Source organism: Argentina silus, assembly GCF_951799395.1.
Source record: "Argentina silus genome assembly, chromosome: Y".
Taxonomy (NCBI): Eukaryota; Metazoa; Chordata; class Actinopteri; order Argentiniformes; family Argentinidae; genus Argentina; species Argentina silus.
This window is the reverse complement of record NC_139654.1, coordinates 10,787,108-10,859,196: the sequence shown is the minus strand read 5'-3', so window position 1 is coordinate 10,859,196 and position 72,089 is coordinate 10,787,108. Positions and strand designations below refer to the sequence as shown.

General features: G+C 45.5%; 1 pseudogene across 1 annotated transcript; it reads right to left on the bottom strand.

Moving 5' to 3' along the window:
• Window positions 1-35,011: 35,011 nt before the first annotated feature.
• On the bottom strand, window positions 35,012-35,933 carry LOC310823988 (phosphatidylinositol 3,4,5-trisphosphate 3-phosphatase and dual-specificity protein phosphatase PTEN-like; annotated as a pseudogene). The gene has a single exon. The product of its transcript is annotated as a phosphatidylinositol 3,4,5-trisphosphate 3-phosphatase and dual-specificity protein phosphatase PTEN-like (transcript).
• Between the last annotated feature and the right edge of the window lie 36,156 nt (window positions 35,934-72,089).

Genomic DNA, 72,089 nt, shown 5'->3' with positions numbered 1-72,089 from the left:
GTGCCGTTGGTGTAAGAGGTGTTGTTAAAGTGACTATGTGCTGGTAGAGTCCATTCTGTGGTTGTGCTGCGTGGTAAAGTCATGGGTTCGGGTAGGCTTGTTCATGAGCCTGATGGCCTGGGGGAAGTAGCTGTTGGAGAGCCTCTGAGTTTTGGCCCTGAGGCTCCGGAGGAGGCTCCGTCTTTTTCAAACAGGCTGTGATTGGGGTGACTGGGGTCTCTGATGATCCTCCGGGCTTTGCTGATACATCGTTTGCTGTATATGTCCTGGATGGAGGGAAACTCACATCCACTGATACGCTCAGCTGTCCGCACCACCTTCTGCAAGATTCAAGATTCTTTATTTGTCACGTGCATACAGTGAAATGCAAAAGTGACAGTGCCACAGAGTAGTGCAACAATACAATAAGTTTTAAAGTAGAATAAAATAAAAATAGAAGTACTAAAAAATATACAGTATGGACAGTATAAACAGTATAAACAATATGAACAGTATAAGCAGTAAGCAATATAAACAGCAGATGGATGTTTATGTGTGTGCATATGTGTTATGATGTCAGTGAGTGTGTGAGTGACTTGAGGAGGGCACTGGTGGGGTCATCGTTGATGATTCTGATGGCGTGGGGGAAGAAACTCAGCCTTAGCCTCTCTGTTCTTGCTGCATGACAGCGGAGGCGTTTGCCTGACCGCAGCGGCTGGAACAGTCCGTTTTTCGGGTGGTGAGGGTCCTTCATAATCCTGTAGGCTCTGGTCCTACACCTCCTGGTGTACAGGACATGGAGAGGGGGGGTTGGAGCTCCGATGGTCTTTTCTGCCAGGCGTACCACCCTTTGCAGAGCTCGCCTGTCCTGGGCCGTGCTGTTACCGTACCAGACGGTGATGTTGCCAGCCAGGATGCTCTCCACAGCTCCAGAGTAGAAGGACTGAAGGATCCTCCGGGAGACTTTGAATTTCCTCAGCTGCCTGAGATGGAACAGGCTTTGCCTTGCCTTTCCCACCAAGGAACTGATGTGGGTAGTCCAGGTCAGGTCTTCTGAGATGTGGACTCCCAGGTATTTAAAACTGCTCACCTTGTCCACAGCAGTCCCACCGATGTCCAGCGGTGTGTAGGCCCTTAGTTGTTGTGCTCTCCCGAAGTCCACAATCAGCTCTTTTGTCTTGGAGACATTCAGGATGAGGCTATTCTCCTGACACCAGAGTGACAGGTCCGCCACCTCGTCCAGGTAGCCTTTCTCATTGTTGTCAGAGATCAGCCCCACCACGACCGTGTCGTCCGCAAACTTAATGATGGAGTTTTCGCTGGACTTAGCCACACAGTCGGAGGAGCAGATGTATTCCTTAATCAGCCTCTCAAAGCACTTCATGACCACTGAGGTTAGAGCTACGGGTCTATAATCATTTAAGCAGTCTGGGGAGGTGATCTTGGGCACAGGGACGATGGAGGATCTTTTAAAACAGGTGGGAACTACTGAATTTGCCAGTGATAAGTTGAATATGGTAGTGAACACAGGAGCTAGCTGGTTAGAACAGGTCTTAAGTACTCTCCCCGGAATGCCATCCGGGCCAGCAGCTTTCCTAGTGTTCACCTTCAGCAGAGCCCTCCTCACGTCGTGTTCCGTCACGGAGAGTGCTTGCTCTGCCCTAGTGTGTGAACTCCCATCAGCCGCGCTAGCCAGCACTCTGATGTTGTTATTGTTAGCCGGCGCGCTAGCGGTGGTGTTGCTAGCCTCAAACCGTGCATAAAAAGAGTTCAGGTCTTCGGCTAGGGAGGCATCTGCACTTCCGGTTGAGGGGGGTGAGTGCCGGTAATTCGTAATAATTGTAGTCCTCGCCATAGGCCCCTGGTGTCGTTGTTCTCTATCTGCGCCTGCATTCTGTCTGCATATCTCCTCTTGGCGGCTTTCACCGCCCTCCGCAGCTTGTAGGACTCCGCTTTATACTCCTCCATGCTGCCGGATGCCAGCCCGGAGTTGTGAGCGGCAGTGCGAGCCCTCAGAGCGGCACGGATGGAACTGTCGACCCAGGGTTTTTGGTTGGGGTAGATCTTTACCGTTGTAGTTGGTACGATGTTATCGGCTAATGTAGAGATGAAGTCCAAGACAGTCTCTGTAAACTCGCTGACATCGCTGGAACTTGATTGAAACATATCCCAGTCGACGTCACTCAGCGCGTCTTGTAACGCGGCCTCTGATTGGTCGGACCACCGCTTTCCCTCCCTCTTCACAACCGCTACCTGTTGGATCCTCTGTTTGTAAACAGGCATCAACAGAATGGCGCAGTGGTCTGATTTCCCAAAGGGAGGGTGGGAAACAGCTTTGTATCCATTCTTAAACTGAGTATAACAATGGTCCAAAGTTCTATCTCCCCTGGTGGCACACTTGATGTGTTGACGGAAGTTAGGCATAACTTTTTTAAGGTTAGCCCGATTGAAATCACCTGTTACTATCTTCGCCGCCTCAGGGTGGTTGCTCTGATGCCGGCACAGCATATCATGTAGGGTCGATAGCGCTGCCTCTGTGTTGGCCTGTGGTGGAATGTAGACGGCTGTGATGATGATTGAGCTGAACTCCCGGGGAAGGTAGAATGGGCGGCATGAGATGGTCAGATGCTCCAGGTCCGCCGAGCAGGTCTGAGAAAGCGTTGTTACGTTGATAGGGTTACACCAGTTGTTGTTGGTCATGAAACAAACTCCACCACCCTTGGATTTGCCGGACTCCTCCGTTCTATCCGCCCGGAAAACAGAGAAGGACTCGGAAGGGCAGATGACTCGGTCCGGTACCAACGAGGTAAGCCATGTCTCTGTTAGACAAAGGATGTTACAGTCTCTTACGTCTCGCTGGAAAGTAATCCTCGCCCTGAGATCATCCATCTTGTTCTCCAGTGACTGGACATTAGCAAGAAGTATGCTAGGCAGAGGTGGACGGTGGGCCTGAGCTCTCAGCCAATTCCGAATGCGTTCCAGGTGAGGTCGTCGGAGATATGGACGCCAAGGAACTTAAAGCTGTTGACCCTCTCTACTGCGGACCCGTTGATGGTGATAGGGTCCTGTTTCCGGCCTTTCTTCCTGAAGTCCACCACCAGCTCCTTGGTCTTGTCGGTGTTGCGAGAGAGGTTGTTCTCCTGGCTGTACTGGGCCAGGCGGTCGACCTCTCTCCTGTAGGCCGTCTCATCGCCATCTGTGATCAGGCCAATCACTGTGGTGTCATCAGCGAATTTGATCACAGAGTTGGAGCCATGAGTGGCCACGCAGTCGTGGGTGTACAGGGAGTAGAGGAGGGGACTCAGGACATAGCCCTGTGGGGCTCCTGTGTTGAGGGTCAGGGGGGTGGAGGTCTTTGAGCCCATTCTCACTACCTGTCGTCGGTCCAACAGGAAGTTCAGTATCCAGTCGCATAGGCCGGAGTTGAGGCCTAGGTTCCTCAGCTTGGTGTCGAGCCTGGAGGGGACAATAGTGTTGAATGCTGAACTGTAATCAACGAACAGCATCCTCACGTAGGTGTTCCTCTTCTCCAGGTGGGTGAGGGCGGAGTGGAGTGCGGTGGCGATGGCGATGGTCGTGCTCCCTGATCTGGTGAAGAGTAGAAATTCGCCCCTCCAGCTCAGCAATCCTCTGGCTCAGGTGGAGGCAGCTGTTGCATCCAGATGGAGAGGAGAGCGGCGGCATCATCACGCTGCGGTGATGACTCGAATAGCAGGGCTCCGAGAATGGAATAGGGTTAGGGATAGCCGAATAGGGGGCTCTAAGGAGGGAAAGACAGGTACTTACACGCGAGGGCTCCGAGAATGGAGCCCACTGCGGTGTTGAATCGAAGAATTTAGACCAGACCCTCAGAAGGCAGCAGGCAGGGTCGTGGAGACAGCCGATGTCAGCACTAAGCAGCAATCAAAAAAGTTTGCTAGGGAGAAACCGGAAACCGGAATGAAGAAGGAGAAGGGGGAAAAGGTAGTGGGGTGGGTTTACAGGTTTTCCAAAACTGCTCATATTGTGCCCCTGACTAAACTCCCCACAGCCTCAGAGACTGCCAATCTCCCCGTGGACATCGTCTCGGACAGGGGACCACAGTTCATATCCCAGGTATGGAAGGCCGTCTGCCGGGTTATTGGGGCTACTGTGAGTCTCTCTTCAGGTTACCACCCCCAGACCAATGGGCAAGCGGAGTGGGCCAACCAATACCTGGGAGCCTCACTGCGCTGTGTGAAGGGCCGGAACCCTTTCAGTGCTCCCTGGGTTACCAGCCGCCGCTATTCCCTGCTCAGGAGGTAGACCTCACCATGCCCTCGGTCCGCCGGCTCATCTGGAACCCGGGCCTTCTACCAGGCCTTCTACCGTGCGCACCCTGGCGCGCCTGGTGGTTCGCCTGGGGGCTCCCGTTGAGGGGGGAATAACTGTCATGGTCCCGACTGTGCTTCCTGTTTTTCCCCTCTGTCTATGTTGGTTGTCCCTGTGTTTCTTGTTCTACCCTGTCGTTGTGTGTGTGTATGTGGTATGGGCGTGGCTGCAGTCCTCGGCACTCTCTGGCTCCTGGCTCACCTGCTCAGCTGTTGGACATCAACTGACTACTCCCTGGCTCAGCTGTGTTCCATCAGCTCATCAACATCCTACAGTTTATCTAACCCGGTTATCCACTCACTCCTCGCCAGATCGTTGATTCACCTTCAGCGGTAGCTTTCGTTCTCGGCCCCGCTGGTTTTCATTATGATTATTGAGTATTCCGACCCTGACTACGGTGTACAGTTCTAACTGTTCTCCAGGATCTCACTGCCTGCTTGCTTGCCTGCCTACCTGCCTGCCTGCCTACCTACCTGCCACTCTCCACCTCGAGCCTGTCTCTTACTATTTCAAACTTTTACCCTGCTCCGGAAGCAAATAAACTCTCCTTATTTTCTATCCCTGTGTCTGTCTGCATTTGTTCCTAACAGGCTGGCTCGATCGGGGTGATCAGAGTTAGGCTGGGGGATGTTAAATCATACTGGACTGTTCTTACTGTATATAATGTTTTCAGATGTCTATTTTATTCTATTATTCTATTGTCACTTTATTTGGTTGTTGTTGTTTGTGATGTGAGCTGCTGTAATGCCTTAATTTCCCCTCGAGGATCAATAAAGTACCTATCTATCTTATGATGACTGATGTATCGATGATTCACTTTCTTTAGACAAATTGTCTGTCGCTTTGGATAAAAATGTAAAATGTCAGAAATGTGTGTTTGATACCATTCCTCATTCTGTTCCATGCATTACAATGAGCCCGTCCTCTGATTTCTACCTCCATCAGCCTCCCCTGGTTTTATCTCATCTCATCTCTCTGATGTTGTGTGTGTCAGCTGACCTTGGCTTTGTTCTCAACGGTTTTCAGCTCCTTCAGCAGCAGCTCCACACGTTACACAATCACTGATGTCTGATAGGCCGCTCAGAGCCTCCATCACAGTGTCCAACGACACTCCCACCTGGACAGAGCAAGAGAGAGAGAGAGAGAAAGCAAGCGAGAGAGAAGGTCACAGAAGTCACAGACTTGAAAGGAAGCTGAAACTCTTATTTCTAAGTGATTTAATTTTTACAGGAAATGGTAATGTCACACTGCATGTGGATAGTCCCCTGTAGATGATCAACAGCTGCTCAAACTAAACTTGATATGCAACAGCTTGCTAGGGTTACGGTTAGGGTTAGAGTAGGGGTTAGGGTAAGGGTTAGGGTTCAGGCTAGGCTTAGGTTTCAGGTTAAGTTTAGGGTTAGGATTATTAGATAGTTAGCTGAAATGTTGCTGATGGTTAGTTAACATCTACTGAACATCTACAAACCATCTATTTGGGACTATCCAAATAAAGTGTTACCAATGTAAATGTGAGTGCCACTTTCCATTGGTATAGAGGAGCTGGTGTCTCTTCCAGTGCTCTGTCCCCTCCTGTGCCCCCCAGTCCCCCCCCCCGAATGATTGACGACCACCCCGCCTACACCGTCAGGCATCTCCTGGACTCTTGCCGCCACGGCCGTGGGGTGCAGTACTTGGTGGATTGGGAGGGGTATGGTCCTGAGGAGAGGAGTTGGGTTCCCTGTCGCCTGGTCCTGGACCCTGCCCTCATCCGGGACTTCCATCGCCTGCACCCGGACAAGCCCGGTGGGCCGCCCGGAGGTGCCCGTCGGAGCGGGGGTACTGTCACGACTCCATGACCTCTACTGGCAGTGACTAGCACACCTGTCTGCAATCAAGTAATCTACTCATCACTACAAATACCCTGCACCTGCTACTAGTCGACGCCGGATCGTTTGCCATTCACGAAGATACCCAACCTGCTCGACCCCTGCCTGTCTGATTACCCGCCTGCCTGCCCCGCCTGATCCTCTTCTGTTAAAACCTTTCTTATTAAAACTACTTGCTTTACACTTACCTGCTTGTCCCTCGTCTGCATTTGGGTTCAGCCTCTGATTCGTGACAGTTTATCTGGGCACTGTAACAAACAGCTAATTGTTAGCATGTTTTAACAAAACCCAATGCAAGTTAATGGACCCTAAGTTAGCATGTTTGAAATACCATGCCCAAATCATCTCATATTCTCTGAAGAGACTCAATTACTTGATTTAGATGACTTTGAGATGATTTGAGCATGACATTTCAAACATGCTAATTGACTTCCATTGTATTTTTGGTTAAAAATGCTAACAGTTAGCTATTAGTTGCAGTGTGTGAGTGGGTGAACTATCACTTTACCAAAGACAGATGAAGTAGATTCATGCACTAGCTGGAGGTCTAGTACAGTTCGTAAGTGAGACCTTCGACCTGGATATGTGAAGCCTCATTGTCCTCTGGTGCAGTCACTAGTTTGACTTCTCTCTTGTTTCTGTCAGTCCCGATGCTCTCGCTAGTCGCTAGCTACAACTGCTGATTAGGCCTTTCCATCATGTCTCTCCATGGCTGAGATCATACCAGTTATACATATCTGACAGACTGTAGAACACTGTATGATTCTGGATGGCCTATGCACTCTGGTGTCTCTGACTGCCCCGCTGGGCAACTGACTGAATTCTTGTTCCTCCATGATTCCGGGTGGTTCTAACCAGATCATATAAGTTATAGAATCTTCCAGAACATATCTATTCTGTTCCTGATGGTCTCTGTGCTCTCTTGTTGTTATTCTCTCGCCCTGATGGTGTGTGTGATGGTGTATTAACTGTATTATTCTCTTCTCTCTCTCTAGATGAGATCATGCAGCAGGAGATCAGGCCCCTGCTGGCCGTCGACATCATCGAATAGCTGCACCGCCAGTTGGCCCTGCTCTCAGGTACGTACCTATCTATCTATCTATCTCTCTCTATCCATCCATCCATCCATCCGGCTGTCTGTCTGTCTATCTATCTATCGATTGATCTATCTGTTCGTCTGTCCATCTGTCTGTCTGTCTGTCTGTCTGTTAGCCTAACATAGATGGTCTGATGTTAGAGGCAGAGAAGGCCGATTTTAAAAAGGAGGGAGAAAGAGAGAATCTGTTTATCTACGTATTGTTAGATACAGTTGAAGTCGGAAGTTTACATACACTTAGGTTGAAGTCATTAAAACTCATTTTTTAACCACTCCACAGATTTCATGTTAACAAACTATAGTTTTGGCAAGTCGGTTAGGACATCTACTTTGTGCATGACAAGTAATTTTTCCAACAATTGTTTACAGACAGATTATTTCACTTATAATTCACTATATCACAATTCCAGTGGGTCAGAAGTTTACATACACTAAGTTGACTGTGCCTTTGAACAGCTTGGAAAATTCCAGAAAATGATGTCATGGCTTTAGAAGCTTCTGATAGACTAATTGACATCATTTCAGTCAATTGGAGGTGTACCTGTGGATGTATTTTAAGGCCTAGCTTCAATCTCAGTGCCTCTTTGCTTGACATCATGGGAAAATCAAAAGAAATCAGCCTCAGAAAAAAATTTGTGGACCTCCACAAATTTGGTTCATCCTTGGGAGAAATTTCCAAATGCCTGAAGGTACCACGTTCATCTGTACAAACAATAGTATACAAGTATAAACACCATGGGACCATGCAGCCGTCATACCACTCAGGAAGGAGACATGTTCTGTCTCCTAGAGATTAACGTACTTTGGTGCGAAAAGTGCAAATCAATCCCAAGAACAACAGCAAAGGACCTTGTGAAGATGCTGGAGGAAACAGGTACAAAAGTATCTATATCCACAGTAAAATAAGTATATTGACATAACCTGAAAGGCCACTCAGCAAGGAAGAAGCCACTGCTCCAAAACCTCCATAAAAAGCCAGACTACGGTGTGCTATTGCACATGGGGACAAAGATCTTACTTGTTGGAGAAATGTCCTCTGGTCTGATGAAACAAAAATGTAACTGTTTGGCCATAATGACCATTGTTATGTTTGGAGGAAATAGGGGGAGGCTTGCAAGCCGAAGAACACCATCCCAACCGTGAAGCACAGGGGAGGCAGCATCATGTTGTGGGGGTGCTTTGCTGCAGGAGGGACTGGTGCACTTCACAAAATAGATGGCATCATGAGGAAAGAAAATTATGTGGATATATTGAAGCAACATCTCAAGACATCAGCCAGGAAGTTAAAGCTTGGTCGTCAATGGGTCTTCCAAATGGACAATGACCCCAAGCATACTACCAAAGTTGTGGCAAAATGGCTTACGGACAAGGTCAAAGTCAAGGTATTGGAATGGCCATCACAAAGTCCTGACCTCAATCCAACAGAAAATTTGTGGGCAGAACTGAAAAAACGTGTGCGAGCAAGGAGGCTGACAAACCTGACTCAGTTACACAAGTTCTGTCAAGAGGAATGGGCCAAAATTTCACCCACTTATTGTGGGAAGCTTGTGGAAGGCTACCCAAAAGATTTGACCCAAGTTAAACAATTTAAAGACAATGCTATCAAATATATATAGTATGTAAACTTCTGACCCACTGGGAATGCGATTTAAGAAATAAAAGCTGAAATAAATAATTCTCTCTACTATTATTCTGACATTTCACACTCTTAAAATAAAGTAGTGATCCTAACTGACCTAAGACAGGGAATGTTTACGAGGATTAAATGTCAGGAATTGTGAAAAACTGAGTTTAAATGTATTTGGCTAAGGTGTATGTAAACGTCCGACTTCAACTGTATATGTGTAATTTCTTCCACAGCAACACAATAGTTTTCAGGTTTGCAATGAGATGAAATAAAGAGATCTGAAGATTGACGTCTTTTGGAGAGGGTACTTTATTCGATGTTACTGTTACACAGAAGGTCTGAGGAACCAAACGACGGCACACAGAGAGGGTAGATAAAGCCCGAAGGCGTATTTAATAATGGTAATAGTGAATGGGGACAAGTGGATAATCCAAAGAGAGTAGTCGAAGTTCGGTCCAGGGGTCGGCAGGAGAGCGGGCAGTCAGACAGGCAGGAGGTTGGGCAGGTAGACGGGTAGTCGGACAGGCAGGTGGTCGGGCAGGCAGACGGGTAGTCGGACAGGCGGATGGTTGGGCAGGCAGACGGGTAGTCGGACAGGCAGATGGTCGGGAGGCAGGTAGGTCCAGTAGTCGGTAAGGGGGCTAGGTCCGTGGAAGGGTCGATGAGGGGAAAACCAGGGAGGACGAGGTATCTGGATGGGCACAAAGGAACACGGTGAAACACAAACAAACACAAGGAACACGAGAGGAAATCAAAGGCTCGAAACGTAATGCGGGTTACTGGGAAGGTTACCATGGACACAGTACGATCTGGCACTGGAGTAGAGTTCAGGCAGGGTTCTTATAGGGCGGTGATTGCAGATGGTTTGCAGGTGTGCTGAGGGGAGACAGGGAACAGGTGCGCTGTCGACTGGGAGCTGGACGCTCCAGCGATGATCGCCTGGGCCTCAAGGTGGCGCCAGATGGATGGTTAGGAGGGGGAACTGTAACAGTTACAAAGAAATGATGTTTCAGGTTAGCAGGTGAAATGATGTTTATTTTCCTGAGAGACTCTTGGAATATTATTTTACATTTTAGATTACATTTACATTTATGGCATTTAGCAGACGCCTTTATCCAAAGCGACTTACAACAAATATGTTTGTTTAAGTAAGTGAATCATCTATCCAACAGTCATCATAAGACAAAGTAATCAATTTCATCAGTGGGGGTGAAGAGGTCTTAGGAAGGACTATTAAGATGGAGGCTGAAGAGATGGGTTTTCAATCTACGGCGGAAGATCGGTAGTAACTCTGCAGTTCTGACAGTGGGGGGAAGCTCATTCCACCAGTGCGGGCGAGACCCCTTTAAGATTAAGTCGCAGTGGTGACACAGCGGTCACGTATTATTTAGCGCCTGTGGTTTGACAAAATATAAATTAGTGGGGTAAACCGAAATTAAACTAGTTGTGAAAAATGCAATTCTATCCTTAACAAGCTATTCATAAGTCTTAGGTTGAGGTAGATTGTTTACGAGTAAAAATATTTATTCCTAACGCGCAGGTGCGCAAGATAAATAAGTTGTAAGATGTAATGCAGCATGATTACGAGTAAAAAGAGTTATTCGTAATGCGCAGGTGCGCAAGACAGACAAGTTGTAAACTGTCATGCAGCAGATTTACGAATAAAAACGTTTATTCGTTGTAAAGCGCAAGGGCGCAGAATAGGATTAAGCTGTTACGTGACCGCTGTGTCACCACTGCGACTTAATCTTAAAGGGGTCTCGCCCATATACACAATACAGCTCTACTAGTAAATCCACTACAAACACATCGTTATTGATTGTCCAACATTCCAATTCGATTGTATTTTGATTCAAATGTATAAATCGTATGTATATTAATGTATAATATCTTTCTCACGCCCTCGACATCAATTTAGAATTCTCTCATTTCAATATCACATCATCTTCCCCGTTTTTCTTTTAGAAACAATTTGAAAGTCTAATGAAAATGGCGCCGCCGATGCCGGTCGCCGTTGTGAGAGCTCCGCAGAGGATGTGCGTTTTTTTAGCTTTTATGTGTTTTCTAAATTCTCTCATTGTGAGAAACTCACTGGCACTGATATCCTACGACAAGGACACACTTCCACATGTAAATTACAACTTAAGACCAAGTATTTTGGATAATTATTCTATCGACACGGCGTGGCCGGCGGAGATCAGAAGGACCCCCCACGATAACAACAATGGGAGCGCGCCAAAAAAGAGGAGGAAACACCGGGGAAAGCGGACAGGCATTCGGAATCGGCTGAGAGCTCAGGCCCATCGTCCACCTCTGCCTAGCATACTTCTTGCTAATGTCCAGTCTCTGGAGAACAAGATGGATGATCTCAGGGCGAGGATTACTTTCCAGCGAGACGTAAGAGACTGTAACATCCTTTGTCTAACAAAGACATGGCTTACCTCACCGGACCGAGTCATCTGCCCTTCCGAGTCCTTCTCTGTTTTCCGGGCGGATAGAACGGAGGAGTCCGGCAAATCCAAGGGTGGTGGAGTTTGTTTCATAACCAACAACAACTGGTGTAACCCTAACAATGTAACGACGCTTTCTCAGTCCTGCTTGGCTGACCATCTCATGCTGCCCATTCTACCTTCCCCGGGAGTTCAGCTCAATCATCATCACAGCCGTCTACATTCCACCACAGGCCAACACCGAGGCAGCGCTATCGACCCTACATGATACGCTGTGCCGGCATCAGAGCAACCACCCTGAGGCGGCGATGATAGTAACAGATGATTTCAATCGGGCTAACCTTAAAAAAGTTATGCCTAACTTCCGTCAACACATCAAGTGTGCCACCAGGGGAGATAGAACTTTGGACCATTCTTATACTCAGTTTAAGAATGGGTACAAAGCTGTTTCCCACCCTCCCTTTGGGAAATCAGATCACTGCGCCATTCTGTTGATGCCTGTTTACAAACAGAGGATCCAACAGGTAGCGGTCGTGAAGAGGGAGGGAAAGCGGTGGTCCGACCAATCAGAGGCCGCGTTACAAGACGCGCTGAATGACGTCGACTGGGATATGTCAGCGACATATCAAGTTCCAGCGATGTCAGCGAGTTTACAGAGACTGTCTTGGACTTTATCTCTACACTAGCCGATAACATCGTACCAACTACAACGGTAAAGATCTACCCCAACCAGAAACCCTGGGTCGACAGTTCCATCCGTGCCGCTCTGAGGGCTCGCACCGCCGCTTACAACTCCGGGCTGGCATCCGGCAGCATGGAGGAGTATAAAGCGGAGTCCGACAAACTGCGGAGGGCGGTGAAAGCCGCCAAGAGGAGATACGCAGACAGAATGCAGGCGCAGATGGAGAACAACGACACCAGGGGCCTATGGTGGCCTAGGACTACGATCTATTACGGATTACCGGCACACACCCCCCTCAACCGGAAGTGCAGATGCCTCCCTAGCCGAAGACCTGAACTCTTTTTATGCACGGTTTGAGGCTGGCAACACCACCGCTAGCGCGCCAGCTAACAACAACAACGTCAGAGTGCTGGCTAGCGCGGCTGATGGGAGGTCACACGCTGGGGCAGAGCAAGCACTCTCCGTGACGGAACACGACGTGAGTAGGGCTCTGCTGAAGGTGAGTACTAGGAAAGCTGCTGGCCCAGATGGCATACCTGGGAGAGTACTTAAGACCTGTGCTAACCAGCTAGCTCCTGTGTTCACCACTATATTCAACCTCTCACTGGCTAATTCAGTAGTTCCCACCTGTTTTAAAAGATCCTCTATCGTCCCTGTGCCCAAGATCACCTCCCCAGCCTGCTTGAATGACTACAGACCCGTGGCTCTAACCTCAGTGGTCATGAAGTGCTTCAAGAGGCTGATTAAGGATTACATCTGCTCCTCCCTCCCTCCGACCCTGGACCCACTGCAGTTCGCATATAGACCAAACAGATCTACAGACGATGCAGTTTCCCAGGTCCTCCACACCACTCTCTCTCACCTTGACAGACAGAAGGGGGGCTATGTGAGAATGCTGTTTATAGACTATAGCTCAGCGTTCAATACCATAGTCCCCACCAGACTGGCTGATAAGATGATTGGTCTAGGACTGAACATTCCCCTGTGTGCCTGGATCCTGGACTTTCTGACGGCCAGGCCACAGGTGGTCAGGGTGGGTAGACACACCTCCAGCTCACTCACACTGAGCATAGGGTCCCCCCAGGGCTGTGTCCTTAGTCCCCTCCTCTACTCCCTGTACACCCACGACTGTGTGGCTAAGTCCAGCGAAAACTCCATCATTAAGTTTGTGGACGACACGGTCGTGGTGGGGCTGATCTCAGACAACAATGAGAAAGGCTACCTGGACGAGGTGGCGGACCTGTCACTCTGGTGTCAGGAGAACAGCCTCATCCTGAATGTCACCAAGACAAAGGAGCTGATTGTGGACTTCGGGAGAGCACAACAACTAAGGGCCTACACACCGCTGGACATCGGTGGGACTGCTGTGGACAGGGTGAGCAGTTTTAAATACCTGGGAGTCCACATCTCAGAAGACCTGACCTGGACTACCCACATCAGTTCTCTGGTGGGAAAGGCAAGGCAGCGCCTGTTCCATCTCAGGCAGCTGAGGAAATTCAGAGTCTCCCGGAGGATCCTTCAGTCCTTCTACTCTGGAGCTGTGGAGAGCATCCTGGCTGGCAACATCACCGTCTGGTACGGTAACAGCACGGCCCAGGACAGGCGAGCTCTGCAAAGGGTGGTACGCCTGGCAGAAAAAACCATGGGAGCTCCAACCCCCCATCTCCATGTCCTGTACACCAGGAGGTGTAGGACCAGAGCCTACAGGATTATGAAGGACCCTCACCACCCGAAACATGGACTGTTCCAGCCGCTGCCGTCAGGAAAACGCCTCCGCTGTCATGCAGCAAGAACAGAGAGGCTAAGGCTGAGTTTCTTCCCCCACGCCATCAGAACCATCAACGATGACCCCACCAGTGCCCCCCTCAAGTCACTCACACACGCACTGTCATCATAATCACAGATGCACACACATAATCATCCATCTGCTATTTATATTGCTTACTGTTTATACTGTTCATATTGTTTATACTGTTTATACTGTCCATACTGTATATTTTTAGTACTTCTATTTTTATTTTTTATTATTTTTAAACTTATTGTATTGTTGCACTACTCTCTGGCACTGTCACTTTTGCATTTCACTGTATACTTGTATGCACGTGACAAATAAAGAATCTTGAATCTTGAATCTTGAATTATGCAGCAAGGAAATTTTGGGATTAAGTTGTAATGCAACAAGAGTAACGTGCATGAGCGCAGGACAGATGAAGTGACAGAATAAAAGGACGCAGGAGCGTTTTAACACGATAGAGAAAAGCATCAAAACGTCAATATTGAAACCCAACGTCAAAATATCTTATCAACAATAAAGACACTTATTTGTGGAATAAGCTTGAAGTGAAAGTTTGATTCAGACAACAATTTACAAACAATTGCATGGGTTTTAAATCATGGGTAGTCAACAGAGCAAAAATGAGGCTTGTAGGCCAATTACTATCAAAAACAAGACAGAGTGTGACTTGCCACGCAAGGAAAGAAAAGCAATGATGACATTATTAAAGATAAATCCACATTTAAAACATGGGTCAAGAAAGAAAAACGAAAAAATAGATCCAAGAAATGTATAAATTTGGCCATGGAACAGAACAGTGTCAATTCCGGAGATCTAAACACAGCCGAGAGCGCGACAAAACCAACAGAATCAATAAAACGAATGATCCAAAATACCAGCAATAATTATCCAAAATCACCTCTAAATTCAGAACCTCCAGCTTATAGTGCAGATGTAGATGATAGTGAAGATATTTATGCATGGTTATTCATGGAGAGAAAAATCCATATGCGGACAGAACCAAAACATGTGAACCCAAAGTAAATGCAACATACGTCTTTCCTAATGTCCGAACAAGCACACCTGAAATCAAACAATGGCATAAGGAATGTAGTGAATTGATGCTACACAACTGCAATAAACGACAGAGAGAAAATTCAGCGCATAAAAAAATAAAAATTGAAATATATTAGAGAGTACATGGAAGGTCAATTCAAAAAGATGCTTACTATACTGAAAAAGGAAGAAGAAGTGGATATTTATTATCATGAGTTCACAGGTGACCTGACAAAAGTATTTGTGGCGGTAGTGGAAAGATATGGAGAAAAAAACAAAACCCGTTTCGATCCGACTGAGGTAACGGCCAAGGACGTGCAAGGCGTATTATCTTGTATTTCTGATAATGATGTTGAGATAATTTATCAGGACATCATACAAATATTGGACGAAATAGCAGAAAAACAGATAGAGATGCTGAAAAGCAGTACTAAAAGTAAACTACAAACTCCACTCCTTGTTATGGAAGATCGTGTACTAGATAAAAACCATTAACATTAGCAGATATTTCACAGATCATAAAAGACGCACCAAAGCCTTTGCTTAATCCCAGAGGATTTATAAATTGGTGGCGCACAGTATCACTACACGGGATTATGGGTGGAAAAGATGTCTGAATATGCAGCGCGTTTACAAAAAACATGGAAAGAGTACGCAAAATTAGAGATCACTGATACTGAAGACACATTCTTCATCAGGATGTTTGAAAACGGAATGAATCAAGAGTCAGCACATACTCTGAAATTGTCAACACCAGACGTATATTCACTAAGACCAGTGAAATTATTTAAGAAAATTAGAGAATTAGAAGCAGTTGGATTATTTGTTACAAAGAAACCTAAAGTACACGCTTTAGAATTACCACAACCTGAGAATGTAGCGCCAACACCACAATACAGGAATGATCAATTTAGATCAAATAATGCATATCCGCGCAGAGGGAGATTCAAGATTCAAGATTCAAGATATTTATTAGTCATATGCACAGTAAACAGACAGTTACACCACACAATGAAAATCTTACTTTGCTAGTCCCCCCTAACACAACAGACTAAACTAAAGAAAAAAAACTAGTTCCATATATACATATACAAATTCTATATTGCACCTGGTGGATCACAGTTATAAAGTTATAAAGTGCGCTTATGCATTGTTGCAAATTGCATGAGGTATTTAGTGCAAACAGTAGTAGTGCAAACAGTAGTGAAGTCACAGCAGCAGTCAGAATGTCTGTCGAGTTCACAGTTGATCAGTCAAGTCAAGTAATGCAAGTGATGTGGGGGGGTGGAAGGGGGAGGGCTTTGTGAGGTAGCTTGTTCACAAGCCTGATGGCCTGTGGATAGAAACTGTTTGTCAGTCTGGTGGTCCTAGATTTCAGACTCCTGTAGCGCCTGCCTGATGGTAGGAGAGTGAAGAGTCTGTGCTGGGGGTGTGTACAGTCCCTGATGATGTTGTGTGTTCTCCTGGTGACCCTGGTGTTGTAAATGTCCTGAAGTGAGGGGAAGGCTGCTCCTGAGATATACTGTGCAGTTTTTAATCACACGCTGGAGTGCCTTCCTGTCCTGGGCTGTACAGTTTCCATACCAGACTGTGATGGAACTGGTAAGGGTGCTCTCAACTGTACATCTATAGAAGTTGCTGAGAACTTTGGATGGCATGCCAAATTTCTTCAGCCTTCTTAAGAAGTACAGTCGCTGCTGGGATTTCTTAATGTTCTGTTGTGCATTGTGAGACCAGGTAAGATCCTCGCTGATGTAAGTTCCGAGGAATTTGAAGGTTTTCACCCTATCCACCTCTGTCTCATCTATATGCAGTGGTGCAACTTTAATGGTAGAGGAGGAAGAAGAATATTCAGAAGAGACGTAGATGCTTGTAATTATTGCAACAGAAAAGGACATTGGTTCCGTGATTGTACAATAAGGTGACAAGATTTAGAACGTCAAAAGTATACAGGAGGAAACTATAACGCATTGCGAGAAAGGATAAATGCCCCATTGAAGATGTCAGCACAGCCTCCACCGACGACACAACAAATCCCGACAGGAGGACAAACTCCTACAAATTTGTTATGGAAATGACGTTCTCAGCCCATTGACATGAAAGAGATCAAATGTATCATCAATACTCCACAATTACACATTTCAGATAAACCATCAGAGATACCACAATTAAGTTTATGTGTATCAGTTGACACAGGAGCGGCTCTTTCATGTCTAAGGCAAAAAGATCTGAAATGCCCTTTGAGTCATCAAAACATCCAACCTATTGGAATTAGTGGAATTCTACAAACTGAGCCTATGTCTATCCCATTGCAAATTGATTTAGATGATATTAAACTTCAACATTCTTTTATCGTCAGTAAGACAACACCCATAGCTTTGATGGGCAGAGATCTGTTGACTAAACTCAATGCATTTGTATTTTCTGTATTTTCTGTTCACCAGATGGTATGGAAATTCACATACTGTCAAACAGGGCACATCAATTGTTTTCTAATAGCAATCTAATTTCCCATACTGCTCTAACTACATTATCAGAAACAGACTTTGTGACGAAATTGTTTAGGGATATTAGCGTCCTGCCATGCGGCGGCTGCCACCAGGATTGTTAATTTGAAGGCTGTGAACATGCCTTTTTCTGATAAGGTAATTGATAAAGAACAAATGCAGGAAATCCCACAGAGTTTTTTTCATATCACCACATGGACTTTTGCTGTTATGGAAACGTATTTCTTATGATATTGAACCTTTTGTGTCTGCAGTGAGAAATGATTTCAATGATATGGACACTCCGGTCAATTCTTTCAATCAGTATCTAACCTTGACGCCAAGCAATGAAGAGCGACATAAGAGTTGTATTATCTGGTCGTATGGTTTGGAGCCAACACATTTTTTTGTAAAGGATTTGCAAAATACTTTGAAACCACAGATTGATTGAGCTGTGTGCTTCGGTAACTGATAAAGTCACTGTAGCAATGTCCGTGACACACAGAGGCAGACGCAGTGTTGAGATGAGGGAATTGTCCGTTTATTTTGTGGTTTGCTAGGGACTTTTCAGTCCTTTGGCTTTCCAGCCTTTCTCTCCCGAAAGCAGAGGCACACACATCTTAAACCTTTCCGTCAACGAGGCTTCATTCGCAACAGGTGCGCAACGAAGCCTCGCCTCCGTAACCCTGGCCACGGTCCTGTAGCTCCCTCTACAGGCCGAACGCTGCATGTCCCCCCACAGTCACGTTGCTGAAATTCAACAAAAAAGACAAGAAGCATCTACATGCTGAGAATGAAATCCTTGATTATTGGCAAACAATTGGCATCCGTAAAATCAAGTCAGAGAAAAAACTGATTATTCACGCCAGTCCAACAAAGGAATCTTGCCCATGTGTGAGACGTCAACAAACATTTCTAAGAGGATCTTGCGAAATCGCAAGAGGATCTTAAAACAAGAAGCGTATTGATTACTGAGAAGGCCTCAATCGAAAATAATACTCGACACGCTGATGGCATTACTGCTGAGCGAAAAATCCTATAAAGAGACTATTCAGGAATTGAAACTACAACTCGATAACTGTGGCTACGAAAAACTTAGTTTGGCAAAACAGCAGGAGAAAGATGCGGAAATGATTGCAACATTGAGAGGTAATGTTAAGCGTTTGCTACAATACAGTGAGGCACAACAGAGTGACGCTTCCAACACTGAAAGTGGAATTAATTCTGTCTGTACTTCAAAAGCGCACTCTTGTAAATGTGAAACTTTCAACACTACTGTGCATGTCTGCCCCCATGTTTCGCGTCACACAATTCAGAGTTCAACTCAAGGGAGCAAACAGCTCTGTTTTTTATTTTTTTTTATACATATTTTTTAGGGCATTTCTGCTTTATTGGGATAGAGACAGTAGAGATTGACAGGAAGGATAGGAGAGAGAGGAGGGATGACATGCAAGATAGGTTGAGGGTCGGAATTGAACCAGGAACCTTGTGATTACGTGGTAAGCGCATTAGTGGCGCCCCCCCAAACAGCTCTGTTTGACTGTAATCGACCAGCCTGTTATGACCGTATTGTTTACTGTGAGTGCCCCAATAGTCTCCCTTCTGTATATACAGTGCCTATAGAAAGTCATCATACCATGTGAAATCTTTACCTTTTGTCACATTACACCCTGGAAATTAAAATAAATCAAATCTAACTTTTTTGAGCTGTATGGTTAAGTGATCAGCCCCTTAGAGTATACCATTATAAACTTGCTCAGGTGCAACCAATCAACTTCCAGATCAAACACCTGGCTAATTGCCCCCCACCTGACATCAATTGTAGTGGTTTTGATTACTTCAGAATAAAACCAGCTGTTTCTTGAGGATTCCACTACTAGAAGTGCATGGTTCTGCAAAGAATTCACCATGGCACAAGTTAGGTGAAGGCTACAAAAAGATTTAGAAGGCTTTAGCTATCCCTCTGAGTACCGTTCAGAGCATCATTAAGAAGTGGAAGGCGTATGGCACCACCAACACCTTGCCTAGATCAGGCCGTCCGTCCAAACTGGATGACCGAGCCAGGAGGACATTGATCAAAGAAGCTACCAAGAGGCCAAAGGCAACTTTGAAGGACTTACAAGTCTTTATGGCTGGGACTGGTCTGTCTGTGCATGTGACAACAATCTCACAAGCTTTACACAAAGCTGGCCTGTATGGCAGGGTAACAAGAAAGAAGCCTTTTCTGAAAAGGTGCCACAGTCAGTCTCGTTTGTGCTATGCAAAAACACACCTGGAAGATTCTGTTGCCATGTGGAAAAAGGTTTTATGGTCAGACGAGACTAAGATTGAACTTTTTGGACTGAACTCCAAGCTCTATGTTTGGCGAAAACCAAACACAGCACACCACCCAAAACACACCATACCTACTGTGAAGCATGGTGGTGGCAACATTATGTTTTGGGGATGTTTCTCTTCAGCGGGGACTAGGCAATTGGTCAGGATTGAAGGGAAAATGGATGCTGCCAAGTACACCCAAATTCTTGAGGACAACCTGCGTCCCTCTGCTAGACAGCTGCAGATGGGCAGGTCATTCACCTTCCAACACGACAACGATCCTAAACATACCGCCAAAAGAACAACGCAGTGGCTTAAGGATAGAAAGGTGAATGTCCTTGAGTGGCCAAGTCAGAGCCCTGACTTAAATCCGATAGAAAATCTGTGGATGGACTTGAAGAGAGCAGTCCATCACCGCTCACCACGGAATTTGACTGAACTCGAACAATTCTGCAAGGAAGAATGGGCAAATATTCTCCAATCTAGGTGTGCAAAGCTAGTAGAGACATATCTAAACAGATTGATGGCTGTAATTGCAGCAAAAGGTGACTCTACAAAGTATTAAATCAGGGGACTGATGACTTTTCCAACCCTGTTATTCTTGTTTTTCATTTTTTATAAATTTTCAGAACTGTCGCCTTTTTTTTCATTAGTTTGATGTTGTATGGCTAAATTTGTACATAAAGCTGGAAAAAGGTTTTTTTAGTGGGTTTTGATTTCAGGCTGTATGACAAATATAGTAACTATTTCAAAGGGGTATGATGACTTTCTATAGGCACTGTACAGTGCATTCAGAAAGTATTCAGACCCCTTAACAAAATGTGGAAAAAGTTATGTTAAAGCCTTATTCTAAAATGGATTCAATTAATTTTTTTCCTCATCAATCTACACACAATACCCCATACAATACCCTACAAAGCGAAAACAGGTTTTTAGAAATGTTTGCTAATTTATTACAAATAAAAAACTGAAATATCACATTTCCATAAGTATTCAGACCCTTTGCTATGAGCTCAGGTGCATCCTGTTTCCATTGATCATCCTTGAGATGTTTCTACGACTTGATTGGAGTCCACCTGTGGTAAATTCAATTGATTGGACATGATTTCGAACGGCACACACCTGTCTATATAAGGTCCCACAGTTGACAGTGCATGTCAGAGCAAAAACCAGGCCATGAGGTCGAAGGAATTGTCCATAGACCTCCGAGACAGGATTGTGTCGAGGCACAATGGGAGACTAGTCCTGGGAGACTAGTCACGATTGAGGGAAAGATGAACGGAGCAAAGTACAGATAGAGATCCTTGATGAAAACCTGCTCATAACCTCAGACTGGGGCGTAGGTTCACCTTCCAACAGGACAACGACCCTCAGCACACAGCCAAGACAACGCAGGAGTGGCTTTGGGACAAGTCTCTGAATGTCCTTGAGTGGCCCAGCCAGATCCCGGACTTTAACCCGATCGATCATCTCTGGAAAGACCTGAAAATAGCTGTACACCGACACTCCCCATCCAACCTAACAGAGCTTGAGAGGATCTGCAGAGAAGAATGGGAGAAACTCCCCAAATACAGGTGTGCCAAGCTTGTAGCGTCATACCAAAGAAGACTTGAGGCTGTCATCGCTGCCAAAGGTGCTTCAACAAAGTACTGAGTCAAGGGTCTGAATACTTATGTAAATGTGATATTTCAGTTTTTAATTTTTAATAAATTAGCAAACATTTCGAAACCTGTTTTGGCTTTGTCATTATGGGGTATTGTGTGAAGATTGATGAGGGAAAAAAATGAATTTAATCCATTTTAGAATAAGGCTGTAACATAACAAAATGTGGAAAAAGTGAAGGGGTCTGAATACTTTCCGAATGCACTGTACATATATTTAGAAGTTTTTTCATTAAATCCCTGTAGTCGATTATATAATGATTGGTACATTGTCTCTTGAACAAATGTTGATCTCCCTCAATGTCAGTCAGATTGTATCTGTTCCTGGAATAGTAGAATGTATTGTTGTTTGTTATATGCCTGGCCACTGACCCTGTTACGGGAGGTGAATTGAGGTCGTGGGCTTCTTGCGCAGGTTTCATGCTGTCCCATGTGTGCACCATGAGGATAGTGGGAAAATGCGTCATGACTCTCATGCTCCATTCATATCTCTCATGGTAGCGTGTCACGGTGCCAGTGTTGTGTAAATACAGCAATGGATTTTATAGTTGAGTTGCTCCAAGTGAAACGTGTTTAATAGCCTATTTTGGACGATGTTCAGTTTTATTGTTACATCCCTGTCCCATTGGTTCCGTATCAACAGGTGATTTCAACAGGGCTAACCTTAAAAAAGCTTCCACCAACACATCACGTGTGCCACCAGGGGAGATAGAACTTTGGACCACTGTTATACTCAGTTTAAGAATGGGTACAAAGCTGTTTCCTGCCCTCCCTTTGGGAAATCAGACCACTCCGCCATTTTGTTGATGCCTGTTTGCAAACAGAGGATCCAACAGGTAGCGGTCGTGAAGAGGGAGGGAAAGCGGTGGTCTGACCAATCAGAGGCCGTGTTACAAGACGCACTGAGTGACGTCGACTGGGATATGTTTCAATCAAGTTCCAGCGATGTCGGCGAGTTTACAGAGACTGTCTTGGACTTCATCTCAACATTAGCCGACAACATTGTACCAACAAGAACGGTAAAGATCTACCCCAACCAGAAACCCTGGGTCGACAGTTCCATCCGCGCCGCTCTGAGAGCCCGCACCGCTGCTTACAACTCCGGCCTGGCATCCGGCAGCATGGAGGAGTATAAAGCGGAGTCCTACAAACTGTGGAGGGCGGTGAAAGCCATCAAGAGGAGATATGCAGACAGAATGCAGGCGCAGATGGAGAACAACGACACCAGGGGCCTATGGCGAGGACTACGGTCTATTACGGACTACCGGAACACCCCCCCCTCAACCGGAAGTGCAGATGCCTCCCTCGCCGAAGACCTGAACTCTTTTTATGCACGGTTTGAGGCTGGCAACACCACCGCTAGCGCGTCGGCTAACAACAACAACGTCAGAGTGCTGGCTAGCGCGGCTGATGGGAGTTCACACGCTGGGGCAGAGCAAGCACTCTCCGTGACGGAACACGACGTGAGGAGGGCTCTGCTGAAGGTGAATACTAGGAAAGCTGCTGGCCCGGATGGCATACCTGGGAGAGTACTTAAGACCTGTGCTAACCAGCTAGCTCCTGTGTTCACTACCATATTCAACCTATCATTGGCTAATTCAGTAGTTCCCACCTGTTTTAAAAGATCCTCCATCGTCCCTGTGCCCAAGATCACCTCCCCAGCCTGCTTGAATGACTACAGACCCGTGGCTCTAACCTCAGTGGTCATGAAGTGCTTTGAGAGGCTGATTAAGGAATACATCTGCTCCTCCCTCCCTCCGACCCACTGCAGTTCGCATACAGACCAAATAGATCCACGGACGATGCAGTCTCCCAGGTCCTCCACACCACTCTCTCTCACCTTGACAGTCAGAAGGGGGGCTATGTGAGAATGCTGTTTATAGACTACAGCTCAGCGTTCAATACCATAGTCCCCACCAGACTGGCTGAAAAGATGATTGGATAAGGACCGAACATTCCCCTGTGTGCCTGGATCCTGGACCTCCTGACGGCCAGGCCACAGGTGGTCAGGGTGGGTAGACACACCTACAGCATACTCATCCTGAGCACAGGGTCCCCCCAGGGCTGAGTCCTTAGCCCCCTCCTCTACTCCCTGTACACCCACGACTGTGTGGCTAAGTCCAGCGACAACTCCATCATCAAGTTTGCGGACGACACAGTTGTGGTGGGGCTGATCTCAGATAACAATGAGGAAGCCTACCGGGACGAGGTGGCGGACCTGTCACTCTGGTGTCAGGAGAATAGCCTCATCCTGAATGTCTCCAAGACAAAGGAGCTGATTGTGGACTTCGGGAGAGCACAACAACTAAGGACCTACACACCGCTGGATATCGGTGGGACTGCTGTGGACAGGGTGAGCAGTTTTAAATACCTGGGAGTTCACATCACAGAAGACCTGACCTGGACTACCCACATCAGTACACTGGTGGGAAAGGCAAGGCAACGCCTGTTCCATCTCAGGCAGCTGAGGAAATTCAAAGTCTCCCGGAGGATCCTTCAGTCCTTCTACTCTGGAGCTGTGGAGAGCATCCTGGCTGGCAACATCACCGTCTGGTACGGTAACAGCACGGCCCAGGACAGGCGAGCTCTGCAAAGGGTGATACGCCTGGCAGAAAAGACCATGGAAGCTCCAACTCCCCCTCTCCATGTCCTGTACACCAGGAGGTGTAGGACCAGAGCCTACAGGATAATGAAGGACCCTCACCACCCGAAAAACGGACTGTTCCAGCTGCTGCGGTCAGGCAAACGCCTTCGCTGTCATGCAGCAAGAACAGAGAGACTAAGACTGAGTTTCTTCCCCCATGCCATCAGGATCATCAACAATGACCCCACCAGTGCCCCCCTCAAGTCACTCACACACTCACTGACATCATAACACATATGCACACACATAATTATCCATTGCAGACTCATCTTTCACTGTAATTAACTGTACTGTCAACCTGTCATTGCCATTGTATATTGCCATTCCATTGCGTACATTGCTTCACCGCTGTTTATACTGTTAATATTTTTTATTACTTCTATTTTATTTCATTTTCTTCTATTTAAAACGTTTTGTTGCACTACTCTGTGGCACTGTCACTTTGCATTTCACTGTATACTCGTATGCACGTGACAAATAAAGAATCTTGAATCAATAAGTAGCCTACTTCTGAAACCAGCTCAAGGAAAGAGCTGTGTTACAAGTCATCCCTTCTCTTATCTGACAAGTGAGAGGGTTCAATGTTTAAAGCTGATATGCACACCTTTTTAGCCTACGACTTACATGTTCTTAATTGATTTCTTTCTTAAAACTTTTGCCTTGGACACTAAGTTTTGATTGTATGACTTGAAGTAAGATGGATTGCTTACATTATTTCTGGTCTGGACACATCGCCTCAATTGATGATTATGCTTCTCTCATTTGTCCGAGAATGCAACCTCCCCAAGTGCTCAATCTCCCCAAATTCTCCCATGTCACGCGCCTCCTCCGCACCCTCCACTGGCTCCCGGTAGCAGCTCGCATCAAATTCAAGACCCTGGTGCTTGCCTACCGGGCGGCAAAGGGAACAGCCCTTCCCTACTTGCAAGCAATGGTTAACCCCCAAACCCCTGCAAGATCACTCCGCTCGTCCACCTCGGCTGCCCGCCTGGCACCGCCGCCACCATGTTCCACTATGCAATAGCTTACTGGCATTATGACTGCCAATGGCCCCTGGTGTGAGCATTGATTACTTTGTCTTATGATGACTGTTGGATAGATGATTCACTTACTTAAACAAATGTATTGTTGTAAGTCGCTTTGGATAAAGGCGTCTGCTAAATACCATAAATGTAAAAAATGTAAATGCAACGGTTGAATCTGTATGCTAGGATAATCTGCTAGCACTCGCTTTGAATGATTTTAGCTCGGTTATGCCTAGATACAGTTGTGGTCAGAAGTTTACATACACTTGTAAAAAACATGTCATGGCAGTCTTGAGTTTCCGATCATTTCTACAACTCATAAAAGGACGACTTCACTGCATTGAGGGGCCAATGGACGGGGCCATGTACCGTCAGATCTTGGACGAGAACCTCCTTCCCTCAGCCAGAGCACTGAGGATGGGTCGTGGATGGGTCTTCCAGCATGACAATGACCCAAAACATACGGCCAAGGCAACAAAGGAGTGGCTCAAGAAGAAGTACACTAAGGTCATTGTGGGGGGACATGCAGCGTTCGGCCTGTAGAGGGAGCTACAGGATCGTGGCCGGGGTTGTGTCGGCGAGACTTTTGTTGCACACCTGCTGCGAATTAAGTCTCGCCGGCGAATGTTTAAGATGTGTGTGCTTCTGCCATTTCGGTAGGAGAGGTGAGCTGGGAACGGCGAGAGAGAGAGAGAGAGAGAGAGAGAAAGAAAGAACGAACACGAACGAACAAACCTACGAACCTGGGGACGAGGCTGGAAAGCCCCTTTAAGAGGTTCACTAAAGACTATATGAATAAACGGGAGCAATCCCTAACCCCTACACTGCGTCTGCCTCTGTGTACCATCGGACATTGTTACAGTCATGGAGTGGCCTAGCTAGTCTCCAGACCTTAATCCTATAGAAAATTTGTGGAGGGAGCTGAAGCTTCGAGTTGCCAAGCAAAAGCCTTGAAACCTTCAGGATTTGGAGAGGATCTGTAAAGAGGAGTGGACCAAAATCCCTCCTGAGATGTGTGCAAACCTGGTGACCAACTACAAGAAACGTCTGACTTCTGTGCTTGCCAACAAGGGTTTCTCCACCAAGTACTAAGTCATGTTTTGCTTGGGGATCAAATACTTATTTCCTTCGATCAAATGCAAATTAATTTATAACTTTATATAATATGTTTTTCTGGACTTTTTTTGTTGATATTCTGTGTCTATTTGTTAAAATAAAAGTACCATAAAAATTATAGACCGCTCATTTCTTTGTAATCGGGTAATGTAAACTAACAAAATTAGCAGGGGATCAAATAATTATTTCCCCCACTGTATGTATTAACAGTAACATTAGAGTAAATAGCTGAATAAATATGGAATGCCGTATGAACAGTATAAACAGGTATGTACAGATGTGTAGTGTATTAACGAAAAATATAAGGATATGTGCATTATGAACAGTATAGACAGATTATGAACAGTATAGACAGATATGTACAGAAGAGCAGTGGTATGGAGTAAGAGAAGTTTGTACAAGTGTGGATACAGTATGTCCGGGGGGGGGTGCAGGGGTGCAGGGGTTGGTAGGTTGTCACCTAGGTGCAGAGTTCGAGTTCAGTAGGGTGACAGCCGCAGGGAAGAAGCTACCTCTGAACCTGCTGGTTGGACCTGTAGCGCCTCCCGGAGGGGAGTGGGGTGAACAGTCTATGATTGGGGTGAGAAATGTCCTTGATGATGCTGCGTGCCTTACGCAAGCATCGTTTGCCCTGGACAGCCTCAATGGAGGGGAGTGAGGAACCGGTGATGCGTTGGGCAGTTTTCACCACCCTCTGCAGTGCTTTCCGGTCAGATGCAGCGCAGTTGTCATACCATACTGTGACACAGTTGGTGAGGATGCTCTCGATGGTGCAGCGGTAGAAGTTCACCAGGATCTGAGGAGACAGATACTGATAGACAGAGACCTTCTTTAGTCTCCTCAGGAAGAAGAGACGCTGGTGAGCCTTCTTGATCAGGGTAGAGGTGTTGAGGGTCCAGGAGAGATCCTCAGAGATGTGGACACCCAGAAACTTGAAGCTGGTGACTCGCTCCACCTCAGTCCCGTTGATGAGGATGGGGGTGTGTGTGCCAGCTTTTGACTTCCTGAAGTCCACAATGAGCTCTTTGGTCTTCCTGGTGTTGAGAGCCAGGTTGTTGTCGGTGCACCACACTGTTAGGTGCTGGACCTCCTCCCTGTAGGCCGTGTAATCGTTGTTGCTGATGGGACCAATCACCGTTGTGTCGTCTGCAAACTTAACAATGGTGTTTGAGCCATGTACAGGTGTGCAGTCGTAGGTGAAGAGGGAGTAAAGGAGGGGGCTCAGCACACAGCCTTGTGGAACGCCGGTGTTCAGGGTGAGGGTTGAGGAGGTGTGGTTGTGTAGCCTAACAGACTGCGGCCTGTTGGTTAGGAAGTCCAGAATCCAGTTGCAGAGGGAGGAGTTGATGCCCAATTGACTGAGTTTGGAGATCAGTTTGGAGGGGATGATGGTGTTGAATGCTGAACTGAAGTCAATGAACAGCATTCTCACATAAGTGTTGCTATTGTCGAGGTGGGACAGGGCGGAGTGAAGTGCCGTTGAGATGGCATCCTCTGTACTCCTGTTCTGCCGGTAGGCGAATTGGAAGGGGTCCAGTGTGGGTGGTAGACAGGTCTTGAGTTGAGCTAAGACCAGCCTCTCAAAGCACTTCAAGATGATGGGCGTGAGTGCAACTGGGCGGAAGTCATTTAAGCTCGTTGCAGTGGAGTGTTTTGGCACCGGCACGATGGAGGTGGTTTTGAAGCACGCGGGGACAGCTGCTTGGGCTAGGGACAGGTTGAATATGTCAGTCCAAACCTCAGTCAGCTGCACAGCACAGGCCCTGAGGACGCGTCCGGGGATGCCATCAGGACCAGCAGCCTTGCATGCATTAGTCCTGCTCAGTGCCGCACACACGTCGGTGGGAGATAGAGTGAGGGGCTGGTGATCTGCAGGGAGCACAGCCTTGATGGCCACCTCCTTGTTGTCCCTGTCAAAGCGGCCATAGAAGTGGTTCAGCTCATCAGGCAGGGAGGCGTCGATGGAGAGGGGTGAGGTGTTAGTGGGTTTGTAGTCAGTGATGGCCTGGATGCCTTGCCACATGCGTCGGGGGTCAGAGTTGTTCTTGAAGTGATCCTCGATCCTCAGCTTGTGGTTGTGCTTGGCCTTTTTGATGCCCCTCTGCAGGTTAGCCCTGGATGAGCTATAGGCCCGAGCATCCCCTGATCTCAAGGCAATGTCGCGTGCCTTCAGCAGGAGTCGGACCTCACTGTTCATCCATGGCTTCTGATTAGGGAAAATGGTAATCCGTTTGAGTGTGGTGACACTATTGATGTTGGAATTGATGTAGTCCAAAACAGAGGAGGCATATGAGTCAATGTCCGTGTGGGAGTCATGGGTGGCCTGTGTGGCAAACACACCCCAGTCAGTGTTTTCAAAACGCTGCTGGAGCGCTGAGTCAGCTCCCTCTGGCCAGACCTTGACTGTCCTTGACTGTAGGTTTCACCCATTTGATGAGTGCTGAGTACTTGGGCAGTAGGAACAATGAGAGGTGATCAGATTGACCTAGGTGGGGGAGGGGAACGGCTTTGTAAGCATCAGCCATGCTAGTATATACATGGTCCAATGTCCTGTCTCCTCTGGTGGGGCATGAGACATTTTGGTGGAATTTGGGCAGTACAGTCTTTAAATTGGAGTGGTTGAAGTCACCTGCGACAATGAAGGCTGCCTCGGGATGCAGAGTCTGTTGTTTGCTAATGGCAGTATGCAGTTCTTTCATGGCAATCTTAGCATTAGCATCCGGGGGGATATAGGCTGCCGTGATAACAGTGGACGTGAACTCTCTGGGCAGATAGAAAGGTCTACACTTAACCATGAGAAACTCCATGTTAGCTGAGCAGTGACTCTCGGTAATGTGTAATGAGTGTATCAAACGAGCCCTATTTAAATGGGCTCCAGCTGTAGTCAATCATAATCACTCAAAAGAAGTTAAGAGGCCATGCCACAAAGCAAATTTGATTGACACAACTTTCTACATCACCAAAATGGATAATTCAAGGTGCTGTATGTATATTTTTGACCCAGCAGATTTTGTCACATTTTCAGAAGACCCATAATAAATTCATAAAAGAACCAAACTTCATGAATGTTTTTTGTGACAAAGAAGTATGTGCTCCAATCAATCCATCACAGAAAAATAAGAGTTGTCGAAATGATTGGAAACTCAAGACTGCCATGACATACATGTTATTTACAAGTGTATGTAAACTTCTGACCACAACTGTATATCTTTATAATCAATTAGTTTGTGTTTGCACGACTCAATGTTCGACGTAGAATATGGTTGAGGTGTCCGTGTGAGGCATTGTGATTTTGGCAATTAGAATCTTATCTCATAATTTCGAGAGTTACTCTTGACATATAGCATTGTGAGTAGAGATCTCTTATTAACTAGCTATTTGTATAATTGATTCCCGACTAATCTGACATTCAAATAGTCTAGTGTGGTGCTCTCGTTGGTGGCCACAACGCTTAAAAGAGTAATCCGTCTATAATTTGTTTGTGTTAATTACATTTGGCGAGACTAGCAAGTAGAGAGCATCTGAATCATCCTTAGTTCTATAGGAGTAAGATCAAACTCGAACATTATTCATTCCCGATCAATCCACGATTGTCTCCTACTTTGTGGGATATCCCCAATCAATCACTTGCATGAATGACTGTGTGCCAAGCTAACAGGTAGGATGTTTTTTCTTCACAGGAAATATTCAGTAGCCCATGTGCGAAAGCCATACGTATCAGTATAATGCTTACCAGATGATGTTACCCACTGCCAGACCAGTGGCTTCTGGAGTAACATGGAGGGGCAATTAATGTGCATTTGGTAATTCAAGACTATCGACAGGAGTAGGTGTATTGACACTGCCGTACATAGACTTTTTCAAGGTATCCCTGAGATTTTTATTAAATGGCCTTAGACTGCACATGGGGCATACACTGTTTCCTGTTTGTTATATTGTTAAGCATATTACAGATTTTGACACCTGTGAAATGGTGGTCTGATGCGTGAGTTTTTATGTTCATACATTTTACTCATCTTTGTGTTGTTTACGATGTTTGTATAACCTGCACAGACATTCAATTCTGTTGCAGCTTGTTATCTGTCTCTTCAGACAGACCAGTGGTGACCCTGTGTCACTGTAGCTATATTTGACCATGTTCCACCACAGCAAAAGGGTGAGTGGGGTGACGGCCTAATGTTAAACTTCACATAACATTTGCATGGCCTGTCTGGAGTAAGCCAGGACTAAATTTCTACAACAGAATTTGTAGTTAACCTAACCCTATCTGCAAAATGAACATGGCAAATCAAATTAGCAAACATATATGTTTATGTAACTAAACAACACATAACTCAGATGCACATATTAGATTGTCGAATTCTGATTTCATCTAACTTTTAATTGTACTTTCTACAGCACATTTCTATGTTGTATATCTCAAAACTTTGTTAAACATCTGTTTAAAACTACATTATTGCACTTTTCATTTATTATCTTCTTTTGATTCTGATTCTTTGATACATTGAGCGTTGCAACGCTATGCCTACGGAATTGTTCCTTTATATTGTTTCAACATCGTTGATTGTTTATCATTAAACCTTTTAATCTTAATTCACCACCAGGTGTACTTCAACCCAAACCATTTGTTTGGAAAAAGGGAAGGTATGTACTGTGTTGGTTTGTGTGCTGCTAGTCCAACAACCTGGACCAGTGGACCAACCATGGACCAACCATGTCCACAATCTTCTTGGACCAGTAAGCATTGTTTTAAATCTTACCAATCATGGCACCACAAACCAACACAGTGTCAAAAATCATATCCTGTCCCCAAGGGAGGCTTTATTAAAGGCAACTTTAATAAGACCCTCCTGCATGACGTGAACCTGATCTGGGTCCACGTGTTATAACATTTCAGTTGTTCTTTCAGCCTACATTTCCCACTGCAACATTGCTGATAATCAAACATTTTAATGGTTGCAGTCACATATGGCTGATTTGGTATTTAATTGTAAGGACAGGCTAGCTGTCCAAACTCATCTGTTTTTTGCTTGTTTTCAAGGTGATCTCTTTCTCTCAGGAAGGGGGTAGCTCATTTTTAACATGCAGTGACATGTTTTTCCTTTCCAATGGGAAGTTAAATCTACTATTGTTAGAATGTAAATCTTGCATTGCATATGTTTTTAAGAAGGATCTTGTTACGGTTCCCCCTCCTAACCAACCCTCTGGCACCACCTTGAGGCCGCGGCGGTCATCACTGGAGCGTCTTCCCAGTCGACAGCGCACCTGGACCCGATCCCCAATCAACGGCCTATTTAAACCCTGCCTGAGCTTCAGTCCAGTGCCAGAACGTACTGTGACCATACGGTAACCTCTGGAGTGTTCTCATTGCTACGCTTCAGCCCTCCAGTGTTTTCTTTCCATCTCCTCGTCGTTGCCTCACCCCTTGTCTCCTGTGTTTTCTTCCTGCAGTCCCGACCTCCTTGGTTTCCCCTCGTCGACCCTCCCACGGACCTAGCCCCTTGCCTGTTATTGGACCGCCTCGCCTGCTCGACCCACTGCCTGACCACCTGCCTGTCTGACTACCCGTCCGCCTGCCCCGTCTGACTACCCGTTCTCCTGCCGACCCTGGACCGACCCTGGACTACTCTCTTCGGATTCTCCACTCGTCCCCATTCCCCTTTTCCCTATTATTATTATTGTTATAATTGAAGACACCTTCGGGCAATATCCTTGTGCCACACGAACGTCCTCGCGTAACAGATCTGTTCCCTCTGCTTCTCTTGTATCCATTCTGATGACTTAATAGTATTTGAATTTTACTGTGAGCTGTTGTAAGGAGCCAATTTCATCAGACCATCCTAAACATCTTGATCGATATTATGTTCGTCCACTGATTGTGTGTGTATGTGATTTGCCTGAGTTGACGTAGCTTGTTTGCAGAAAGTTGTTAACTCTGGGACGTTTGCTTGTCAAGGACAGTGCCTCCTCCCTGCAATATGGGACATCTTCTGAACAAGCACAGTGGGTAACCATTATCACCAAGTTTCTAACCACACACTGGACCGGAAGGGTGATGCCATCCCTGACCACTCAGCTCAATCATGGGGAGCAGTTCTCTCAAAGACTTTTCTCTCGTACACTCTCGATGCCTTTTGCCTCTGTTGTATACAATGGGTTGACTGAAGTGGGACAATTTCAATTCTGCCCCAATCTTCTTAAGTTTATCATCCCCCGGAAAAACAAATGGCTGTGAGTTCTGTGGAATGTCTTGAGGTGTCAACTGCGATGTCATAAGATGATGATGGTTGGTGGTCTCCTTATCAACTGCTCCTAATTTAAATACTGTGGTTTTTAGGATGATAAAAAGCAGAGGTCAGGGAAAAGCTCTCTCTCTTGTTCCTGCGTCCTGTTGTGAGGTTCTCATCATTTTGTGAGCATTGTTTTTTTTTTGTGATGACCGGTGGTCATCTCTCAATCTCTCTCTCTATTAGAATGTAACATTTTTCTATTAAGTATTTGCCTTGTAATAGATGTATAAGTATGCAGTATTATTAAAGCCTCATTTGATTCATTCTATTTTAACTTTTTTGCACTAAATAAGCACAGACTGAAACAATTCTTTGCACATTGTGATAATTACATTGGAGTCAGATTATCAATATTACATATGCTTTGCTATGAACAAAATATCACCAAAAGTCTCTGCCAAACTGTAACGAGTTCCATTGTACACAGAGACAGACGCAGTGGTGGGATGAGGGAAAGGTCCCGTTTATTCATAAAGTAGGGTGATTGGTAATTGGTAATTGTTCGTATTTGGCTTTCCAGCCCTCCAAAAACTCGGCAACTTTCCAGTTGCCGTCTTTCTCCTGAAAAGCAGAGGCACACACATCTTAAACCCTTTCGATAGCGAGGCTTCATTCGCAACAGGTGCGCAACCAGCCTCGCTTCCGTACCCTGGCCACGGTCCTGTAGCTCCCTCTACAGGCCAAACGCTGCATGTCCCCCCACATACCCCCACCGCCCGACACAGGCCGGGGACACGACGGCCGACAACCTACTCCCCCCCCCTTGCACGGGAGAGGAAGTCTGCCACGACCATCTGCGCCCCCGGTCTGTGCACGAACGAAAAGTTGAAGGGCTGCAACGCGAGATACCACCGGGTGATCCTCGCGTTCACATCCTTCATGCGGTGGAGTCACTGGAGGGGAGCATGGTCGGAGTAGAGGGTTAAAGCGCGACCCAGCAGGTAGTAGCGGAGGGCGCCGACCGCCCACTTGATGGCTAGGCACTCCTTCTCCACCGTGCTGTACCGGCCCTCCCTCTCCGACAGTTTGCGGCTCAGGTACAGCACCGGCCGGTCAGCCCCCTCCACCTGCTGGGTCAGCACTGCTCCCAGGCCTCTATCCGACGCCCTTTTGGGTGAGGTCCGTCAAGGGACTGGCCAGCTCTGAAAATCCCGGCACGAATTGCCGGTAATAGCCAGCCAGCCCCAGGAAGGCCCTCACCTCCTTCTTCGTCTTGGGCCGCGGAGAGGCGGCGATGGCCGCAGTCTTTTCAATCTGCGGCCGCACCTCCCCTCGACCCAAGTGGTACCCCAGATACCGGATCTCCCTCCGCCCAATCACTCACTTCTTCGGGTTGGCCGTCAGCCCCGCCTGCCTCAGGGACCGCAGAACAGCAGCCACACTCTGCACATGCTGCGCCCAGGTGTCACTGTGGATGACAATGTCATCCAGGTAGGCCGCAGCATAGGCAGAGTGCGGCCGCAGAATGCGGTCCATGAGGCGCTGAAAAGTGGCTGGGGCTCCGAACAACCCGAGAGTGGAATCTGCCAGTATCCCTTCGTGCAATCCAATGTCGTGAAATATTTGGCCGTGCCAAGCCGGTCCAAGAGCTCGTCAACCAGGGGCATCGGGTAGGCATCGAACTTGGAGACCGCATTAACCCGTCTATAATTCACACAGAACCGTATAGCCCCATCCGGCTTGTTGACAAGCACGAGGAGTCACTGCGGGACTCCTCGACCACACCTAGCTCCAGCATGGCTTCCAATTCCCTGCACACAATGTCTCGTTTGTGTACCGGTAACCTATAGGGACGCGTGCGCACCGTTAAACCCGGCTGCGTTTCTACATGGTGGTCGATAAGCGTATTCTAAGCGAAATCCGTATTCTTTTGTCATTTTCCTTCTCACTTCCCCCCTCGCTACATGGGCAAGCCCATGAGCGTCATGTATCAATAGTCCTAGCAAGTTAGGAGGTGCTACTATCAAACCCTCATGGTTCCTCCAGAGGCCTGTAGCATCCTGACTCGCTCCTCTGGCAAGCCACAAGTTCTTATCCAGTGCACTTGCATCCTCTTGCATCATGATCAAGTCTTTGGGAGTCATTTTCTCCTCTAACTCCACTTCGTGTGTCACCAAAAGATGAAGCTCCCGTTGGCTGGGGGATGCTCAAAAATTGTTCCGTTCCCACCTGATGTGGTATCTGAAGTTTTCAGGTGATGGGAATTCTCAAGTCTTGGTTCTGCCATCCTGGTAGGTTGGTGATGGGCTGTTTCCTTACCCCATCTCAGTCGTGCTCCTGAGCGGATTCAGCTAAAAGTGAATCAAAATATGTTTAGCTAAGTTTCGCAAAGTATTCTCTTTCTATGTCTCAAGACGAGCAACATATAGCCTACTTAAAAAAGTTAGATTTAACTTTGAAACATTCACTATTGCTAAACTTAAAGTCAAAGTTCTGAATGGCAACACTTGTTACTCCTCAAATGATTTGTCAGAGCTATTGTAGCTAACTATCGTCAACTATTTCAGTGCTGCTAGAAATCGTCGTCTTTTCCAAGTTGGAGCTTCGTCGTCACAACAGTGTCCAGTGTGCTATGGATTGTCCTAAATAAACTACACGTTCCTGGCAATATTGCAATCAAGTCTTCTGAGAGGCCTTGTGTCCTTTTTCATCATCTTGTTCTGCTTGTGGAAGAACTCCACTTTGATGTCTTCACAGACAGGCAGTGGCTGGGGGAACTCAAAGTACATACGCTTGTCCTCTCGCCTTGTGTGCACTGGGTTGGACGTATGGATCTTTGACTTTTAGTTGATAAACCACAAACTGCGGATCCCAATGCCAATTCCCTTTCTTGAAGCCCTGAGGAATCGGGTCACTCCTGTTTTTAATGGTACTGTCCCTGCAGGTGCCTCCACTAAACATGGGGAGTGTCTCAAACACCATTTTGTGAAAGAGCAGAGCGATGGGCTTGTACTCTAGCTGGTTCTTCAGAAGGTAGCTGTAGTAGTACACATAGCGTCGCTGGCTTGGGATTGTGACTCCCTTCTTGTCTCTTGTCCGCACTTCCCCGTAGAAGTCAAGTGCTTCCTGTGCCTCCAGGAACTTCCCTCGGTGGAGGAGATAGGCGCAGATCATGACGCCGGTGCGGCCCTTCCCTGCCTTGCAGTGGATGGCTGCCACATGATGGTCATCCTCGCTTAGCCACTGGTCCAGGTCTTCACAGAATGGCTTGATTAGCTGCAGCTGAGGCGGGTTGTGGTCTTCAAAGGGGTACTGTGCAACTCTGCAGTTAAACTTCGCGGTGTCGTAATGTCGCTTGGCGCAAAGATTATATATCTTGTAATGATTTTTGTGTTTTGAGTCCAGAAACCATACTACATCGTCTATATTGTTTCTGTAGACACCCTCAAGTCTTTCTGCAGGAAAGCCCATAGCAATTATATTCGGATAAATATAGGTCAAGTCCAAGTCAAACCCATCTTCCTGGTATCTCCTTTTGTTTTGGCTGACAATTTCCTTTATTATTGCAGCCATATCTGTGACAGGAGTCCTTAAGGTATTGAGTTTAAGAGAGAGTATTGTTGCCTTTGTACGAAACGCTGCCAATATGTTTCTCCCTCGCAATCCCGTTGGTGTCACCACTAGCTAATGCTAGTTAGCCGGAGAGCTGTCGTTGACAGCTAGCTAGTAAAGTAGCTAGCTAGAATGGCTGCTCCTGCTGCTGGGTCATAAAGGAGGGCCTTACTCCGTTCCACCACAGGCTCGGCTTCACAGATCCTGCGATTTGACACAAAATCCTCCAGACGAATAGATACAGAATTATCCAGCTCTCTTTGTGGTTGTCTGGGATCTCAGGGTCAGACGACTGGGTGATGGAGGCCATGATAGGTGTATAATCTATTAGCGCTAGGAATGTAGCAATCGAAAATAGTTGTATTGGTCAATAGCTCAAAAGTATAGTCTAATATGCAAGTAGGACTCTACAGCTTTGATGGCATGTGCTCCTCAAGCTTGTGTCTCGTGATAAGTTGACCTTGCGTCTCAACTTTATTGGAGTGTATAGTGTCTTGTGGCTAGATACAGGTAAATGATGCTCCAAAATCAACCATCATTTCTAATGAATGACCATTAACTTTTACCCAAACTGTTGGATCTTCTTCCGGCTTAGACACTACCAGCTGACACCCCCCTTTCAGATTCTCTGGGCACCCCTAAAACCCCTGCTCCGGGCCCCTGTTCGGGTATAGCCTTATTTGGTTAAGGCTATGAACATCACCATAGTATAGGTTGAAAATGTTTAGAGTAACGCGCCTAGGGATTCCATGCTCAATGCCCAAATCTGGAAGATAAAGCATGCTGTTCTGTATATAAGACTGAACGGCTAGACTAGGAAGAGGGGACATCATTGACTGTATAGGAACCCCCACATCTGGCCGTGGATTGTAACGATGAAGTTATGATTAATTAAAGACGATTAAACTGACTCATCCGGACCTCTGCGGCTTCCTTTCTTCATCTAAGTTTATTAACTACAGATACATCGTAGAATACATTGTAGAATACATTTTTTCAAATAATGTTCCTACAGAACTATAGAAAACACCCGGTAATATTGTGAACACAGTCTATTGTGAACCTAGGTAATAACAGGTAATAACAACTCAGTAACCACACGGCAGTGTTCTACCTGAGGGGAGAAGGCGTCTCTTATCAAAAACAACTGAAAAGTTGATCACTTGTTGTTTATTAGTGAGCGAAAAAGCTTTGATATCACGTTTAATTCTATTGTAACGGGCAGGGATCTCGCGTCGCGTGTTAGGATCTATAATATAGTCTTCTACCAGATCAGTCAAATTATTAAAGTTAAGTTTTTTACAATTTTCATAATTCTGGATAAAAACCTTTGACTTTCAAACACACCTTTCCTTGCTGGATGAGAAAGCCGTAGGATTTTGGCCCCGCTGCTGTCCACGCACAAATATAATCATCAGCCGCTAATTCCGATGTCAAATCACCTAAATAATTGCCTGTCGGAGGGGTATAAAGATCCTCAGGGGTAGAGAGGTAAACGATTGAGTCGGTGTCATAGTATAGGACTCGCTCTTGCAATAAATGTAACTGTTTGTATAATTCACCTCTCGCATATGCTGTCGTAAACGCAGCTAAAAAAATATTTGATTCACCGGGTGGTAAGACACACCTGGAATTATGACGCCATTGAATGATTGCAACATCATTATTTATGAAATGGAACTGGCTTATATCATACTTACTGCTAAAGAGGTACTGAAAAAACTCTCTGCGTTCTTTCACTATGCTGGTTGTAAGTTGATTAGATCTTTGAGCCATTTTTCCCCAGAGGGAATTAAGTAAAAGTTTTGCGATCTGACGCTTGGCTGCGTTGTACTCAATTTTATAAGGGTCAAGTTGGATACCTTGGTTCTCTATATAATCGTTTATGTAAGCCTGTTTACTAACCTCGTCTGTAACCTCATCAGGATACCCAGAGGCCTCCTGCTTCTGCTTAAGGAATGTGTAGATGTTGGAACAATTGGAACAATTTAACAGAAGGTTGCTGTTGTTTCATCGAATTCCATGTATGTTCCCATATAACCTCTGTTTTCAGCTTAAACTCTGTTTCTAACCGAGTTAGCCTTTTCATGGTGTCAGAGTACATCACCCCAAACTCTGATCCTGTAAGCGGTAATATGTCATGAGGGTTATAACAAGTCGGCCAACCATGAAAATAACAGCCATAGAATTCGAATGCGGTTTTCACACCCTTTATCACGGCAAATCCATCGACATGAAGAGGACCAAAAAAACGTTCACCTTGCGGTGTTAATGCATGTTCAATGTCAATGCCGCGTGAAGACGCTAGATACTGAAGCCACTGTATCGAAGCATGGGAATATGCCTTGAATTGTCGTCTGTAGTTGTTAGCATCGGGTAATGCAATTGTGTTTTTGATTAAGAAGTTGGTTTGAAAAACAGCTAAAGCAGCTGACGCAATTGTCACGCTCTCAAAAGGGTCGCATCGAGTTGTCTTTATAAATTCATTGCGGAAATTGGTGGCACCTTCGGCTAAAATCTCCACATCATTCTGACAATAAGCCTTTAACTCGGTTAAAAAAGTCAAATTCCTGATCTTTTACTGTGTTATACCACTTAAAGAAACTGTTTCTCTGCTCTACAGACATCTCATCACACCCGTACATTTCAGCAGCAGGGTACCGACCTTTGTAGTTATTTAACTTTAGATTATTGTTTGAATAATCGGTCATTTTCTGAGGGAAATATCCCTTTTTTGCTTCCGTTTAGAAACTGTCCTTTTGGAAACTGTCTTAAATGGATGGGGATGAAGGAATATGTGTCAATGAATTTGAGCCGGAATTGTCTATCTATAATGAGTATGATTTTACTCCCTTGGGCTATGACGAACGGTGTTATCCCCTGTTTTACATAAGCATCTAAAATTAGATAACTGTCATAACCTTTGCTATAATGTGCTAAGAACACTGTGCCTTTGAATTTTTTTTTTACGGTAATACGTTAAAAACTCTAGAGCACAATCAGGGCCCTGTGCACCCCATTTTAGGATTGTGTAGCCACATAGACAGGGATATGTGGTTCCTGTTGTCTGGCTTGATTCAAAATCATAAAATACCAGCTTCTGATTAATCTCCTCCTCTGCTACATGAGGTTTAGGTTGCATGTAACAATGATGAATATCTACGCACTCAGACACCTTTTCAGAAGTCTGAACAGATGATGAAGGTGGCTTTTTAGCGGTCTGAAGGGGTTGTTTACAGATGTTACAAACTTGAATTGTACAGACATGGGGTTTAGAGTCTGTGAGGTTTATACGGTATGTAAATCCACATTTAAGGCATTTTTTATTCCGTAAAAATGAATGTCGTGCACAGAATGCATGTAGCGGATGAATTCCAGGATGTGACCCTTCAATCTTTCGAATTCTGATGAATAGATTCTCAGAAGATTCTCAGATTCTTTTTCGAAAGTGTATATGTCCACATAGGGGAATGCACCTCCTGATGCAAACTCTACACGCACTACACGACCGCCGTCCAATTCCCACATCATACTTGTAGACGACATTTTAGACACTGTCATATAGTGACAACTACTACAGATCTCACACAGGGTCATGTTTGAAACTAAACATTTTTTAAAATTTAACCATTTTTTAATTCCCCATTTTATTCTTCATTATTGAACACTTATTTTTATTCTTCATTATTCAACACATTACTACCACTAGAGTAGCAGCCTAACCATTTTTTAATTGCACATTTTAACCCTCAGTATTGAGCTTTTATTTTAAGCCTCATATGCAATTTTGACATAGATGTATGTATGCGGCATGAAGTCATCACGACACATCACACAGCACTTATCAGTGACAAACTTTAGCTAGCCCTTTGTTGGGGTTCAGTTCTGATGCAGGTGGTCACAAGTCTTTGATCCGTTGTGACCAGCTCTCAGGGCCCCTGGTTAATTTCTAATTTCACAAACAGCAGAACACCTTGACCTCTCACCTACATCTCATTGCACAACCATCAACACCCACCACATCACCCCAAAGGGGCGGGACTTATAATTTTCAAGTATTATTTTTGATGATTAAATTCATGTGACGTCATCACCTTTTGACAGAAGGTGAATACTTTATTCTCTGACGTTTCTTGGAATGACAGGATTCAGAGGAGACTGGATAGAGGACTATGCGATAGTGAGGGAGCTGATGAAAACAGCCAGTCAGCAGAATTTAATAGCCCCTTAGATGTGGACAAAAGATGCAACAATAGCATTCGAGACGTTGAAAAATGAAATGCAACGGGCGCCGGCACTGGCCGTGCCCAACTATGACAAACCATTCCTGTTATATCTGGGAAATAGAAGAAATGGGTATGCCTCAGCAGTGCTAGCTCAGGACACATGCAGTGGTAGGAAAAAACAAGCCCTAGCCTACTATAGCACCAAATTAGACAGTGTGGCTCAAGGGTACCCGCCATGCTTTCAATGTCTATGAGAAAGCCTCGTCAGTCACAATGGGCTACCCAATGACAATATACACACATCACAAGACAGTGGAACTGTTAGAGCAGGGAAAGTTTGTTCTGACGCAGGCTAGGAGCCTGTCATATTTGTCGTTATTAACATACCCAGACATCACTATTAACCCATTTGTGCCAGTTGCTGCGTGGCGCAGCATTTTTGATTTGAAAATCTTGTTGATTTTTTAAAACCACGTGAGCACCCAAATCAATCAGACATACACGTGTGTTTAAAAAGTCTACAATAAATGCACGTGTATGTCTGATTGATTTACGTGATTTTCGGCGAACCACACGACATTTGGGTGCTCACGTGGTTTTAAAAAATCAACAAGACCCACCTCATGTGTATTTGAACCAATGACAGTGCATTATATGCTGCACTCATGAAAATTACGACAAATCAAAAATGCTGCGCCACGCAGCAACCGGCGGTAGGCGTCACGCGGCATTCTGCACAAATGGGTTAAGAGATGTAGCACAGTCAATCCGGCTGAACTAATACCATTGGCAGACGAAGGGGAAGAACATGATTGTGTAGCACACTTGCTAACATTCACCAGGTTAAGACCAGACCTAGAATCAACACCCTTACTGGATGCAGAAGAGACATATTTTGTAGATGGTTCATGCTATAGAGATCACCTAGGGAATCATGCAGGGTATGGCATAATTAGACAAATAGGACATTCATTCCAAGAAGAAAAGATAGACAGTTGTCAACAACCATGTTCTGCCCAACTGGCAGAACTAAAAGCGCTGACGGAAGCCTGCAAATTGGGAAAAAGCTAATCAGTGAATGTTTTTACTGACTCAGCGCATGCGCATGGAGTCTGTCATCTGTTTGGAGCAGTATGGAATCAGAGAGGGTTTTTGAAAAGTGATGGATCACCCAAACAACATTTTGAACAGATCAAAGAATTAATGTTGGGGATTTTGATCACTGATGCGCATGGTTTTGACCATTGTGCAAGGGGGGAAGTTGTGAGAAAAATAAAACTTCAAGGGTATTGGTCACCCTATTTACAGGCAATGGTAGACAACGCATTAGCAGAAAGCACAGTATGCGCGCAAAACAACGTAAGAAAGGGAATCACAACACCCTTAAGGGCACATACCGGTTCCAGATGGGCCATTCAAACATTTCGTAATGGACTATGTAGACATGATAAAAAGGTAAATGGGAAAAGATACATGCTTCTTGTCATCGATAGATTCAGCAGATGGGTAGAAACAATACCATCAGCAGACTTAGGGGCAGGAACAGTGGTTAAATTCCGAGCAAGAGAAGTAATACCCAGATTTGGAATACCTAATGAGATTAGCTCAGATAACGGTGCAGCATTTATTCAGAAAACTGTCATACAACAGTTAAGAAAAAAACAAAGACTGGGCTGTGTCTACCATCCGCAATCACAAGGGATGGTAGAAAGAATAAATGGAACCCTCAAAACAAAGCTGAACAAGATATGTGTCAACACAAAGCTTAACTGCCACTTGCATTAATGAGCTACCGCATGCAGGCTAACAAAAACACGCACTTAACACCGCATGAAATGCTTGCGGGTCGACCCATGCCAGTGCCAACACGAAGAGGACCTTACAAAGGACCCCCACTGGAACAACTCCAGATGGAACTAAAGCAATACATGAAACAATTAACTGAGATACACAAAGTTATTGTGGGGGGACATGCAGCGTTCGGCCTGTAGAGGGAGCTACAGGACCGTGGCCAGGGTTCGGGGGCGAGGCTGATTGCGCACCTGTTGCGAATGAAGCCTCGCTAACGAAAGGGTTTAAGATGTGTGTGCCTCTGCTTTCAGGACAGAGAACGGGGACTGGAAAGTCGCCGAGTGGTTTGAAAGGCTGGAAAGCCAAAAGGACGGAGAATATAACACTTTTCATAATAAACGGCACATTCCCTTATCACAACTCTGCTTCCGCCTCTGTGTACAACGGATCCTGTTACAGTTATACATTCACAGGAGAAAAACAGGCAGCCGGAGCCACCCTTGCCCAATCCAATAACACCAGGTGTACATCAGGGTCTTCCGGAGGAAGTGGAACGAGCCAAGGAGAGAGGGACCGTACGAGGTAGTTCGAGCCACCCTCACTGCAACACAGGTCAGAGGGAGTCTAACCTGGTATCATCTGAACCACTGTACCAGAGTCCCGAGAAGTGCCCTAAGACTAGATGAGGATGAGGATGGAGAAACGAGTGAGACCATTCAGGAGGAACAGGAACATGAAGAAGCAGGTACAGAAGCAGTATCAGGGTCAGAGACCCAGCCTCCAGCTGAAGGGGAGAAGCAGCCAAGGGATCCCGGAGAAGGGACTAGTGCTATGCATAGTAGTAGTACTAATCTATTTGCTGTCCCAAGTGGAACAGGCCCTGCCGTTAGAATTGACTCAGGAAGCGGAGCAAACGCAAATGACAGGCAATCAGACCCAGAGCAGGAAGGATACTTCCCTACTATCGACTTTAGTGCCCTACGTTGGGAACCAGTCACAGATTATCCCTAGTCAGGAAACACCACGACCAGAAAACATCCCTGTAAGAAAGAATAATAGGGGAGTGTTTGTCCCCCGGGAAAGTGCCTTTACTAGGAGCAGGAAAACCACCAGAAAGGGTAGAAGTGCTGAACCTGACACAACAAAAATCAGAACAACTACCAACACACAGGTTAACACAGAAATAGATGACGACAGAGAAGGCAAGGAAAATCCATTATGGGAGCAGGCTAGGCAAAATGACTGGTACAAATGGGTGGAGTATACAGCCCAGTCGGTGGTAGAAGAAGATTGCGTCATGTTAGGGCTACGAGTTGTACCTGACCCACACACATACCAGGCCTGTGCACAGTTTAAGCAAAGGAACTGTCACCTGGAAGAATCAGAGCGACCCTATTGCCCAGCCGAATGTTTGGGTATCTTTAGCAACGCCAGATATCTTCAATTCCACAGTAAGACTTTTAGAGACCCCAGATATCATCGATTCAAAATCAGACTGTTTGAGACCAATGCAGGAAGATAGATGTGAGGATAGACGAGAAAAAGAGGGAGATTCCGGGTTACTATTCAATAGAGTGGAAACAAGAGTTTGAATGCTTCAACAGACCATTCAACACAACAAATGGCACCAAAAACCTGGGAAAATTTAAAGGGAACTGTCATGTCACATGGCGTATCGTACCATGGAATAAGGAACAACCCCTGCCAACACCATATTACCAGGCAAAAGGGACGCCGAAGCAAGATAGGCAGAGGAACTGCTCTGGACCACTCGTGAAAGCAGTAGGGGCTCCGGGGGATATACCACAAATCGATCTATATCTCAGCCAGAATAAGGCAGTGGCAGATTACTATTGGATATGTGGAGGAGGAGAGCTAAGGGCAACATTACCAGCTGACTGGTCAGGGATATGTGCTCGGGTTAAATTTGTCCAGTCGGTAACTATTTTGATGGGGAACGACACCAATCTATGGGCAGATCAGCAAGAAATCAGACCAGATCAGGATTAGACTAAGCAAAGAAGCAGAAGAAAAAGGGCATATCAGCCAGATCCCGCAGTCTATATAGATGCCATAGGTGTACCTAGAGGGGTACCCGACGAGTACAACGCAAGAGGCCAGGAACTGGCAGGATTTGAATCGATTCTCCTCTGGCCCACGATAAATAAAAATATGTATTGGCATATCTATTAATCAAGGTTCATCAACTACACAGACAGATGATGCCTTGTCACCCGCAGGTCCGAGAGACAAGTAGAATGACATGGCAGAACAGACAGGCTCTCAATTTTCTGATGGCTGCTCAAGGCGGGGTGTGCAGAATGTTTGGGGATCAGTGCTGTACATTCTGGACGGCCTTTAACACACACCTGGGGCACTTTGAGTATTTGGTGATGCCTTTCGGGCTCACTAATGCCCCGGCAGTCTTCCAGGCCTTTGTGAATGACGTGCTGAGTGACATGTTGAACATCTTTGTGGTGGTCTACCTGGACGACATCCTGGTGTTCTCCAGGACGGAGGAGGAGCACCAGCAGCACGTCCGTATGGTCCTCCAACGACTCTTGGAGAACAGACTCTTCGTGAAGGCCGAGAAGTGCCAGTTTCACGCCGCCTCCGTGGAGTACTTGGGCCATGTCGTGGAGAAGGGTCACCTACGGGCGGATGAAAAGAAGATCCGGGCGGTGGTGGAGTGGCCCCAACCCCTGAACCGCCAACAGCTGAGACGCTTTCTGGGCTTCGCATGATTCTACAGGCAGTTCATCCGGGGTTTCAGCCAGGTGGCCGCCCCACTGACCGCCCTCACTTCCACGCTCCGCCTGTACTCCTGGACCTTGGAGGCAGAGGCGGCCCCGGTGCTCATCCACCCTGACCCTACCCGTCAGTTCTTTGTGGAGGTGCATGCATCTGACACCGGCCTCGGGGCTGTCCTGTCCCAGATGTCCACGGAGGACCAGAAACTCCACCCCTGTGCGTACTTCTCCCAGCAGCTGACACCGGCAGAGAGGAATTATGATGTGGGCAACCGGGAGCTGCTGGCAGTGTATGCGGCCTTGGTGGAGTGGAGACACTGGCTCGAGGGGGCCCAGCAGCCTTTTGTGGTTTGGTCCGACCATAAAAACTTGACCTACATCTGGTCGGCCAAGAGGCTCAACTCCCGCCAGGCATGCTGAGCCCTCTTTTTCACGCGCTTCGAGTTCACCATCACCTACAAGCCGGGCTACACTAACACCAAGGCCGACGCACTCTCCAGCCTGGCCCTGGAGGAGGTGGCTCCGTCAACCCCCGGCACCATCCTTCCCCCCTCCCGAGTGGTTGGCGTTGTCACCTGGGCCATCGACTCTGTGGTCCGGGCTGCCCAGCGAACTCACCCCAGCCCAGGAGGGGGACCCCCCGAGCGTGTCTTCGTTCCCCCGTCAGCCCGATCCCGAGTCCTGGAGTGGGGGCATGGTAGCAAGTTCGCGTGTCACCCAGGGGTGAGCCGGACGCTAGCATTTATCCGGAGGCGGTTCTGGTGGCTCGCCATGGAGATGGACACCCGGGAGTACCTGGCCGCATGCACCCAGTTGCCCTTGGTCTCACATAGCCCTGGACTTCATAACCGGTCTTCCTGCCTCCCAGGGTAACACCGTGGTCCTCACCATCATTGACCGGTTTTCGAAGTCCACCCACTTCATCGCCCTTCTCAAACTCCACTCCGCTGACCTCCTGGTGCTCCACGTTGTCCGTCTCCATGGCATTCCCCAGGACATCGTGTCTGACCGTGGTCCCCAATTCAATTCCCGGTGTGGCAGGCTTTCTGCAAGGGCATTGGGGCCACAGTCAGCCTCTCCTCCGGGTACCACCCTCAGACCAATGGCCAGACGGAGTGAGCCAACCAGTGCTTGGAGACGGCTCTCTGTTGTGTCTCTTCCCGTCATTCTTCCACCTGGAGCTGACATCTGCCCTGGGTGGAGTATGCACACAATACTATGACCAGCAACGCCACCGGGATGTCCCCCTTTGGGTGTTCCCTGGGTTATCACCCCCCCCCCCCCCCCATGTTCCCCAGCCAGGAGGTAGAGGTTGTGGTCCCGTCCACCAGGGCCCACGTCTGTCGGTGTCGGCGGGTCTGGAGAACCTCTCGGGCCGCTTTGGAGAAAGCCACTGAGCAGTCCAGACGCACCACCAACCGCAGACCCGCCCCCACCTACCGTCCAGGCCAACGGGTTTGGCTAAGGACCTCAACCTCCCCTCCACCTCCCGGAAGCTCGCCCCACGCTACGTGGGCCCCTTCACGGTCGACCGGATCATCAACCCCACCGCGGTACGTCTTACTCTCCCAAGTTCCATGTCAATTCACCCAGTGTTTCACGTGTCCCAGCTTAAAGCGGCAGTTTCCAGCCCCCTGTCTCCCCCAGTTCAAGCACCTCCACCTCCCCGGGTACTGGACGACGGCGACCCTGTGTGGACCGTGAGGAAGATCCTGGCTGTCCCCCGTAGGGGCCGCGGGTTCCAGTACCTGGTCGACTGGGAGGACTATGGGCCCGAGGATCGGGACTGGGTCCCGGCCTCCTACTTCGCCGACCCCTCCCTGTTGGACGAATTCTATTGGACCCATCCCGACACTCCAGGACAGTCGATCGGTGTCTCTCGTAAGGGGGGGGTACTGTTATGGTCCCTCTCCCTGACCGGCCCTCTGGCACCACCTTGAGGCCCAGGCGATCATCGCTGGAGCGTCACCTTCCCAGTCGACAGCACACCTGTTCCCTGTCTCCACTCCACACCTGCGAACCATCAGCAATCAACCTCCCTATAAGAACCCTGCCTGAACTCCAATCCGGTGCCAGAACGGTGTCCACATACGTTTCCAGCCAGTTTTGCTATCCTCCCATGTCCCTTGTGTCTGTGTGTATCTCACCGTGTTCTCCTGTGCCCCATCCAGAACCCTCGTCTTCCTCGGATTCCCCTCCTCTACCCACCCACGGACCTAGCCCCTACCCCCTCTTCCCTACTGGACCTCCCTGCTACCGATCCCTGGACCGAACCCTGACTACTCCCCACAGATTACCCCACGGCGCCTTTCCCCTCTCCCTAACACTGGACCTCCCGTTATCGACCCCGGACCGGACCCCGATGACCCACTTAGATTATCCTTCTCTCCCCTACCCTTTTCCCTTTCATTATTATTAAATACGCCTTCGGGCTAAATCCCACCACCTTCTCTGTGTGCCATCATTTGGTTCCATCATGGACGTTCCTGTGTAACACATTAATTCCTAATAATACCGATCCTGCAGGGAGTTTTACCAGAGCAATGACTAAACTAAGAAACTTAAGACAGCAAGTGAAAGAAAATGCAGGCACAGACTTTGGGAAATTAGATTGGTTGGAAAACAGCCTCAGAAAATGGGGAGCAATGTTGGCAAAAATGGGAGTAATGGTTGAGATAGTGATTGCAGTGCTGGGAATAATGTTTTGTTGTACCATGCCACTCTTGAGATCTCTCTTTGTACAGAGTACAATTAAGCAAATGAGTGTGACAGCGCTGATAGCGGTCAACGGAGTTGGACGGCAACCAGACCTGAACCCCATCCCGGACTGGGTGAAAAAACTGTGTGAATCCTCCTCAGACGACGTCGAGAGTGTTTAGGGCTCGCAGCAGCGCACAGCAATGGCGGCAAGATACAGATGGCTTACATACACTTACTGGCATGCGAGCAGAGTTCCCGGAGAACAACCTAATCAGTTATTTGACCCCATAACCTATACCTATTCAAGAGTGCCAGAGATACTATGGTAAATTTCTATAGAAAATAAAGATTCCTAATTCCACAAAGGAAAGGCAGAGAGAGGATTAAGACCAGGATGGCCATTGGTTGATTTGTGAGGGGAGAGTAGTGAAGATGTTTTAAAGGTTACGAAGAAGGAGCAAAGGTTGGAGAAAACAGATGACCAGGGCATGGAAAAGCAGGATATGGTAGACAGAAAAGAGAAGCGGATATAAATTTAACCAGTTGTGAACATTCCAAGTGGACAGAACAAATAAACTGAGAGCAGATTATGGAAACATGATACACTTATTCAGTGAGAAAAACAGGATAAGGGAGAGAGGGAGTGAAGAATTTTTTTTTTTTAAACCCAATGAGCTCATCACCAATATGAAGTAACGCGAGAACTGTCTTTAGAAATAGGAGGGGAAACCAGGCCGTGACGAGATGTAGGAGACGAATAATATTGGTGGATATAAGTGATTTGCATATGAGGGAGGTAACCTGTATTTGAAAGTATAAAATAGCGGACTGAAATGATAACAGGAACCCCTTTGCAAACGTGTTCACTTTTATTACTTGTGAATAAAAGTCTCTGGATAAAATCATCTCTCGTCTTTGGCATTTTATTTCAAAGTATTTTTAACTTGGAATTCTACCACATAATTGGCGTCACGAACAGGATTGGGAGAAAAAAAGGCATCGGAAGGATTGACCAAGAGCGAACTTTACAAATACTGGCCAGAATTGAGGTAAGCAGTGTTCCTGCTTTAGTATAGAACATTTGTGTAATTCGCTCTGGGTCTCCGGACTCGACGGAAGGACACTGGCACGCGTCTTACCAATAAAGAAACTAGAGCTGTTGGGAATTTCAGAAAAATTTGCATGCACTAACTGTAAATAACTGTAAATAAGTTAAAGCCCTGAATGATAATAGGGTCACATGTGCAAGACCTGTGGATAAACGCAGAATTGACCAAAAGGGATCAATTCTGGGCTGGACGGGCAGGCAAAAGCTTATAGATACCGCTATGTTGTCAATCAACATGGGTCTGAACGGGTAATTGGAGTCTATAGTTTCTGCTGAATTGTGAATGAATATAGGTCTGAACGAGTAGACTGTGCTTTTTGATACTGCTGTGTTGAATTGATCAATAAAGGTCTGCACGGATAAGCAAGAGAGAATATATAAACTGTCATGTCGAGAAAGTGAATTGACAGGAAGTTGTAAAGACTGAAGCTCAGTGAATAAACTCTGTATTTGTGTCGAGGAAGTGTATCAAATATAGTGTTGAATTGCTGGGCAGAAGTGTGTCATATTACTTATGATATAATTAGCTCTGATTATGTCGAGGAAGTGTATTAATGAGAAGCTGATTATATAGACTGAAGCTGTGTTGTGCTGCGAAATTTATAAAAATCGTTGTGTTGAAAGAGTGAAATATCGTTGTGTTGTGTGGGAGTAAAGCAACAGAAGGCTGAATAGGGAGACAGAAATCCTGTATAAAACTGTTTGTCGGGTGTTGAGAAAGACAGTTAGAATATAGGATAAGTAATGAAGACAAACGTCTAATCTAACAGAAAGATTGTAGACTTTTTAGATAACGTGTCAACGTGCGCAATTTCTGTGTGCCTCCCAAAGTACAAAATAACAAGAATATAGATTCAGGAGTATACGGTATTGGCTGGAAGCCATCGGTTTCTCTTAGAGGAAACATTTTAAAACATTTGTCAAAATAAGAACACAAGATAGAAGAGACAAAAGCTGTAAGAGACACAGTGGAAACTGACTTTAGGAGACAAAGATAAGATAGATAAGATAGAATAGAACATCTGAAAGAAAAGAAGGGCTGCATGCCATCTTGGGCCGTCACTCAAGTGCGACGGTATCAACCTCGAAGGGGAGAAACATTTTTATTGTGAAATATATGCTGTGTGAAAGTAATTTTTGAATCCCATGTCTGAGCTCAGAGTGATTTATTTTTGTCTCTAAGGTACCATACACACACACTTTCATACACTCTCACACGCACACATTCTCATACCCGCACACACACACACACTCACATACCCACGCACACACACTCACACTTTCATACTGTGTTTCATACGCAGTGTACACAGAGAGGCAGACGCAGCGTGTCGGTGAGGGAAAGGTCCCGTTTATTCATAAAGTCAGTAATCGTTTAGTAAACACTCGGCGACTTTCCAGTCGCCCTTCTTTTCTCTCGAGCGCAGAGGTCCTGCGACTGAGCCTGGAGAGTCAACAGGTCATGATGGTTCATCATTATGACAAAAACAAATGTTTTGTTTGTGTGAGAGTGACAGCATCACTTGGTTAATTTAATTGTGTGTGTGTGTGTGTGTCATGGTGCTTTGCAACGACACAGTCATCATGTCAATCAAAAACATCCCCAGCTTTGCTCTCTCAGCCAAGTGCAATTCATGTTTCACTACAAAGTTAGTTGTTTTGTTTTTCAAACCCACACAACCCTCCCCCCTGCCAGGGGCTGTACAGAAGGGAGGGATTTGAGGAGCTAATGGTTTGGATGAAGCAGAGAGTGGGCACTGGGAGCAGTGGAGTCACAGTGTTCTGGGAAGAGCAGATCAGGGGATTTACCAGTAGCAGGGCAGCTGGCCAGAGTGCTGAATTTGTGTTAATCCAGAATTTATCAATCTTAAAAAAATAGCATGGGGACTGTCTTTTAGTCAACTACATCAACATATTAACACAATCTTGAGGTAACACCTCTCTCTCATATCAGAGTTAGGACCATTCAGCTCACCTTTTTATGTGTCAGTGGTAGTCCCTCCTCCCCAAAGTGGTTCTCCACTGAATTTCCCACGTTCCTCGTCGACATCTTTGGGATTTTCATCTTTTTTTTAATTATACTGTGTTCAAACTCCTCTATGTTCTCTGCCAAACACACCACCACAACAACACAGTTAGGATGATGCTTCTTACAACTGACTGTGTATGTGTATCTGCCTGTGGAGCTGGGAGTTTCCCCATCCTTAAAGTTCCTTTGCAATCTGGTACATGGTTTATATGTCTAACAGCCTCCATGAAGTCCATCTGATGCTGGAATAACAGGGCTCACTAATGCACACACCCAACAGACGTAAGAAGAATCTGAGATCATTTGGACCTTTAAACCCAGACTGTTCAGATACGGGGATTAGTAATCTAGCTATCTAAACACCCCCCGCTGAGAGGGGCAAGTGTACACATACTATATAGCTAGCCTAAACAATGCATTGCCATGCACCGGTTAGTATACAATAACGCTACACTGATGTGGGTGTCAAGCAAACGTTATTGACATGACTGTTATAACAGCTGCCAATACAGTCGCTCACTCACTCACACACACCAAAACCGAGGCTGGCTATTTAGATCGCTAGCGTAATGCACTGCATCATTCAGCTGTCAACACGTTAACCAGTATTACATTCGAGTGTCAGCTTGCTGTCTAAAGTACATAGATTAATGGTTGACTGTTTATCACCAACAACATCACATCATGTGGTTCGTAATGTGTCAGATGGGGTCTGGCGAGCTGGACCGGCTAGCTAGCTAACGCCAATGTTGGTAAACAACATGGGTGCGTAATGTTGGCAAGCTAGCTAACTAGCGAACTTATCAATGTCTTCAGCTTTCAAGAGCACACAACTGTGAAATGCGTACAAACGTATCGCCCTACAGATGAAATGTGTATGTCGACATCGTAGTTACCTAGCTAGCATTAGCATTACAGATAAGCACCGTATGGGGCTTGTTTACCTAGCTGGCTAGCAAAGCATCCCTTTAGCATAATTGTCAGATAGCAGTTGACACCGACAGTGCTGTGACAGCAGCCAAGAGAGCATGTTTTTCTCAATCCGCTTTCAAATGAAATATATATTTGAATGTACAGGCAATGTGAAAGAAGGCGACATGGCGTTGAATTTACCTGCTAGGGCGAGGATCTGTGCTTTGCACGGCTGGCCTGTACTCCCATTCTCTTCAGTTCTGACAACTACATACACCTTCTGGTTATCAAAATCTGCTTTATGCAGAGGTCTCAAATCTTTCACATTTGAAACGGGTAAAGCATAGCACATATCGTCTCCTAAGAACCTTACGAAAGCATACATTACTTCTCTTTGGTCCTGCACTTAGGATATGGTTGACAGTTTTCCCTCTATAAGTATTACATACATGTATATATAAACACAAAGGGGAATTGGGGAGGGCTTCTGCGCTCGGCTGCTCTGGCCTGGTCTACATCACTTGAGGAAATTAGAAGCGCTCATCATCACAAGCATGCCTTAGTTATATAAATATTGGTTGTGTTCCAAAATGCGTTCTTGCGCTCTGCGTCCTCCTGTTCTTCCAAGAACATACCTATAAGAACACTTAAAAGATCATACAGGCAAGAATGCAAAAACGCAGAGTGGTAGGGGCAGCTAAAAATGTAGCTAGATAAATATGACATGGCTATCGTTATTGATTATGATGGTATCAATATCCCCTCGTCAGTATCTCCATACATTCATCATAATGTGTCCGTGTGTGGTAGGTTTAAACAGCAATGTCCCCGCCCCTGTATTTCGTACTTTTTATCCATGCGGTCTAGGCTGCGGTCTAACACTAATCAATGTTTTGCGGCTTTTGACAACCCATAATATCTCACAATTTTTTTTTTTTAATATATATTTAATGTCCTGGGTTTATACACCGTAAGGTCACCTACTGTTAAATAAACAAACATGTAATTATACACTCACCTCTACACCTTCTCATTCATGCAATGGTGTGGGGAATGTTTTCTTGGCACACTTTGGGCCCGTTAATACCAATCAATCATCGATTGAATGCCACAGCCTATTTGAGTATTGTTGCTGACCATGTGCATCCCTTCATGGCCACAATGTACCCATCTTCTAATGGCTACTTCCAGCATGATAATGCACTGTCACAAAGCAAAAGTCGTCTCAAACTGGTTCCATGAACATGACAAGTCCAACATGACATGAGTTCAGTGGCCTTCCCAGTCACCGGATCTGAATCCAATAGAATGTGGAAATTGCATTGAATCGCAAGAGACAATTTCTCAAGTTGAGCACACGAATGCGTGTCTCGTTTATTTAACTAGAAAAAACCACTGAAGCGTAAAATGGCGCTGTCCAGTAACCAAACAAGCATGGGGCACAACGTCATCACACACACAGATTATTTAAAGGGACCACGATCCCGGAACAGTCATACTTACATGCATAACACATTAAACAACTGCATGAAATAACAGTGTGTAGAACCACACTTAAGAACAAGGGTGAATTATGTAAATTACATTCACTACAAGAACACCTTTGGGATGTGGTAGAACGGGAGATTCAGTTTGAAAGTGCACCTGAAAAATCTGCAGGAATTGCATGATGCAATCATGTCATCATGGACCAGAATCTCAAAGGAATGTTTCCAACATCTTGTGGAATCAATGCCACGAAGAATTAAGGTTGTTTTGAGAGCAAAGTGAGGCCCTACCTGTAATGTATTGGCATTATTCCAACTTTGTGTTTCACCCTATTGGCTGTATAAGGGTCCTTAGCTGTTGTGCACATGCACTGTACTCTGTCTTAAAATTGATCCGTAAACGAGCATCCACGTAATGTTCTGTCTCCGTCATTGAAACCGTGAATATATATAACTCTAAATATATTACAATTTGGCGACGAGGATGGGATATCTAATGAAAGATGATCCCAGTGACGAGAGACAACTTTGCAGCAAGTAGAACGCAATAAACGCACTTTGTAGCTCGAAAGAAAGAGGCTAGCAAACGGAAGCTAAGTAGCTAAAAGCGACTACAAGCTAAGATGGCTAGTTTCCAAATCGGTGCGTTAGCTGAATACAAAGAAGGACAGGAAGATTTCGAATCTTACTTGGAAAGACTGGAACAGTGGATGATCGCAAACGAGGTGGACACTGACAAAAAGGTCAGCGCGTTTCTGTCGGTAATCGGAGCGGATGCCTACAGACTTTTAAAGAATTTAGTCAGTCCTGAAAAACCTAGCACACAAACCTACGAGGAGCTAAGCGAGGTGCTCAGTGAGCATTACAAGCCGAAACCGCTTGTCATCGCGGAACGTTTCCGTTTTCAAAAAAGAAATCAACAAGACGGTGAGTCTATGTCTGATTACATAGTAGCTTTGAAGCAACTTTCAACTCATTGTGAGTTTGGTGCACATCTTAATGATGCACTCCGTGACCGTTTTGTTAGTGGGTTAAAAGCTGAGGCTGTGCAGAGGAAACTTTCATCGCAACCAAGACTAACATTCAAGACTGCATGTGAAACAGCATTAGCGATGGAGATGGCTTCACGCAATACACTGGGATTTTCAGGAAAACTGAAAGAAACTGGAAGTGTGAACAAAGTGCATCAGAAACTGTGACAACGTGTTCTTTATTTGAAGGAGAAGACAAACTACTTCTTACTTTTAGCTATTTATTTATATGTCAGAATTCTAGGCTTGTACAAGGACCACTTTTGGCGAAGAAAATCACAGTCAGCAAGCTGTTAATCTGTAACCAACCCTCCAAAAATGGATACATTCAAAATGTCAAACAAAGCATTTACAGTTAACAAAATGATTGTGATTGGCTATTTGGTTGGGGAGGAGCCGCGGTTTAGACTTGGCTCTCCTCTCGTTGGTGTGTGTGCTAGTCCCAGCCCCTGACACTCGATCCGTTCCAGGTAGAGGTATCGCCGGTCCAGTTGACCTGCTGAAGAAAACATATACCTACTCTGATTTGTCCTTTCCTAGCCTATGTGGGAAAACGTGTTCTTTATTTGAAGGAGAAGACAAACTACTTCTTACTTTTAGCTATTTATTTATATGTCAAAATTCTAGACTTGTACAAGGACCACTTTTGGCGAAGAAAATCACAGTCAGCAAGCTGTTAATCTGTAACCAACCTTCCAAAAATGGATGCATTCAAACAGTCAAACAAGGCATTTTACAGTAAACAGAATGATTGTGATTGGCTATTTGGTTGGGGAGGAGCCGCGGTTTAGACTTGGCTCTCCTCTCGTTGGTGTTTTAGGCTGGTCCCAGCCCCTGACACTCGATCCGTTCCAGGTAGAGATATCGCCGGTCCGTTCCCTCTGGGGAACGAGTTGACCTGCTGAAGAAAACATACACCTACTCTGATTTGTCCTTTCCTAGCCTAATATTTTCCATTACATCATTCTTAAGTTGTGTGTGTTGCAGCATCTATCTTGATGACCTGACCCTTACCTCTTCATGTATTAATCCAAGTACCATGGAACTAATGCTTGATTCATCTCATTTAATGCTTGATTCATCTCAACAGGCCATCACATTAGTAAATTTCAGATGATTAAAAAACATAAATTCAATTGATTTGCATATGGAATATCAAATACAATTAGTAAATTGAATCACCCTAAATAAAGAACTGAATAGCTTTATTTACTCGTCTGCTATTGAGCATTATGATGCAACTGTTTTTATAAAAAATAATTTCTAACACCTAGTATTTTTCCATTACATCATTCTTGTGTTATGCGTGTGTTGCAACATCCATCTTGATGACCTGACCCTTACCTCTTCATGTATTAATCCAATGTACCATGGAACTAATGCTTGATTCATCTCTCATTTATCAACAGGCCATCACATTAGTAAATTTAACACACTGCAGTATTTTTTATAGCAATAATAAACTGTTTCTTATAATCATGATTTCCAACACTTCTCAATCAAGAGTTAATGATTACCAAACAAATGTTCCCTGTATCAGATGATTAAAAAACATATTAATTCAATTGATTTGCATATGGAATATCAAATTGTACGTTCCCGCAGCCATCACCACCACCACCCCCGGGAAGGCCCCGGAGCACCGAGCTGGAGTGAGCTAACTGACCCCAGGAGAGCGCTTTGGAGACAGCGACGCAAGCGGGGCAAGAGAGGAGTGCTCCATGCTAGGCTAAAAGCTCGCGCTAGCCGACCACCGCTACCCAGCCTCTTGCTAGCTAACGTGCGGTCTCTGGAAAACAAGTTGGACGAACTAAGAGCCAGGACTACAACACAGCGGGAAATAAGAGAGTGCTGTGCTCTAATTTTCACCGAGACCTGGCTTTCAGACAAAGTCCCAGAATGCGCCATTCAGCTACAGACTCACTCCGTACACCGAGGAGACAGGACTGCAGCCTCCGGTAAGACCAAAGGGGGAGGTGTGTGTGTGTTTATCAACAACTCGTGGTGTGGCGACATACGGACCGTTTACAAGCACTGTTCGCCAGATGTGGAGTTTTTGCTGCTGAAATGCCGTCCCTATTATCTACCGAGGGAATTCACTGCTGTGTTTTTGGCCGCTGTTTACATCCCCCCGCGAGCTAACTCCACGGCAGCGCTCAGCAAACTCCACGAAGCTATCAGCGCGTTACAGACTGCTCATCCTGATGCTGTTTTTATCGCCGCCGGCGACTTTAACCAGTGCAATTTACGGACTGTATTTCCCAAATACTATCAACATGTGGATATTCCCACCCGTGAGAAGAACACACTGGATCATGTTTACAGTAGTATACGCAGTGCATACAAGGCTGCACCCCGCCCCCACTTCGGACACTCGGACCACATCTCGTTGTTGCTGTATCCAGCCTACAGACAAAGACTGAAACAGATAAACCCTGTCACTAAACAAGTCAAACTCTGGACCCCAGAGACTGAGAGCACCCTGCAGGACTGTTTTGCTCGGACAGACTGGGATGTGTTTAAAGCTGCAGCCACGCTGGAGGACTCTTCTGTCAGCATACAGGACTATGCCGAGTATGTGACTGGGTACATTAGCACTTGTGTCGACAACATCGTGCCCACCATACAAGTCAGGAAGTTTCCCAACCAGAAGCCCTGGATAAACAGTCAGGTACGCCACATGCTGCATGCTCGCTCTCTTGCATTTAGATCAGGCAATGAGACGGAGTACAAAGCTGCGAAGTATGGACTGAAAAAAGCCATTACAGCGGCCAAGAAGCAGTACAGAGAGAAGCTGGACGGCTTCTATTCTACTGCTGACTCCCGGCGGATGTGGCAAGGCCTGCAGCACATCACAGACTACAGGACCACCACCAACACCATCAGCTCCACAGACAGCCTGCCGGATGACCTAAATATCTTCTACACCCTCTTTGAGACCTCCAGCCACAGCACAGAGAGGAGGCACACATACACCGGGACCACCCGACCCCCCTCCCCTCCACTAACCATCTCATCAGGCCAGGTAAACAAAGCCCTGAGGGAGATCAACCCCCGCAAGGCAGCAGGACCAGACAACATCCCTGGGCGGGCTCTCAGAGCATGTGCCAACGAGCTGGCTGATGTTCTCACCTCCATCTTCAACCTTTCCCTCACTCACAGCACTGTTCCCTCCTGCTTCAAGACTACAACCATCGTCCCCCTTCCCAAGAAGAGCCAACCTGCCTGCCTGAATGATTACAGGCCAGTAGCACTCACTCCAATCATCATGAAGTGTTTTGAGAGAGTGGTACTGGCACACATTAAGAGCAGCATACCGGACACCCTAGACCTCCTGCAGTATGCCTACCGGCCCAACAGGTCCACCTCAGACGCTATCGCTGCTGTCCTCCAGTATTCCCTCTCCCACCTGGAAACTTTAGTGTCAGAGATAGTTTACAAAGACTCACTTTCTCACCTACCCCTTGAGAAGAGCAACTTTCAACCTTCACTGGAGAAAAGATTCCCTTGTTAGGGCAAGTGAATGTGAATGCACAATATGAGCAGCAGACAGCAAAGTTACCCCTGGTGATTGTGAAGGGAGATCGACCGGCTCTACTAGGCCGTAACTGGTTGGACAAAATCGGATTGAACTGGACTAACATATTCTCTGTTGGAGTAGCAGGGGATAATTGTGATGTGGATGTGGAGGCCGTGCTACAGAGACACAAGGCTGTGTTCGAGGAAGGCCCCAACACCATCCATGAGTTCAAGGCATCTATTAGGGTAAAACCAAACACCCAGCCCAGCCCGTCTGTAGGAAAGCCAGACCGGTGCCTTATGCACCCAAAGAGCCAGTTGAAAAGGAACTGGATAGATTAGAAGGCATGGGTATCATATCCAAAACAGACAGAGTACAGCGCATGTGCACAACAGCTAAGGACTCTTATACAGCCAATAGGGAAGGCCCTTATTAATACATTTGAAACACAAAGTTGTAATAATGCCAATGCATTACACTACCCAGTATTAGTATAGTGTTCCTAATAAAGTGTTCTGTGAGTGTACATTGCTGTTCTACATTGCTCGATAACCTTATTAGAAAAGCAAAAACATTTAAGAAGGCTTATTCATAAATATGACGCTGGCTGGCATCTCAACATTTTAGCCATTAGGCGAGCTACATACCGGCAGGTGAGATACCATGTTATTACACCACTTGCAACCGGTAGCCTATATAATGATGGACATATTATCAGAGAACCAATAGCAAAAAGGTCTGTGGTATTATGGTTCATTTTGAACGAACACAAATTGCATGAATGTCGCAACTCTGGGCATCTCCCCAGTCAGTGAGGGTTGACACTTGGACAGTCATGAAGATCAGAAAAAGTTGCTTCCTTGGGTCCCGACAATATTACCAGTCAAACTTTGCGAGCGAACTAACTGAACTTAGCTGGCTAATTTACTATCACTGGCATTGGAGGACGTGTATTATGTCATCATTGGCATTTTTATAGATTATTTTGACACAACATGCATGACTGTTGCAGAGGAGCATCAAGGGTATGGATCAAAGTCTGGATGAGTGGCCAGTACTGGCCGCAGTGGTGAGCATAACCATTAAGCACAAACACCTGAACGAAGGAGTTACCTAATGGGCTTCCCCGCCCGGGACGAGTGTAGTGGGAAGGGGCTACTCCACAGGAATCCTGACGGCAAACGTTTCTCTCCAGTGGATGGCTATAGCGAGGTAGATTTCTTGCTTATAGCTATATCAGGCATAATGTGTGGTGATCCGAGCAAAGGCACCCCTTTCAGCAATGTCATGATTATCTGACTAGCTTCTTCACAGTTATCATTAGCTATGTTGTTAGTAGTATTACTAGATCTTAGATCATAACAGCTAGCTTGCAATATCTACATGGCATACAGTAAGGGTAAATCAAATAGTAGTTTGATTTGTAGCAAATCAAATCGTTTTAATCACACACAAAACACATCGTGTTTACAACATATTTGCTTTATTGATTTAACCACAGCGAATGTAGCCAACTAATCTGATCCAGCCATCCACGTCTTTTGCCAGCTACAACTGCTGCGTGGTGGACGGGGATAGCAGTGATGATGGCCTCGATGTCCTGTCTTCCTGGAACAGCGAATGAAGCTTCTATAGCTCCGTTGATAGTTAAAGCAACAACATACTTGGCTAGCTACATCCAACGGTCTGTTAACTCCGTGTACTGATACCGTTGGCTCGTTAACCTACCTGCTAGCTAGCTTAAGTTAGTCGATATTTCTTCTTTTTGTTTAAACCTAGCTGAACATACATAATTTCTTAAATTGTGCATACAATTATTTCGAACAAATACCCAATCAAAAAAATATATCTAATTTAAATTTGTACACACGGCTTAGTTTATGTGGACGAAAAAAAAACCTCGTGTGCAAATCGCAATGATCACTGGGAACGGAAAGTGCTGGCCACCGTGCTTCGTTTTTCAGACCGTACTGAACGTCAGTATGCCAGCAGAACTAGTATGTACTTGACATTTAATAGGCTTGACTTTGGAACACCACTTGATCTGCGCATATCCGTACTTGGTGTGCACGCAAGATAGAGCGCAAGAACGCATTTTGGAACACAGCCATCAATTCACCTTTTTGCAGACATCTGCGGCTATTTTTCTTAACCAATATCAAGTTGACAAATACAACAGTGCTGAATAAAATGTTTTTCAAATCACGCATGCCAAGGAAACAGCACACATGACTCCACAGATTTGACATAAACTATCTAGCTTTGGTAAAATTATATCAACAATCAAAGATAGTTAAGGAAATAACACACATTGCTTGTTGATTGATGGAAATGTGTTTTTGCAGAACGTGATTAATTCAAAGCTCACAAATTAAAACTTGAAAGAGATTATTTGGTCAATGTCTAGTTAGAGAGTATTGTATAGGCTGGCTATAGAATTAAATACTCCTTGTAGTGTGTTCAAATTCATACTATACAACACTACAGCCATGACATGATTCAGCCAGCAAGGCCTGATCTAATTCATGAATCTTCATACTTATATTTGTGAATATGGAAATCAGATGTGGATTATATACTGTGTGTGTGTGTATATATATATATATATATATATATATATATATATATATATATATATATATACACACACACACACACACAGTACCAGTCAAAAGTTTGGACACACCTTCTCATTCAATGGTTTTTCTTTATTTTTATTATTTTCTACATTGTAGATACATATTGAAGACATCAAAACTATGAAGGAACACATATGGAATTATGTATTAAACAAAAAAGTGTTAAACAAACCACAATATGTTTTATATTTTAGATTATTTTGCTTTGATGACAGCTTTGCACACTCTTTTGGTTTCAAAGAAAACCAACCAACCAACACAACCGCATCATCACATTCCTGAGACGTAAAAGACCACAACCATTTGTCCCCGGGGGAAGGGTCAACTGAAGATAGGGGGGGGAAGTAATTCTTACTTCTTCTAGCATTGTGACTGCCAATGGCCCCTGGTCCAAGCATGGATTTCTTATGATGACTAATGGATAGATGATTCACTTATTTAGACAAATGTATTTGTTGTAAGTCGCCTTGGATAAAGGCATCTGCGAGCGGTCAGCGATGGCATCACACTTTCGGTCCAGTGTGTGGTTAGAATCCTGGTGATAATGGTGTAACAAAGTCCGTGTACACAGAGAGGCAGAAAACAGCGTGTCGGTGAGGGAAAGGTCCCGTTTATTCATAAAGTCATTAATTGTTCAGTAAACACTCGGCGACTTTCCAGTCGCCCTCCGTCCTCTCGAACGCAGAGGCACACACATCTTAAACCATCTAGTCAACGAGGCTTCATTTGCAACAGGTGTGCAACGGAGCCTCGCTGACGTCACCCTGGCCACGGTCCTGTAGCTCCCTCTACAGGCCGAAAGCTGCATGTCCCCCCACACATACATATACACAGTTGTTAATTGGAGACAGCGGTAGGATATCAACAGATGTTCCCCCCCCTCTATGTGTATATCCCTCAATTTAATATAAAACCACAACCCAAATTAACGATAGTTGTCACGAGCAAAGGTATAAAAAGAAGAAGAGCACGGTCAACACCTCGCCCTATCATTGTGGTAACCTCAGGCACTCAGAGGTCGGTTAGGTAAATGATTCAAGCTCCAAGAACAGGAACTAATAGAATAAAAACAGTGGGAAAAATGGAGAAAGGGACAACCATGACAACTCCAGTAGACATTCTAGCAAAAAAAAAAAAACCTTTTAGATGAAGAAATAAAAAAGATGCCAGAAAAACGAGCTAGTAAATTTCCCTCAAAATGGCCTAAGGAAGGGACATTTGATGTTGCAGTGTGTAGGGAAATGGGGACGCTAATAAAAAACCACAAACCTCGAAGTAATTCAAAAAAGAGACAGGAGAAAAGAAAGAGAGAAACAGACATGTTGAAACTGTTCAAGACAGAAGGAGAAGTGCTAAGGAAATAAGAAGGTTGAAAAAGAATACAGAGGGAAGTGAAAAGGAGGAAAAGACAATGCCTACACCCTATAATCAGGGGGAATTTCCTCTAATAACAGGAAAGATCTACCTGGATGGAGAAGTGGAGATAAGAGCAGAGGAAGAGGAGAAAGAGAAAGAACATGAAGCAAAAAGTGAAAGAGGGAAGCCCATAGAACTAGATTGCTATGCAGAGATGAAAGAAGCCCAAAAACAGGTAGAGAAAGGCATATGGGAGCCAGAGTCAGAACAAAGACAGAGAAACGAACTGTTGGAGGAAGAACTAAACTGGAAGATAGAAAAAATGAAGGAACAAAGTACACGCAGAAAAGAGAGACAGCCACACAGCTCACCCAGATATAAGGGGGGGACCGCCCGGTCATCCACCTATCTAGGAGACGACGCAGAGCCTGAGGAAGGGCTCCAGTGGGGGCATGTGAGTGGGATGAGCCAGAGGGAGCAAGAAATACAACCAAGGCTTATGCAGGAGTTAAACCGATACAACGTGAGTGATCATAGTGACCAGGGTAGTAGAGAGAAAAAAGATGAGGAAGACGACGAAAGACCAACAACACAAGTGTTGAGAGATAAAAGTTATGCTGAAAAGTTATGTCCACCAGGTAAATCACAGTACCCCATCTTGATAAAAGGAAGGCAAGGACACTATGTGCCCTGGGGAATGCAGGACATGCAGGGGATAGTCAGCAGATTACCTGACATACATGAGGGAGCAGGTAAATGGATTAGAAGCTTTGAGAAAGAGACAATGGGGAAGCTGCTTGGCAGTAGGAGACCTCAAGGCCCTGCTGGCCAAGGTGCTGGGAGTGACAAAGATGGAAGACATCCTCTTGACCTGTGGACTGGGACCGGCAACAGATTGTGCCGCACTCGATGGGATTTGATCGAGCAAGACCCTTGATGTGGGATACCCTGAGAAAAGAATATCCACAAAGGCTGGATCCCAAGACTTTGAAGGGAGACCCACTGAGAGAAACCGAGAACACTGCCACATACCTGCACAAGCAACTGAAGAAGTGGAAACAAGAAACTGAAGCAGACCCAGAAGGAGACCCACTGATGACAAGTCTGTTTAGAACTGCAGTGGTGGAAGCCATGTCCCCTCAAGTGAGAAGCAGGTTAGAGGATGTGGTGGGACTCACGTCAAAAACACACAAAGAGTTCTGTGATCATCTAGTCCATGCGGTGGAAAAATACCGGAAGGATGAACTAAGACAAAAGGAGCAAGAAAAGGAAATCCAGAGAAAATTGACACAGCTCCAGCTGGGGGAACTCACAGAACGAAGCAAAAAGAAGATACAAGGGGTGATGTCTGCCGAAACCAGTTCCACACATGGCCACACCAGAACCACATCCAGTGTCGAGGCCTCAGGGACAAGAGCAATCCTCCGTACCTGTAATCAATGTGTATACCCAGCAGCCCCAGCAGTCTCAGCCATGGAGAGGAAGACAGAGACTCCAAGGGAGGTTCCAAAGAACAGACCCACCAGGCCCACCCGGCGTGTGCTGGGGATGTCAACAACCAGGACACACCCGAAGGAATTGTACAACTAATCCATGGCAGCAGAGAGAGAACAGGGCTATGGCCAGCAACAGCAGCAGCCTCCACAAGGACCAGCCAATCCCTATAGGGGACCAAATTACGGTTACTAGGGATGCCCAGAGAATCCTAATGGGGAGGGTCAGTTTCCAGTGTTAACCAGAAGCTGATCAAGAACAAATGCTGCAGGTTCAATTAGAAAATAGAGACATACCCATGATGATAGACACTGGAGCCACCTACACTTGTGTAGGTCCAAAATATGCCTCTCACCTCCCCCTGTCAGGAAAATTTGTTAAAACAGTAGGATTCTCGGGACAGCTAATTCCAATGACAACTCCAGTATGTCTGAAGATAGGAGACAGAGCCACAGCCCTGCCCATACTGATCTCTGACCAGACACCAGTGAATCTCTTGGGGAGGGATGCATTATGCATGTTGGGGATAAAAATATGGTGTTCCCCAGAAGGTGTATATGTAGACAACACAGCAATCAAGACACAAAATTCACAGATAAATGGGAGCGCAAACGTTTATTGGTTGGGGAAAATAAACCATGAAGTAGAGCAGACTTGGTTAAAATGGGGAAAATTTATTGAAGCCCAATTGCCTGATGCACGCAGACCACAATTTGACTATCACTGCACCATGCAATTTGATCCAAATTGTGAATCCCACAGGGAACAAATTTGGCAGGAGCAAACAAAAAATCTGGTTGTCCCATTAATGTCACAACACATCATAGTGGGAAAACAGGGAGCAGCTATGCAAGTGGATGAGTCAGGATTTATGCAAAAGTGGTATAATGTACCTAACGCCACTCCTCATGTGTCATTAATGGTAAACAAAGGGTATAGAGCAAGAGACTTGGGACCAATGATGAAAATTGCAGCAAAAAGTGATTGGAGAGAAACAAACAACCCCCTGATAAAACATTCTGCAGAAAAATAATTCATAAAAATAATATGTGCCACGCCTATGAATGGAATACCACAGGAAGTAGCCATACCGGTCAAACAACAAGTTCAGGTGAAAGAGAAATTAGACAGACAATCAGCTAAGAGATGACATGGAAAAACAGATTCCAGAAGGTCTCTGGTCAAAACATGACACTGATGTGGGCTTAGTAAAATCAGCAAGCCCTACAACAATAACCACTAAACAGGGCAGTGTGCTATCTAGAAAAGCCCAATATCCTGTGAAACCTGAAGCTGAGGAAGGAATAAGCAAAACAATAGAGGGATTGATGGCAGCGGGAGTCTTAGAAAGAACAAACAGCCCGTGCAATACCCCCCTTCTTCCAATTCTAAAAGCAGATAACACAAAATGGAGATTGGTACATGACCTAAGAGCAGTAAATGATGTAGTGCAGGATTGGCCAGCAGAAGTACCAAATCCTCATACACTGTTGACAAATGTCCCTCCAACGGCCAAATATTATACAGTGATAGATTTATGCTCAGCCTTTTTCAGTGTACCATTGGCAGAAGAAGGTACCTGTTTGCATTTACCTACAGAGGAAAACAATACACTTATACTAGAATACCTCAAGGGTTCAAACATTCGCCTCATGTATTCAACCAGGTGTTAAAAGCTGATCTAGAAGACTTGGAGCTGAACAGTACTGTAATCCAATATGTGGATGATTTGCTAATCTGTTCACCCACATTGGAACAGTGTCATGAGGACTCCATAAGAGTTCTCAAACAATTGGCAAAAAAAAAAAGGGGGACACAAGGTGTCAAAAACAAAACTGCAGTACTGCTTACCGCAGGTCGAATATCTAGGAAGAACAATAGCACATGGGTCAAAAGCAGTATCACCAGGACAATTAGAAGGCATAAACAAAGCACCAAAACCAGTAACTGTGGGCCAAATGATGACATTTCTGGGAATGACAGGATTCAGTGGAGATTGGATAGAGGACTAAAAACAGCACCCCTGAGGGAGCTGATGAAAACAGCCGATAGGCAGAACTTAAAAGCCTCTTTGACATGGACAAGAGATGCAACAATGGCATTTGAGACATTGAAAAAGGAAATGCAACAGGCGCCAGCATTGGCTGTGCCCGACTATAATAAACCATTCCCGTTATATGTGGCAAATAGAAGAAATGGGTATGCTTCAGCAGTACTAGCACAGGACACCTGCAGTGGTAGAAAAAAGCAAGGCCTAGCCTACTATAGCACCAAATTAGACAGTGTGGCCCAAGGGTACCTGCCATGCTGTCAGGGAGTGGCGGCCATGCACTATGCCTATGAGAAGGCCTTGTCAGTCACAATGGGATACCCAATAACAATATACACTCATTGGCCACTTTATTAGGTACACCTTGCTAGTACTGGGTTGGGCCCCCTTTTGTAGCCCATCTGCTTCAAGGTTCGACGTGTTGTGCATTCAGAGATGGTCTTCTGCATACCTTGGTTGTAACGAGTGGTTATTTGAGTTACTGTTGCCTTTCTATCATCTCTAACCAGTCTGGCCATTCTCCTCTGACCTCTGGCATCAACAAAGCATTTTCGCCAAGAGAAATGCCGCTCACTGGATATTTTCTCTTTTTCGGACCATTCTCTGTAAACCCTAGAGATGGTTGTGCGTGAAAATCCCAGTAGATCAGCAGTTTCTGAAATACTCAGACCAGCCCGTCTGGCGTCAACAACCATGCTACGTTCAAAGTCACTTAAATCACCTTTCTTCCCCATTCTGATGCTCGGTTTGAACTTCAGGAGGTCATCTTGACCATGTCTACATGCCTAAATGCATTGAGTTGCTTCCATGTGATTGGCTGATTAGATATATGCGTTACCGAGCAGTTGAACAGGTGTACCTAATAAAGTGGCTGGTGAGTGTACACACATCACAAGACAGTGGAACTGTTAAAGCAGGGAAGGTTTGTTCTAACGCAGGCGAGAAACCTGTCATATTTGTTGTTATTAACATACCCAGACATCACTATTAAGAGATGTAGGCAGATGAAGGGGAAGAACATGATTGTATAGCACACTCGCACTAACATTCACCAAGTTAAGACCAGACCTAGAATCAACACCCTTACTAGATGCAGAAGAGACATATGTTGTAGATGGTTCATGCTATAGAGATCACTTAGGAAATCATGCAGGGTATGGCATTGTTAGACAAGAAAGGCAGACATTCCAAGAAGAATAGACAGTTGCCCACAACCATGTTCTGCCCAATTGGCAGAACTAAAAGCACTGACAGAAGCCTGTAGATTGGGAGAAGGCAAAACAGTTAATATTTTTACTGACTCAGCGTATGCGCATGGAGTCAGTCATTTGTTTGGAGCAGTATGGAAACAGAGAGGGTTTTTGAAAAGTGATGGATCACCCATACAACATTTTGAACAAATCAAAGAATTAATGTTGACGATGATGAAACCAAAGCGATTAGCCATCATTAAATGTCAGGCACACTGGAAAGGCAATGATTGCATTATTCAGGGAAACAATGCTGCTGATGAAGCGGCAAAACTAGCATCAAAATGTGCGGTGGCTGTTTTGGCCCCAATGGTATTGGTAGAACCAATACCGCAGCCAGAGGACATCATATGCATAACAGATTGCGGGGCGATATGAGCAATCCATGTGGCTCCAAAGGGGGGCAAAGGCCACAGGACTGTGGAGATCACAAGGGAACAATAGTAGCACCTATGGTGCTGCTGGGAATTTTGATCACTGATGCGCATGGTTTTGACCATTGCGCAAGGGGGGAAGTTGTGAGAAAAATAAAACTTCAAGGGTATTGGTCACCCTATCTACAGGCAATGGTAAACAACGCATTAGCAGAATGCACAGGATGTGCACAAAACAATGTAAGAATCACAACACCCTTAGGGCACATACCGGTTCCAGATGGACCATTCAAACATTTAGTAATGGACTATGTAGACGTGATAAAAAAGGTAAATGGAAAAAGATATATGGTTGTTGTCATAGATAGATTCAGCAGATGGGTGGAAGCAACACCATCGGCAGAATTAGGGGCAGGAACAGTGGTCAAATTGCTAACAAGAGAAGTAATACCCAGATTTGGAATACCTAATGATTAGCTCAGATAACGGTGCAGCAACGGTGAAACAAGTCATACAACAGTTAAGAATAAAACAAAGACTGGGTTGTGTCTACCATCCACAATCACAAGGAATGGTAGAAAGAATAAATGGTACCCTCAAATCAAAGCTGAATAAGACATGTGCCAGCACAAAACTTAACTGGGTAGATGCCTTGCCACTTGCATTAATGAGCTACCGCATGCAGACTAACAGAAACACACACTTAACACCGCATGAAATGCTTACGGGTCGACCCATGCCAGTGCCAACACTAAGAGGACCCTACAAAGGACCCCCACTGGAACAACTCCAAATGGAACTAAAGCAATACATGAAACAATAAAACTGAGATACACAAAGTTATATATTCACAGGAAAAAGACAAACAGCCGCAGCCGGAGCCACCCCTGCCCAATCCAATTACACCAGGGGACCAGGTGTACATCAAAGTCTTCCGGAGGAAGTGGAACGAGCCAAGGAGAGAGGGACCATACGAGGTAATGCGAGCCACCCCCACTGCAATACAGGTCAGAGGGAGTCTAACCTGGTACCATCTGAACCACTGCACCAGGGTCCCGAGGCAAGCACTCGGCCAGATCAGAGACGAGGATGAAGGGACGTGTAAGATCGCACAGGAGGACCTGGAAAATGAAGAAGCAGGTACAAAGGCTGTACAGGGGCTGGAAACCCAACCCCCAGCCGGAAGGGAAGGACAGTAGAGTGCGGGGGATCCCGGGGAAGGGACTAGTGCTATATAAAATAATAATACTAATCTATTTGCTGTCCCAAGTAGAACAGGCCCTGTCGATAGAATTGATTCAGGAAGTGAAGCAAACACAGGTTGAAACCAAAATATATGACGACAGAGTAGACAAGGAAAATCCATTATGGGAGCAGGCAAGGCAAAATGATTGGTATAAATGGGGAGTTTACAGCCCAGTCAGTAACAGAAGGAGACTGCCTCATGTGTAGTTCATCACCACTTAAAAAACTATGAGTTGTACCTAACCCACACACATACCAGACTTGTGCACAGTTTAATCAAAAGTCCTGTCCCATAGAAGAGTCAAAATGATCCTATTGCCCAGCCGAATGTTTGGGTATCTTAAGCAACACCAGATATCAATTTTATGATCAGACTTTTAGAGACCAATGCAGAAAAATAGATGTGAGAATAGATGAGAAAAAGAGGGAGATTCCAGGACCCTATTCAATAGATTGGAAGCAGAAGTTTGAATGCTTCGACAAACCATTTAACACAACATATGGCACCACAAACCTGGCGAAATTTAAAGGGGACTGTCACCTCACATGGCGTATTGTACCATGGAATATGGAGCAACCTAGGCCAAAAGTACCTTATAACCAGGCAATTGGGACATATACAAATGCTACCCATAAGGTAGTACAACCCCCTCAAATGTTTGAGACAGTAGAAGAGGTTTCTTACTTAAACAAATGTATTGTTGTACGTCGCTTTGGATAAAGGCGTCTGCTAAATGCCATAAATGTAAATGTATCTAATAAGAGGCGCAGGATAAAACAAGATAGGCAAAGAAACTGTTCTGGACCACTGGTAATAAGATTAGGGGCTCCAGGAGGAATACCCCTAATCGATATACACTCACCGGCCACTTTATTAGGTACACCTGTTCAACTGCTCGTTAGCGCAAATATCTAATCAGCCAGTCACATGGCAGCAACTCAATGCATTTAGGCATGTAGACATGGTCAAGACGACCTGCTCAAAACTGAGCGTTCAAACCGAGCATCAGAATGGGGAAGAAAGTTGATTTAAGTGACTTCAAACGTGGCATGGTTGTTGGTATTGAGTATTTCAGAAACTGCTGATTTACTGGGATTTTCACACACAACCATCTCTAGGGTTTACAGAGAATGGTCCAAAAAAGAGAAAATATCTAGTGAGCGGCAGTTCTCTGGGCGAAAATGCCTTGTTGATGTCAGAGGTCAGAGGAGAATGGCCAGACTGGTTCGAGATGATAGAAACGCAACAGTAACTCAAATAACCACTCATTACAACCAAGGTATGCAGAAGACCATCTCTGAATGCCCAACACATCGAACCTTGAAGCAGATGGGCTACAGCAGCAGAAGACCACACCGGGTGCCACTCCTGTCAGCTAAGAATGGGAAACTGAGGCTACAATTCGCACGGGCTCACCAAAATTGGACAATAGAAGATTGGAAAAACGTTGCCTGGTCTGATGAGTCTCGATTTCATGTCAATATCATGTCAATATGGACCAAAATCTCTGAGGAATGTTTCCAGCGCCTTGTTGAATCTATGCCACAAAGAATTAAGGCAGTTCTGAAGGCAAAAGGGGGTCAAACCCGGTACTAGCAAGGTGTACCTAATAAAGTGGCCGGTGAGTGTACATCTCAGCCAGAATGAGCCAGTGGCAGATTACTATTGGATATGTGGAGAAGGAAGGCTAATGGCGGCATTACCTGCTGATTGGTCAGGAATATGTGCTAGGGTTAAGTTAGCCAACTCGGTAACTATTTTGATGGGAAATGACACTAATTTATGGGCAGACGAGCAAGAAATCAGACCGGATCAGAGTGAAGTTAAACAAGGAAGCAGGAGAAAAAGGGCATATTAGTCAGACCCTGCAGTCTATATAGATGCCATAGGTGTACCTAGAGGGGTACCTGATGAGCACAAGGCAAGAAGCCAGATACTTGCAGGATTGGAATCAATTTTCCTTTGACCCACGATAAATAAAAATGTAGATTGGATAAATGCCATTTATTACAAATCAACAGAGGTTCATCAATTACACAGATGATGCCTTATCAGCCCTAGGAGAGCAGGTCAGAGAGACAAGTAGACTAGACTTTCTTTATATAGAGTACAGTTAAGCAGATGAATGTGACAGCAGGGACAGTGCCGATAGCAGGCAGCAGAGTTGGAGAACAACCAGAACTGTATCCTGTTCCTGACTGGGAGGAGGAGGACAGTGAGTCTTCTGCCCCCTCAGACGACAACAGGATCGTCTAGACTCCCAGCCATGACCCTCGAGCTCCAACAGTTACACCTACTCGAGAGTACCACTGCTCCATTCATTAAAAAGAAAAACCTCTGGCAATATGAGGACTATGTTCCCTTTGGAAATATTTGTGACTTACTGGACAATTATGTGTTTTATGGTATCATGTATAACAACTATTGTTTGTATTACTGATAAAATGTCCAACAATGGGAAGGTCATAGATTCAGGGACACAAGGGATGATCCCTTATAATGGGTAAGAATAGGCCTCATTACAGGTTGATTTGTTTTACAATATTTTACTTTTTGTTAACAACTGTGTAACCATATAAGCATGAAGGAAGTTGTTGTTCATGGGGACAGATGCTCAGTTACAGACTGGTAAAGTGGTTGCTCAAGGTTGGCTGGATGGTATGAGAGCCGCAGGGGAATTTTCCTGGAAGATTGATATTGAGTAAGAGTCCAGGTTTTTCGCCCCTGCCTGTAAAAGGGACATGTCCCCAGGATTGGAGTTTATTGTAATGATGATGTAACACGTTATTTTTCATTTATATGATTCATTTATATAATGTTTTCAATCACTTGCATGATTTACTAGTATATCATTTTAAACACTAGTATAGGATGTGGGACTATTAAGTCCCAAAGTGGGGGATATATGGTCAATTTCTACAGAAAATAAAGATTCCTTATTCCACAAAGGAAAGGTAGAGAGAGGATTAAGACCAGGATGGCCAGTGGTTGATTTGTGAGGGGAGAGTAATGAAGATGTTTTAAAGGTTACGAAGAAGGAGCAAAGGTCGGAGAAAACAGATGACCAGGGCATGGGAAAGCAGGATGTGGTAAACAGAAAAGAGAAGCGGATATAAATTTAACCAGTTGTGAACATTCCAAGTAGACAGGACAAATAAGCTGAGAGCAGATTATGGAAACAAGATACATTTATTCTGTGAGAAAAACAGGATAAGGGAGTGAAGATTTATTAAAACCCTAATAAACACTGCGATTGGTAGGTGAAGATAAGGTCAACTGTGCCAGGCACCAGAATAACAGTAATAAACCCAATGAGCTCATCACCAATATGAAGTAACGCGAGAACTGTCTTTAGAAATAGGAGGGGAAACCAGGCCGTGACGAGATGTCGGAGACGAATGATATTGGTGGATATAAGTGATTTGCATATCCTGTGATAGAAAAAAATAATGTTAGATGATTAGTACCTAAAAGATTGTAGGAAAAGTTAACTTAGAATACTGTACTGTATTTTCACTGAACTGTTGTATTGCTGTAATTTTCCGCATTTTAATTATATGTGGAAGCGTGCTGAATGCAAGAGTCGTGTGCAAAAGATGTTCTTTGAAGTGCTTACTGTCCGAAACCAGTAAGCACTCAAGGTCTCCTTAATTAATTTTTGAAAACTGTCCAACCAAAACAAGATACTGTCCAACCAGATACGTTTGATCATAAACTGCTGGCGTTAAGGGTCGTGTTATGCTGGGTACCATCTGACCTGACCCTTGAGTTGTATCTAAAAATAATGTATAATCGTGTGATAAGTATTGTATGGAATAAAGAGGGTTGATGTAATATTTTTTAGATCACGATGGGCTCCCCACCAATATTGTTACACCCTGATAACTGACTTCAGAAATGGGAGGGGAAACCAAACCGTGAGGGGGTGTAGGAACCAGGTAAAAGATATTGGTGGCGAACAGTCAGAAGGTGTAAATGAGTTACATATGAGGGATGGAACCTAAATTTGATAAGGATTGGAAACTGTATAAATATGGTGTGCTGAGGGGCAAACGGGAGGATGCTTCGCGAACCACCTCGGCTTTGTTACTTGTAATAAAGGTCTCTGGAGAAACCATCAGCTCTAATCTTTGGTATTAAGTATTTTAGCATAG